The sequence below is a fragment of the Epinephelus moara genome, chromosome 2, assembly GCF_006386435.1.
Source record: "Epinephelus moara isolate mb chromosome 2, YSFRI_EMoa_1.0, whole genome shotgun sequence".
Lineage (NCBI taxonomy): Eukaryota > Metazoa > Chordata > Actinopteri > Perciformes > Serranidae > Epinephelus > Epinephelus moara.
The window spans coordinates 16,135,820-16,207,474 of NC_065507.1; the positions used below are offsets into that span (position 1 = coordinate 16,135,820).

The 71,655-nt window shown below is 41.1% G+C and overlaps 2 protein-coding genes across 4 annotated transcripts in view; one reads left to right on the plus strand and one right to left on the minus strand.

Annotated features, from left to right (window-relative positions):
• Window positions 1-24,217: 24,217 nt before the first annotated feature.
• LOC126408762 (uncharacterized) lies at window positions 24,218-38,745 on the minus strand. Its single transcript, XM_050074434.1, has 8 exons — window positions 38,713-38,745; window positions 36,153-36,181; window positions 34,789-34,853; window positions 32,185-32,484; window positions 29,772-30,053; window positions 26,946-27,068; window positions 26,746-26,806; window positions 24,218-26,589 (listed from the first exon to the last, which is right to left on the minus strand). The coding sequence occupies exons 1-8, from the start codon at window positions 38,713-38,715 to the stop codon at window positions 26,562-26,564; spliced, it is 891 nt and encodes a 296-aa protein (XP_049930391.1). The 5' UTR covers window positions 38,716-38,745; the 3' UTR covers window positions 24,218-26,561.
• A 6,766-nt stretch (window positions 38,746-45,511) lies between these two features.
• LOC126405259 (cytoplasmic dynein 2 heavy chain 1) overlaps window positions 45,512-71,655 on the plus strand; it is a 145,615-nt gene continuing 119,471 nt past the window's right edge. For all 3 annotated transcript variants that reach the window (XM_050068912.1, XM_050068929.1, XM_050068921.1), the window contains exons 1-36: window positions 45,512-45,641; window positions 46,517-46,734; window positions 47,903-48,076; window positions 48,406-48,544; window positions 48,865-48,983; window positions 49,261-49,405; window positions 49,760-49,905; window positions 50,102-50,188; window positions 52,103-52,237; window positions 53,542-53,655; window positions 53,756-53,867; window positions 54,087-54,211; window positions 54,450-54,625; window positions 54,936-55,131; window positions 55,254-55,349; window positions 55,689-55,850; window positions 56,033-56,131; window positions 56,398-56,537; window positions 56,733-56,961; window positions 57,883-58,010; window positions 59,150-59,265; window positions 59,535-59,662; window positions 60,021-60,170; window positions 60,374-60,579; window positions 62,844-62,999; window positions 63,126-63,240; window positions 63,610-63,780; window positions 64,335-64,493; window positions 65,469-65,537; window positions 65,745-65,899; window positions 66,665-66,797; window positions 66,877-66,994; window positions 67,673-67,785; window positions 67,959-68,072; window positions 68,182-68,332; window positions 70,973-71,178. In XM_050068912.1, the coding sequence (XP_049924869.1) occupies window positions 46,552-46,734; window positions 47,903-48,076; window positions 48,406-48,544; window positions 48,865-48,983; window positions 49,261-49,405; window positions 49,760-49,905; window positions 50,102-50,188; window positions 52,103-52,237; window positions 53,542-53,655; window positions 53,756-53,867; window positions 54,087-54,211; window positions 54,450-54,625; window positions 54,936-55,131; window positions 55,254-55,349; window positions 55,689-55,850; window positions 56,033-56,131; window positions 56,398-56,537; window positions 56,733-56,961; window positions 57,883-58,010; window positions 59,150-59,265; window positions 59,535-59,662; window positions 60,021-60,170; window positions 60,374-60,579; window positions 62,844-62,999; window positions 63,126-63,240; window positions 63,610-63,780; window positions 64,335-64,493; window positions 65,469-65,537; window positions 65,745-65,899; window positions 66,665-66,797; window positions 66,877-66,994; window positions 67,673-67,785; window positions 67,959-68,072; window positions 68,182-68,332; window positions 70,973-71,178 (4,965 nt within the window). In that variant the 5' untranslated portion in view covers window positions 45,512-45,641; window positions 46,517-46,551. The remainder of the gene's footprint in view (window positions 45,642-46,516; window positions 46,735-47,902; window positions 48,077-48,405; window positions 48,545-48,864; window positions 48,984-49,260; window positions 49,406-49,759; window positions 49,906-50,101; window positions 50,189-52,102; window positions 52,238-53,541; window positions 53,656-53,755; window positions 53,868-54,086; window positions 54,212-54,449; window positions 54,626-54,935; window positions 55,132-55,253; window positions 55,350-55,688; window positions 55,851-56,032; window positions 56,132-56,397; window positions 56,538-56,732; window positions 56,962-57,882; window positions 58,011-59,149; window positions 59,266-59,534; window positions 59,663-60,020; window positions 60,171-60,373; window positions 60,580-62,843; window positions 63,000-63,125; window positions 63,241-63,609; window positions 63,781-64,334; window positions 64,494-65,468; window positions 65,538-65,744; window positions 65,900-66,664; window positions 66,798-66,876; window positions 66,995-67,672; window positions 67,786-67,958; window positions 68,073-68,181; window positions 68,333-70,972; window positions 71,179-71,655) is intronic.

The following is a 71,655-nucleotide window of genomic DNA, read 5'->3' on the forward strand; positions in this document are numbered from 1 at the left end:
ACACTGTGCTCAAACACTACGTGTCAATTTGTAAATTATATCTTTTCCGCCTTAAACAAAACGTCATGCAACACTCACATAACTCATGTCTGTCAAATGTTCGACGCTGACGCTTGCTTCCTCCAGATGTTTACAACACACATCTGTCCTATTTTGTAGACATGACACTGGTTTGTCTTCCTGTTAACCTCAAGATTTATGTCAAGAGCAGTGCAGGAGTGTATGAAGACAGATAAAGAGGAGCTTACTAGTTATAGAAACATGCAAATTGAAATAGAAAGCTGTGCACGTTTAAATTTTTGATTGCAGAATAACTACTGCTGCTATTACTCTATCAACAGAATACACATAATGGATCATGTGTAAACCCTTTTGAGTGTCTTGTGCCGTATCTAAACAGAATCATGACTGTGTTTTCGCTGCACAGTATATAAAACATTTTGGTAGCGAGTTTAAAGTGAAAGCTTGGATTTGAAACCCACGTTGCCATGCCAAATATTTAGCGTGTTGCATCTGTTTGTAACTTTTGGATGAGCTTCCAGGGTTAAGTCATGATGATGTGATCGCCGAGTGAGAGCAGTTAAGGGGAGAAGTGTGAACATGTCCAGTCACACACCAGTGCTTAGATTAAAAGACATAGGGTTATAAAATAGCAACTCGCTTTGTTTAGCACACGAAACAACTGTTGCTAGGATGAACACACACACATGCGCATACAGACAGAGACAGAGCGGTGAGACACAGAGTTGTGTGACATTGTAAAGTATGTCATAAACACTGTTAAGATATTAATAACTGTGGTAGTAGTTTGTGTATGTGGCTGTGTGAAGGGGGAAATGTGTGTAGTGGATGGAGAAATGAGTTATGAATAACATGGAAGGAGTAAAAGGGTTATATTTTAACAACAACAACAACAAAAACCATGCATGCAGACGGACAGTATTGGTCACTTCATGTGAAGGCAGTGCATTTCTCCATTATTTGGTGAAATAATTATTATTTGCAAAATGCCAAGTGAGCAGATTGACTGACATGAAATCAAACTGACTACAGTTTCTCTCCTCTGTGAAGGATAAAGCTACCTGTTACTACACCGTTAGTTAGTTACTGCCTTAAGCAAGGGAGTTCACGTATTTCAGGGTCTTGTTCACAAGTGAGGGTAGAATGGAGCTTTAGCTGGATTGGCAGATTGGTGTAGTGCCTGCAGTAATGCGGGCGCTGCACCGGATCATAGTGGTGAAGAGAGAGCTGAGCTGGAAGGCAAAGCTTTCGATGTACTGGTCCATCTGTGTCCCAACCCTCACCTATGGTCATGAGCTCTGGGTAGTGACCGAAAGAATGAGGTCGCGGCTACAAGCTGCCGAAATGAGTTTCCTCAGGAGGGTAACTGAGCTCAGCCTTAGAGATAGGGTGAGGAGCTCGGACATCCCTTGGAAGCTCAGCAGTAGAGCCGTTGCTCCTTCGCATCGAAAGGTGTCAGTTGAGGTGGTTCGGGCATCTGATCAGGATGCCTCCTGGGCGCCTCCTGTTATAGGTGTTCCAGGCACGTCCCACTGGTAGGAGGCCTTAGGGGCAGACCCAGAACATGGTGGAGGGATTACGTATCTCATCTGGCCTGGGAACGCCTTGGGGTCCCTCAGGAGGAGCTGGAAAGCATTGCTATGGAAAGGGATGTTTGGGGTGCTTTGCTTGGCCTGCTGCCCCCACGACCTGGCCCCAGATAAGAAGATGAAAATGGTTGGATGGTTATTACTTTAGTTTCAGGGGTACATCCTGCTTGATGATGCATGGTCCTCTCTCATTTACTGGTTTTCTCTCTTTGCCTCCTTGTCCTTCTACTTTTTTAACTACACTGTCTCCTTTTTGTCTCTAAATGGAGAGACCATATTTGATAGTGATGTCCAGAGACACATGTGAAACAAAAATGTAAGAGAAAATTCAGGGACTGCATTGGTGCATTTTTTTTTAACCTGTCCATTTTCTTTAAATTAATGAATATGGTAACAGGTGAGGAACAATTTAGGAGTAACCAGATAATTCATAAACTGGTAATGCATAGTTTCTGAATAACTCTGATTCAAGGACTATAGCAGATAATGATGAGTTACCAGACAATGACAAGGAGATACTTTATTGATGAATCATAAGGTCATAAATATCTGTTATCAAAATAATGACCACTTTCTTCATGAGACATTCCTTTTTTAACTCTTGACACTCCCACTTAGCCACTGAAACTAGTAACCAATGATTAGTGGCTCTTTTTGTGCACCAAGTAAAATGATACATCAAACTGAGTAGTTACTAAATAGTCCCTCATGACCATAATCATGTATATGCTGAGTTTTTACTGGGGAATTCACAATTAGTTCCTTAAAGGGAAACTTATGTATTGTTCAACCTGAACCCTGTTTTCCCATGTTTTTGTGTTTGAGTGACTAATGGAAACAAATATTTTGAAATGTGGTCCAGTAATGAGCGAGAGTGCTGTAGCTACGAAAAGTTCTGCAGTGTAATTCTTAGGAGCAATTGTGCATCATCAATGTATGTTCAGCAAAAGTGCTTGTTTACTGCCACTGACAGGCTCAGATTGTTATTATTATTAAGTTTCTGACAACATCATGGAAAGGATACCTACAAAATATGAAACACATCCCTTTACCTTTTTCTTTATCCGGTCTGTTTGTTATGGAGTGTAACCAAGTCTCTCTTAAGGAGTGTCGTTCTGAAATCTTGCAAGAGGTGAGTTGTCAGAAAAAAATGGTGGAAACGTATCAAGCGAGTCAGTGGCAAAAACAAAAACAAAAACTTTAAGTGGACATACATTGATGGTGCACAGTTGCCCCTAAGGATTACATTTCGCCACTACTGACTGCAGCATTCTTACTCAGTGTTTTAAAAAAAATTGTTGCTGCTATTAATTAATTAAACACAAAATGCTGAGTTTCCCTTTAATAACAAACCAGAGGAAGAAGAATATTTAAAAATATCTCAGTCATCATATTAAGACCATATCAATATTCACATTCATCAAGAAAGTCAGACTGAAGCCCTTTAGCCTGGCGTCATGAGGATGACTTAAACTGGTGAGAGTTGGAGGTTGGCGGGCTGGATTAACAGAGTCTGTTGTAATTCCCCACTGTGATTGGCTGAAGCCAGAGACTCACCTGGCCAAGGTGTCTAGGAGGTGAAAGATGAGAAGCTTTTAATGGCTTACATTTCACTCAAGTACAGGAAAATGTCAGTAATTACTAACAACATTAGAGATAAGCAGAATGCTATAAAAACATCTTTATACTGTGCACTTACACTTGAAGTGCACAATTGTGCTTTCATTAATACACACCCGCACATTTACCCCCCTGGAGCCTGAGAGAGGAGGTGGAGGGGGAGGAAGAGAAGACAGGCGCCTCCCACACTATACCTGCAGGTATATAGTCCCCCCTCCTCTCCTCATTTCATCCCTCCCTCTTTCTGCCTTGTGGCGGTGAGCTGTTGTCCTTCTCCCCGTCTTACTAGAAAGGGAGAGACAGAGGATAAGTAATATAATACGTGAAAGTTGATACAGGAATAGGTCATGGTAGTTTATCACGTGTCTGTCATCCTGAACAGACCTGCTGACAAAAAAGTAGTGCAATAAAAGCCTCATTTTGATGTTGCTGAATGAAACCCTTCAAGTATGTACGTAATGTGCCTCTTTCACTGTGTATAATAATGTATAATCATGAAGTAGGTCAAAAAAGGTGCATAGCCTCATTTTCAAATATCCATTAATTTTTAAATCCAAATTGACTTCTGCATCAGTGTATGTCCTCATCAGTGCATGTGCAGAATGAAGAAAGTTTTAAAGTATAATTCCAATATATTACAATGTTGGGAAGCATTTTCTTAGCTTTGACCATAGTTTCACTACGTTAACATTGTTCTTACTAAGGTGATTGAAGAAATCTGGGAACATGGTGACAGTAACTAAATCTGACGTCACAAAGAAACAAGAGGGCAGACAACAAACAGTTTAACCAGATTATCTAAACAACTTTATGTGACGGTAAATTAAAAGTGAAGGCACCTGTGACATCCATAATAATCTCTTACTGTTTTGTAAAGTGTTGTACATGTGGTAGGCTAGAGAACTAGAAAATACTTTAACCAGAATAATGAGCATGAAGCTCCAGCTAGCAGCCAATTAGCTTAGCTTTGCTTAAAGACAGGAATCAAGGGGCAACAACTAGCCTGATTCTGTCCAAAAACTGTGCGTAACTCTTAACAAAAACACAAACAAGTGTATTTCCCAAAAATTTAAACTAGGCCTAAAGCTCTATGTTTATCCAGGAAATTGATTTAAGACGCTGTAATGGGACTGTATGGGTAATACATTTGCTGTCGGCTGTCATTTCCTTTACTTATGGTGCTCAGTGAGCATCTGTCGCCCTAGTTTTTGCTGTGTGTGTAGCAGTTTCTTTAGCAGAAACAGTTTGTGTTATTGTTTGCTGGCGCACAGTAAATTACCTTTTGTTCTCTCAACACCGGGTTGTGTTGTTAATGTGCTAACTGGCTAACTATTGAAAACGTCCTGTTGGTCTTCCAGTTTCCCACCACCTGCTGCTATGGAGAGTTATTTCCTCTCACACAGGTGCAGAACGTTTGTGCTAGTTGGCCGTTGGCAGTCGTCTCTGCGGTGTGTTTAGGTGCAACTTTTTGGCCGAGACATAGGGGACTTCAGGGCAACAGTCAGCCTGTATTGTGGCTAGTTTTTGCTGTCCGTTTTATGAGTCTTGGCGGTTACAGGTAAAACCTGTTTGATCATCTGCTATAGCCTAAAAACAAAACAAAGGTTAGAAACAAAGAGAGAGACCAAAAGAAACAGAGAGACTTCACTCGTGAGCTACACAGCCAAGGGGAGCAGTGGTTCCAAAAATAAGCCAGATGAAGTTCAGAATAAAAGCAGAGAGAAGGAAAAAGAAAGTGAAGGAGAAAAAGAGAGAAGCTGATGGAGGTAGAGAAAGGTGAGAGGAGTGGAGAGTCATCTGTGGTTCCCATGGTCCAGAGAATGAGCTGCTTGTGCTCACATGGTTGACTGTGTGTATGTGTGTGCATTTGTGTGTGTGTGTCATTAGAGTCCCCCAGAGCGCTGAGACCAAAGGGGTCTCACTGTGACACCTATTATCCCCTCGAAACATGACACAGCACCAGGGAGAGAGACAGAAAGAGAGAAGGGGGGGGGTGAAGCCCACGTTTCACTTGTTTCTCCCTCCGTTATAGCGACTGTTTGCCTGTGTGTCTGTGTGCGCATGCATGTGTGTGTGCGTGTGTGTGTGAGTGAATGTGTCTGTATTTTCCAGCATCTGCTGTGTGTGTTAATATGCACACACTGCAATGTAGTGTGAGTATATGTCTGTGCGTATGAACTCCCTGTGTGCATATTTCTGTGGTAGAAGGTGAAATGTAGCAGATCGCTGTGCTGTGCCAGGTGTTTGCCTTGGCGTCACTTCTAAGGCCCTGACACACATTTTACAGAGTCCACGGGGAAATAGCGTAAGAGTTTGGGGGGTTGTCTGTTTTGTATGAGGGGTGAGAACAGTTTAAAGGAAAGGAACGGGTTCTTACCTTTTTTTTTTCCTTTTTCTTGTGCTTCACTCCCACATGATTGTGCTAAAGTCATGAAACTATGTGCTAAGGCCCTGATTTTTGTTCTCCTTTTGCACTTGTAATTTCAATAATCCATATGCTAGATTGACACACCATTTTAAGCAGTGTTTTCTACTGTATGGTATTTGTACACTGTTCTTACTTTCAAGGCACATTTTATACAGCAAGTGGATTTTACTTTATTGTCATTCATTATCTGTTCACACAAGTTAAGGTTTCCCACACATTCTCACTCCAATGCTTCGTCATTGGCTCTACAAGTCAAACTGTGAAGCTCTAGCTACCCCCAGTCCAGCATCAGTTTTGGATGTTGAGGGTCAATTGACGCTCATTATTCCTAGTTCGAACCAAAGATTCGTGACTAGATGAAACTGTTATAGAACGTTGCGGAGAAAAGTTGCAGTGGTGTGAACTGGCAGTCTGAGCTCGACTCTCGCCGGCTGATGGTGTCACCTGCAACTCCACTGGTCATATCGCTGGCGGCTGGTTTTAGAACGTAAAGCTTGTCATCTGTTTCTACTGCCAGTCGGCTTGTAGTGAAGTCTGCTGGTCAGGTCAAAATGACCGCAGAAGGCATGTTCGCTCACTGCAACAGGTGCTCCGCCGAGCCCTCTGTTTCCATCCTCATGGTGTGCCAGTGTCTGATGGTAGGTCGCTGTCCCTGCTCGCTGTATGTGCTGTCATGTTTTTTGCCGTTTCATCACCACTACAAATCCAACTGTAGCCAGTATCTCACTATCACTGTCCTCATTCCTATTTTAAGAAGCTACAAATTATATTCAGCCACAAAATAAGTCTGAAAAGTTGCAAATACAGTGAAGGTGCAGAGAGTTGTTGCATAGAGATGATACACCATCTTTTATAGTTGCATTGGTGTGAGCCAGCAGGTTTTTAGAAGGTTGCACAACGATGCATTGCAGGTAGTTTCCTGTTTCAACTTGGTCTGAACTGGGCTGTACATGCACTGTATCCTTTCACAATAAACGTTGGTAAAAATTGGCGTTTTTATGTTTACGTCCTTAGACTTAGTCAACAAAAGCAAATGGTTAGGTTTAGAAAGAAAAACGTAATCGTTTGGCTTAAAGTAAGTAAGTTTGTTACTAATGTAATGTCATGTAACATGACATACGTCAGGAGTGTTGTATGCTACATATACTAGCACGCTACTTTATCATTAAAATAGCTCAATTTACTTTTGGTTTCACACCTGACATGACCAGTAGTGTCCTGGATGAGAGTCTGGAGTGCGTTTGACCCATCCACTCTGACTCCCGCCCATCCTATGCTCAATTTGTCACTCTTTCTACTTAATTATTTGCTCAGAGCATCAAAAGATGATGCTGCCTGGTCGACTCATATGGCTGCTGAATGGTGCCTTTTGTGCATCGGCATCTGACGCCAAGGGACACTGACCAAGCATAAATATTTGACGAGTTGGGGGTGAAACCAGGTGAGGAAAAGTACATTCATAATCACTTATATCTGCTTACAGCTACATTATAGCTGTAGTCATTAAATGTTTGTATGCTGGTTCTAAATGCTGAACAGGGGGTTTAACTAAAGTTTTCCAAGTGCACCGTGTTAACATGTCAAAGTTGTTTACATGTTTGGAATATAATTGAAACTTTAAGAGACTTGGGGTGTTTTTTGGTGTTCATTCACACAGCACGTTTTAAGGCTTTTTTCACCCAAATTAGAAAAATAAACTTGTTTTTATTATTGCTTACCCCAGTGGTATCTAGCCATTGTATCTAGCTTTGGTTGTGTAACTTTTTGATATAATTTCTAAAATTTCTGCCTCGACTCCAATGCCAGTGGAATGACATTTTGTTTTAAATTCTGCTCGCAGTGAAAAATTGCATTAAAATTGTTTAATAGCAACATGTCTTTCAAGAGACTGTGTTATTGTTACCCTGGATAATCAGCAGACCTTACTTTGGCCAGCTTTCATTGGATCTACAGTTGGAAAATAGTTGCTATGAATGTTTTTGTCAGTCACTATTCTTCTACTATAACATGGAAACCATTTTACTTATGTGTTTTATTACGACATACATGATTTATTGTACCACTGCTTTTGCCCGTGCCTCTGCTTTGTCTCTGATTGACTCAGTGCCCTTTGTGACACATGCACAGAATCCAAACACCAGTAACCAGAGCACATTGCATGCACGACAAGAGTAATTCAAAACACTGACACATAACCCAGTTTGCCTAATCAACTTATGCTTACTGTCACTGTGAGCATAAAGCAAGACAAATAACTTGGTTATATGACATTGAACAGTGTAGTTATAATAAGCAGAGTATTGCCTTAGATTAAAATCTAATTTTTACTGTACACAGCTTGTAAAAACATTACCTGTTATACACTTCGGATAATAGTGCCAGCTTAATACCTGAATGTGTTTGGGAGAGGCGTTTGTTTTGGGTTTGCAACAGGCTCTGAGGTCAGTGGGGGAGGATGTTGAGGATGGGGTGTTAATTAGCATGTGACCATTTTAGGGTGGGTTGGAAAATACCCTGTGTAGTTGTGGCAGTGATGCTGCTGGAGTTGTCAAGGGGCGGAGGGTGCTCAGGGTGTCAGGGTGCTAGAAGACCGATTGGGGTTTATGTTTGGTTGGGGTGGGTGTACGGTTGATACAAGTGGAGGCTGCTTTCTCGGAGGGGGTCGACTTGAGACATTTTAAACCCTGGCTCCTCCTGTTCTATAGGCCTTATCAGGTTTCCTAAAGGCTGCCAGCAACAAAGCAATACAGAGCCAAAAAGTCGGAGGGGTGTAGAGTGGTTGCAAGGGTAAGAGTTAAAGGGGGGTAAAGTGGGTCTTGAGGTAGAGGAAGGGGGAAAGAAATGAAAAGGCATGAGGAGTAAAAGGGGGTGAGAGCGGAGATGGCAGAGGAAAGAAAGTGAGGAGGGAGGAACTTTAAATAGAAGGAGGGAAAAGTGAAGTAGAAAGGGTAAAAGAGGGGTAGATGAAGAGGAAATGAAGGCAAGAAAGAAGAGGAAAGATGGAGATATATAAAAAAAAATAATTGGGGCCCATGTCTGAAAGTCAAAGTAACCCCCGTCTTTCTGTCTCTTTGTCTCTCTCTTTCTTTCTCTGGGAGCCGTCAAAATAATGGATTGTCACGCTAAATGGCCGGATACAAGAGGGCAAAGGGGTTGCCTGGGCGGGGGAGCTAGGAAAGAGGGGGTAATTGTTGGAGGCGGAGGGGAGGAGGATGGTTTGGATAGACAGGGGGGCGGACAGATTGAGGAGTCGGGTATGCTTCCAAGTCAATTTATTCCTTATTATTAAGGAGCGCCGCCAAAAACAACATGAAAGACAGATTGTCATTCTGATTCTGAGATCAGGTTTTCGCCAGTTTTGCTTTCCAGCTCTGAGCTCCTTTTGGTTTTGTGTAGTGACTTTTAGAACAACAGCGGTAACCCACTAAAACCTCACATTAACTTTTCAGGATTCAGGAAAAACATGTTTGTTTTGATTGACGACAATGTATTTTTGATATTTGACAATGCATTTTCGGTGGTTTGGCTCGGCCTCCAGGTCATGTTTCGTTCTCATTATCCCAGTGTTACAGTTTTTTTTTTTAAATGGCATAAATGTAGACACAGGGTTTTTGGAAGACATCAAGACAGCCTTTGGTTTGTATCAAAACTCTGGACAGGCGCTTTGTTCTTATGAATATAATTTGGCGGCCCTCTATAATATTTTTGAACATGTGAAAATGTGTCTTGGCTGTTGCAGTATTTGAGCAGATTTTTCCTGGCCCGGCAGTAAGCTGGTCATTTTGTGGATTTATAAAGCTTCTGGGTAAGCTTGGCTTTCAGTGTAAAATAGCGACTAGCTGCAGAGCACATGCTCTCCCCTCATCAGTAGCAAAGGAATGTCTGTGTGTAAAAGACAAACTACTGTATGCCCTCCTCCACATAAACTACTCCACTGTCAATTCTATGCACATTTGTATTGATTTTATACACTGTTTGTATCTGTTGGGTTTAACACTGCCAGGTAGGTCACTTTCTGGCTCTTTGAGTACTTGTGTTTGCCAAACAGAACTCCCCTGCCTGATATAAGAGCATGAGGTTAAAATAAATCCCACCGTTTAAATGCTCCATTGTCTTACATTGGATACTTTTGAACAAAGCACTCCTCCAGAAATGCTAGCCAGAACACCAAGACAACATATCACAACAAAAACACTCCAGCAAGAAGCGAGTGTCTTCTACTGCGGTGTTTTTTCTGGTCAATTATACATGTGTTTGTGGATAAAATTTCAGGTTATTGCAGACACATTAGCTGCTTTGCTAGAAGCTATATGTGCATCGCGTAACAAAAGGCTCACACTTGTTTACTTCTTTTTTCTCCCTCCATCGTCTTTGCAAGTCTTCAAATCAATGAGGCCCTTTGATGTATATTTGATGTATCTCGATATCCAAATGTCAAGACATCTCTATTGTTATGCCTTCTGACAATACGGGATCAATAGCTGACAACAAATTGATGGCCTCAGGGAGAGAAAGGTGCCTCCAGTGTTTGAGTGTGGGGAGCAGGAGAAAGAGAAATTCACAAACAAAAGACAATCATATTGTACAGTAAAGGGATACTACAGTAGATAGCAGCAAGTGTAAATTAATTATCTGTGTGTGTGTAATTCTTTTGTAATTGCTTACCAATACTAAGAGTCATCCAGCGGTCTGTCGGTAAGAGGGGGAAAAAACGGTTTTTAGCCTCATAATCACTCAACGTTTGATTTGGTGGAAAGGTATGTGGTTCATATTTTTCATTTCCCCAACCTCCCCGCACACATGAAAGGAATGAAAACAAAAGGGGAACGTTTGGGAGAGGAGGTAAAATACAGTAACATAATACAGATAAATGCAGTTAAGTGTACATATTTGAGAAAAAATGTGCAGGCAATGTGAGTCTGAGCAGGCTTGAAGAACCTGTCAGACACATTTACTGCAGCACAAATTGAGCTATAAAGAACAAAACCTTCTGCCGTAACCTCCACACACCATCATTGACCTTAGAAATGTTGACTTCTGCTCATAACTGAGATAATAATGTCTACTGTGTATATAAGGTGCGGGCAGTAATATCAGTCTTGTTGGATTTACATAGCGGAGCCGCGACACACCCAGTGTGAGCAGGCCTGTTTTGTCAAAAACCTCTGACACAGCAACAAAACACAGTATTATTTAGAATCTGCCAGCAGTTTTGTCTCACTACCAGTGCTGGCTTCCTGTTATATTGCTTTCCACTTGTGAAACCAGCTTGCATATTACGTATTCACAATCCGAATCCATAAATTGAAAGGCCAACGGCTAATTTTCTTCGTCTCAATGTCTCACGCAGCTTAGATTCTAATAACGGTCTACAATTCTGTGTGATATATTGCATCCAAATCTAAAGAAGTCATGCTGAATATTAAGTTTCTACTTTTTTTGTGTTCGTGCTCGCAGATGTGGATGGAAAATGTCTCACAGGAGCAACAAAGAATTCTGATTTAGTGGAGACACAAATTGTAGATATTCCCCGCTCTCTCGTTATAAATTCTGTGCTTCGATCACAATCTTCCTCCCCATCCTCAGGGCTTCTTATTTCCCCTGGTCTGTTTGCATACAACATGCTTTTGATTTACACCCAGTCTCTTGTGAGTGTTAGTTGTGGGTGTGTGTTGCTCAGTGTTTGCTTTTCCCTCCGGCCTCGGAGCGATTGTCTGCATGTTTGGGTGCATTTGTCTCTGTGAATGTACATCTTTCTCAGCTATTTTCTGGGTTGTGAAACAGGAAGGTGAGCCTGAACCGCGTCCCATGGTGACGTGCTTTATAAATGTCTGTTCTGCTTCCAGAGATTTGTCTCACTAGAGCTGCTGGGAGAGTCGGCCAAGCATGCGTTGCATCCCCCCCCTCTGATGCTCTACTCTGAGAAAGATGAGATGCTGCAATACCTTTAAAATGGATTGATGGTGCCTGTGGGCCTCTCAGCGTTTTGAAATGCAACCAAACATGGTCTCTGAGCAAAGTTTCAAACAAACATAGGTTGCTCCTTTTTTTCCAGGCATTTTTTCAAACAAGCATCAACTTTATTTTTTTTTTTTTTTACTGTGTAACAGCTCCAAAGAAGACCAAAATCCTCATCAAGTAAAGGTTAGAGTCCATGTTTGGTTGAAACTCTAGGCAGAACAACACTCAGAGGTAGCATCAATCTAACGAGACCTTGTTCCTTTCTGTCCCATTCCCCTGGACCTCATATCTGATCTAACACCCGGGGACTTGTTGCTGTGCAGGATTTACTGCTGTTGCTTTACACAGATTAGGAACCAGCCCAACAGCATCATTTTAAGAAGGGCCTGCCAGCACTAAAAAGATTTCCATGATTGCACTTCAAACAGCCTCATAGTCTTTACTGCTTGTGCATGCCAGTGACAACATGGTCCTCTCAGAGGTCAGGAGGGCTGCGAGAGGATTTGTTCATTTGTCTTTTCATGTCTTTTTTTTCCTGACATAAGTTTGATCATTTCTATGACACCTGCAATGATTGCAGCTGACTCAAAGGCTAGCTGCTTTCAGGAAAGGTTGTGGCAAAGGAGTTGCCCTCATCCAGCCCTTCTCTGTCTCCCTCTCTCCATCCATCCATTTTCATCTGCTTGTCCTTGGCCGCCTGCAAGGGCAGCAGACTGAGCAAGATACTCCAGATGTCCTTCTCCCCATCAACGTTTTCCAGCTCCTCCTGGGAGATTCCAAGGCGTTCCCACGTCGGACGAGATATGTAATCCCTCCAGCATGTTCTGGGTCTGCCCAGGACCTCCTACCAGTTGGACGAGCCTGGAGCACCTCTAGTGGAAGGCGCCAAGTATACCAAACAGAGACTCAATAGTTCTTCTGGAGGACTTCAACACTCATGTTGCAATGATGGAGAAACCTGGAGGGGGGTGATTGGAAGGAACGGCTTGTCTGGTCTAAACCTGAGTGGCGTTATGTTATTGGACTTCTGTGATATTAATGGATTGGCCGTAACGAACACCATGTTTGGGGTTGGAAGGCACCCAGTACATCAACTGGGGACTCTATAGTTCTTCCAGGGGACTTTAACACTCATGTGGGCAATGATGGAGAAACCTGCTGAGGGGTGATTGGGAGTAACGGCCTGCCTGGTCTGAACCCGAGTGGCATTATATCATTTGACTTCTGCAATAGTCATGGATTGGTCTTAACAAACACCATGTTTAAGCATAGGTTGGTTCCCTTTCTTTAGAATCACATTATATCCGCAAGGTTGAAAGTCTAAAGCCACACTAGCAGCTAGTGAGACTGTAATGCTTACTAAACCAAAAGACAACACTGTTGCTCCAAAGTAGCCTGGTTCCAGACCATAGACCCTGCCCACTCAACTGAGTAGGCTTGCATCTCTGGTCTGGCATACTGCAATGAATTTGCGATTTATCTCGTCCAAACGATGGAAGGACCAATGAACGCCAGGGGTGGGGGCGGGTCTAGCAATTAGCCAATCAGCGCCACACTAATGTCAAGCTGTGCGCCGGTGGGTAACTGGTGAGGATAGCAACAATGGCGACCGCTACAGATCCTACAGACCACATTAACGATGCTATCGAGGTATTTCGCCACTACTCGCGTTAATGGAGGACCAAATTAAGGAAGCTGCTGAACTGGATTTAACGGCAGCTGGGTGTGCACAACGACGGAGACATTTTAAACGGGCAATGCTCGCTTGTTTTCGGCACCCCCGAAGCATGGATACTAATGACGTCAGATTCTGGGTGAGTCGTTGATCTCTACTGATTGGTTAGGGAAAAATCAAATTCCCTCCCCCTTGTAAATCGCCTTCAATGGAGGCGATGTCAGACTCAAGGTTCTGGGAGCTTCAGTCTGACACTCAGGCTAGCTCCAAAGCCCTGAATCATTTAGGTTTTTTTAAACTTTGTGTCATTCAGATAATAAAATATGCCCATGTTTTATATCCTGCCACAAAAAATATAATATAATTGGCCACATTTACTTGGCATTGTTGGGGATCCTGGATTTGCAATTAGAGCAGCCCAGATTATTATCACATAGATTTAAATGTAACATATTTGTGAGCAAAAAATTAATTCTGTGAACTGTACTACAGCAAAACCAAAATAGGTTTCAAGATTCGAAATGCTGGTAACACCGAATTTCTACTCTATGTTATGGAAATTAAAAACAGTAACATCAGATGGCAGGAGTGAAAATTAGGTATCCTCATATTGTGTTATGGATTATTACACAATAAGGAAATAGGATGTAGGCTCTACAGGATGAGTTTTTTTCCAAGTGATGTTCAGATATTTGGGCATTCCATTATCTATAATTGCTTGAAATATAGTGCATACAGCTGCCCTAAATTTGGGGGAAAAATAAATCTCCTCAGCAGAACATGCCCCCACTTCCCCCAAGGTTTGGGCTAAGGCCTGGGTGTTTACAACATCTGGCTCCTCCCCTGGCAAACTATGGCCTGAGGTTGATGCTACAGGAAAGATTATATTGTTAACTAAATAAAAAGGGTTTTTCATTCGTACAGTGGCCATTTTAGGACATCAAGCTCAGCTTTATGTTAAAAGACTTTGTCTAAACTGCACACTGTGGGCCTCAGCTGTTCTTTGAGCTGAGCTGGCATCGTGCTGACTCCAGCATGTTCACATAGCAACAGTAACAGTAGCATGTTTACATGCATGTTATCAAGTATTTGGATATTGGAAGGAGCTGGATGGAGTTATATTACATATAGCAAGCAAAGATATAGAGCAGAACAGTTGTGTATGCAGCAAAGATAAGCACTAGATCCATTTATAGACCAAGATGTTTATATTACGTTGTGGTTTTATACAGTTGGAGAGTGTATAAAACGTGACTATAAAGCAGATGTCTGTCTGAATAAGTGTACGGCTCCATTACATCAGATAATAATACTCTTGCTTTTTTGCATTTGAAGGCCAACCAGTGTTGCTCAGCCTAGAGGTTGAAATAACTAAGGAGTAAAAACAATTATAGATGTACTTGTTACGCATAAACTGGCTTTCCTTTTTGTGCTTTTGTGTGAGGAAGTGGAATTTCCAGCAACTTTTACTGGGCAAAAGTAAGCAGAAAGAAATCCCTCTTTGGTATTTGAAATTCTGAAAACACCATCATTTTAAAAGGTAATTTTCCAGCTTTAATGCTTTAACTAAATTATGTAATCTGTGCTAAATGTCTCCGCTCAGTTCCCTTCTCTTGTGAGTGCAGCTGCATGTCAACAGAAAACTGGTCACACACTTTTTTTTTTTTTTTTTTCTGATGGAAAAAGCCGAATCATTTTTGCCTGCTGGGTGGTTTTCTTTAACTGTTGATTGGTGCCCTGCATGGTGAGTCATTTCCCATCTACATGTGTGCAGCTTTATGGGCAAATTAAATACTTTAAGGCCTTCTTGAAACTCTGCACTGAATGAATCCTTGCCTTACAAGGGTTGCTGAGGTCATAATTCCATAAACCAAACACAGTGCAGGGCATCTCTTTCCACAACATCTACTCCTGCCCCTCGTAAGCCTGTTCTCCAACTTGTTAAAATACCACACCCCATTAAAAAGCCACCGTCAGTGAGATGGAAATTGATCAACACATTTGCTAGGTATGTAACTATGCCACTCAAAGTAACTACAATAGTTGTTACTTCAAATCTAACAAGCTCAAACTCATAAATGACATGCACACTAAGATAATGGTGATGTTTGCAGAATGTTCTTTATATAATGAACTTAGTTTGCATCTGGGGCCTTCATGAAGGTAAACATATATTCACAAAAGCATTTGTCTCTGTCTCTGTGTCTCTCTCCAGAACCCATATACATTGGAGTAAGTATTATTTTGGGGCCCACACCAGTTGGGAAAGACACTGGGCTTTAAGGGACCTGGTACAACAAGCACTGTGGCTCAGAAGGAGAGCGGGTCATCCACTAATTGGAAGATTGGTGGTTGAAGCCCTGGCTCCTCCAGTCCACATTTCGAAGTGTCCTTGGGCAAGATACTGAACCCCAAATTGCTCCTGATGGCTCACTCAACGAAAAAAGCCGTCCTTTAACGTCGGCATGATAAACCACCAGTTGCCGTTACAGTTTAACGGCGCCTGCAGCATCAGGGGGAAACGCAGTGAGACAAGGATGAAAGTAAAGGCGGTGAAAGTCCGAGTAGGGCGGGCGGGAGATGTGGTGGATGGGTCCAACAAACACCGCAATCACCCGAGAGAGCAGTGTTTGTGTCCCGTAAGATTCAAAGCCAAACCCTGTTCTTTTTACCTAAACCTAACCACATGTTTTTGTTGCCTAAATCCAACCATGTGTGTTTGTTGTTTAAGAAAAAAAACGTCACTTTGCGGTGTTGCGGTGTATTTTGAAAGAGACTTTATGTAAATGTTAAATTTCCTGTGAAAATGGAAGTGTATCTTGAAAGAAGAGAACTTGACACAGTGTCCCAGAACGTCAATAACCAACGCACCCAGGGTACCTTTCACGTTGTACATGGACGTGGAAAGTCCATGACCGAAACGTCAATATGTGACAAGGTCGGAGTGAGAATGTGTTGATATAGTAGCCTCAGCCACTGGTGTCTGAATGGGTGAATGTGACATGTAGTGTAAAAAGTGCTTTGAGTGGCCGGAAGACTAGAAAAGCGCTATACAAGTGCAGTCCATTTACCATTTGCTGCCCATCGGACATTGCTCAATGTCGGACCATCAGTAAGGGTCTGACGTTTTTGCCGCACATCTCCCACCATTTGCAGTAGTAGGCCTTTGTTGGCTTTTAATCAGCTGATTCAGGATGATGAATTGGCATCGAGACACTGGAGCCCATCGGTGAGTGAAATCACTCTGACTGGCAGTTCAGCTCAGTTCAGCTCAGTGAATGAAAGGAGAAACAAGTGAGAAAAGTCAATGAACAACTAATGCCATTAGGACATGAAATCAAAACAAATCTGTTATAGAGATGGTTCATAATTGTTTGTGTTATGGTTCACTGGTGCATGGTAAATATCATTTGTTCTTTCATGTGCTAACTGGCTAACTAGCGTCATAAATCCATCCTGTCAGTCTTCCAGTTTCCCTTTTTTGATGAGAATAGAGCCTAGCGCCTGCTGCTGGTATGGACAGTTATTTCCTCTCCTGCTGACACAGAATGTACGAGCAAGTTGGCCGATGGCTGTAGTCTTTGCAGTGTGTTCAAGTGCAACTTTTTGGCCAAGACACAGGCAATGAGAAGCGACGCAACAGTCTGCCTTCGTCGCCACTAGTTCTTTGATGACGATTTGGTGTGTTTGGATCTTAAGACTGTGTTCTGTGTGTGTCTGCGACCAAATTTGCATGTGAACGGTGTGTGATAATGTTATCTACATTGGGGCAGCTCTCAGAATCTGATGTGAGACCCATGCAAGAGTGCACACACACACTGTCCCTGCACACATTTGCATACATATGCATGAACACTTTCATGCAGCAAATGCAAGCAGTGCCAAAGAAAGGTATTGGTGCGAATGCATCAGTGCAGTCATGCAAACACAGGCTTGTGCACTACAAACAAGTGCCGATTCCCTGTCAGGCTGTTGGGCTAGTGCTCTCCCTTGGTTACACACACACACACACACACACATACACACCATCCTCCCTGGTCTATTTCTGAGGCGACGAGAAAATGATCAAAGCTATGTGACCAGACTCCAGGAATGACCTTCTAACTGTCTCAGGTGTCTCTTATTACACACACGCAAATACACACATGCATATACGTGCACCTTCGTTTCTCTCTTACACATTTAAGCTCACACACAGGTCATTGCTTTGATAAATACAACAGCAAACGTACCCAAACATTTTGTCTTTACTGTAAGTAAAGTGCCTTCATTTGTCTGTATTTTAGCCACATCGGCGTCTGTACACCCTGTCCCTCCTCAAATCCCTCACCACGTCTGGGGTGTGGAGATAAATTTAAGTGGAGGTTGCCGTAGGGACCTGTTGGTGTCAAGTATCTCCAGCTTGCACAGCATGTCAGCCATTTTTCTTCACGTCTTTACTCAGTTTCAGTGGTGTCCCCTTGATCTGCAGCCCTTTGGCCCGAGCGCACACACAGAAACATTCAAACTTTTTTTGTTGTTGTTGTTGTTAGTTTCCCATCTGTACACCTCTAACTTACGGCAGCAGTTAATATCCAAAAGATGCAGAAAATGATAGGACGTCACACAGCTGTTGGAACAGCCATTGCCAGAGGTGACAGATTCCATGCATCCAGACACACACACACACCCCGACACACACACACACCCCGACACACACACACAGCAAACAGTCTGATCATCTTTCAGTGCCATAACTTAGATATACTTAGTATTTGCTGGCTTAATTACACATCTGCTAATGAACAGTTTTTGATCTTCATTAACTGAGGAGGTTGATTATTCATCTGGAAAAATTTGATAACTCTGATATACCCAAGGAATCAAACCCCAAATTAGCTGTGTATTAGTTATGGCCTATTATTGTACACCATATTAATTAATCTCTTCCAGTTTCATTATCTGGTCTCCAATAAGCCACCCTGTCTCTTTATTCAACACTGAATTCCTTATTCATGTGCGTGAAGAGAAAAGCAAACAAGCCAAGACTCTGCGATTTATGGCTGTGCAGTTGCCTGCAGTGTAAAAGAAAATGTCACAGTAACCAAATAAGGTCACAGCACAGGAATTTTCACAGTAGTCGGCTGTGAAATGTAAATATCCATCCTCGGTTATCACAGCACCGTGGAGCAGCGAGTGGCCAGACATGAAATGTCGTAGCAAGTAACAAACATCAGTGTGATGTCACTTACAGTCTCTCACAACACACATTAGAAGCACTTTTGATGGTCTTTGATGTTCAGCCTCTGCAGAAACATGAGGCTGCCAACCGTCTGCAGCCAACTGGGCATCTTACCCACCAGTCCGTCATTCTGGTCTCGCTTGTTCTCATTGGCTCTCCTCATACGACCCTCCCGTGGGACAGTCAGCTTCAGTATGATCACCTGTCTGAGTGTTTCAGGCAGCAGAACAATGTCTACTGTACAGTTTCATACATGGATACATAGACGGATACATAGACTTTTAAAGTGTTCGCTGACTGTGTGTGTGGATGTGTGTGACGGTGTCTGTGTGCAAAAGTAAAGGTCACATCTTAAGCAGTTCTATAAATATTCAAAGGAGATGTGACTCTAGTCAATGTCTGCTCAGATTTCGCTCATCAACACACACACACGGACACACAACTTTAGGTATTGGGTCATAGCCTAGTTGAAAAGGCCTTGGCCAAGAACTCCTTTGGTGTATCACTATTACAGAGAGGTGTTAATAGTTCTATTGGGCTGCCAGCCAGCAAACATCTCTCTCTCCCAACTTGTTTCAAGCTCTTTCAAGTCTCCGCTGATGGTTTTTGGCTCAACCAAAAACAGGACCACACATACACACCGGCCATGTTTTCATCCTCTGACCAAGACAAATATTGCCATTGATGCACACTCACGAAGTCCACGCCGGTTTCCAGCAGTTTCATAAACCTGCTATTATGACTTTAAAGTACAGAAACCAATTCCTCTCACGTAACAAGCGATTCTATTTTACTAATTTAGCATAACAAATAGCTACTTGTGCATTGTTGCATTAGTCACCCCTTCCCTGTGTCTTTCTTTATCTTCCTCTTTTCTCTCTGGTGTGTTAGTGTTCTTTTTCCCTATCTCAGGCTTCAGGTCATGGGTCAGAAAGCACAGAGGTGATAAATGCTTCCAGGTCACCTCTCCTGTCTCTGGAGGTCAGGGAGACGTTTTTTTGCAGTGACAGCAACAACATGATCACTCAGCTGAAGCACCAGAGCTGAACCTCCTGACCTGTCTCTGCTCCATCTGCCTCATTCTGTTGCTTCTGACTACCCCATCTACAAAAGGTATCTGCTTAAGTGTACACAAAAGGGGGCACGCATCACCAAAATTCAAAGCACAGGAAACTAACGGATCTCGGAGAGCAGGGATAAACTTAAGATAACAACTAAATCAACTATTGTTTGTGATGCCTCCAAATAAAATGTGATTTTTCTTCATGAGAGTTCCACTTTACTCTGCACTGTTTGCATTACTACACACATGCACACACACACACACACTTATTTGATTTTGCGACAGTGAAATGCCTGATGTTATTTTGAGACCGTTAACAGCCCAATCTCCCTCATGCTGATCAGCTCCGCTCTCACGCTGTGAATCGATGCCTTGTGCTCTGGCTTCCCGCACTAAAACTAATCTAGTTGACTTTCATAACTTGCATAATCTGATTATAAATCCCCCTGGTATGGACGCCACACAGAACAGTGTGGCAGAGGTCACGCGCCGCTTGCTGAGAAATGCCACAGGACTGTGTTCTGACTGAAAAGGTTCCACCGTTAAGCAGGAGATTACACACTCTGCTGCGTCACTGGAAAACAGAACAGTGTGAGTAGATTGTTCCTAATTATTAGATTGACTTTATTTGCCTTGACTCCTAATGTGCTAATAAATACTTTAATTCTTGCATGTTTAATTCTATTTGGAAAGAAAGTGTGACCCAAAGAGGGCAGTATCTCAAATACAAGCGTTTCTATCCTCTAAAAATATTTATTTTTAATCTCACAATAGATTTATATATATTTATATATATATAAAGTTAGTTTACAGGTTATAATGGATATTCATCAACAAATACAAATGAAATCCAAGGCACTCTTCATATTAAATTTATAAAAAAACTTGGATTGTGCTTTGTAGGCTTTAACTTTATTGTACAAACCAATGAAAAGGGTGTTTAAAATTGTTTTTCTATGTAGTCCATTGATTTTAGTCCTTCTTTGATACAGTTGCCTCATTCCAAAGAATATACATTTGCCAATATACACCAAAATATACAGTTCTCTGCTCTGATTTTTTGTATACACAGTGGTACGTTTTAGCGTTAAGATTTCCTAATAGTAGCTCTATCTCATGTTGAACTTAAGCGCCTCATATCCTTTTCCAGTACCTCAAATTGACTAATGTTTATGTTTAAACCAAGTCTGACATGTGGTGTGTTTCTCCTGCAGCCACCACAGAGGAAAGTCCTCCCTGGTTTGTTTGGGTTAGACAGCAGAGGAATGAGGGAGGGAGGACAGAGGGATGGGGAGGAGTGGGAGGTGAGGGGACGATGACAGGGGAATGTGGGGGGTGCGAGTGAGTTTGGACAATGCTCTCTGAATTTTAAAGAGGGGGGATAAAATAAAAGGGCGAGGGAGAAGGGGAGTGGAGGTTCGGAGGAGAGAAAGCGTGGGGAAGAAAAGAGGAGAGAAAGGTGGCAGAAGGAGAGGAAGGGAGCCGGTGTTGGGGAGGGGGGGCTGATGGGGCAAAGGGGAGGATAATTAGAGGGAGGAGAGGAGCAGAGGGGAAGTGATGGAAGAAGGAAAGTGAGAAGGGGAGGAAGTGAGTTTGTGCAATGAGGGAAAAAAAGAATGAAGGAGGGAGAGGAAAAGATGGGGAGGATAGATGTGGGGAGAAGGGAAAAGAGGAGGAGGAGGAGGAGGGCAGGAACCTTGGGGGTTACATTCCTGGAGTGCAACCAGCCTGGTGCTGCTCTGCTGCCCAATGTAAACACTGGGCAGAGAGGTGGACTGACAGCCTGTCACAGTGACTCATGAGACTGAGAGAAAGCAAGCGAGGAAGAGAAATGGAGGTGTTACGAAAGAATAAAAAGTGCAAAGAAGGAGAAAGAGAATGGGAGCAAGACAGAGTGGTGGGGGGATTCGTTTGAGACAGAGAAGTATGTACAATGTATATATCTATCATGTCAATAATATCCTGTGTTAGGACATCCTCTTGTCTCCTCTCTCATAGACTCAGTCCTCTTCCCTTTTTCTTCAGTAAAGCAGGGCTACTCATCCTCCTCCTGGCAGGTGACCACATATTGAGGTCAGAGAGACATGTATCCCCATTAAAAAGGACTGTGCTCACATTTACATCACGTGCCAAGTAGACAAACATTGTTTCGTTCCCCAAGCAGGCGGACATGAAGTTGGTTTTGCAGGCTAGCTCACAATTATGATGAGGCTTATGGATGTGGTACTTCAAAATAATATTCAGATGTTATAGTATACACAACACCAATCAGTCATGACAGCAGGGGATTTGTCGTGACTCCGTGGTGCTAGTGTGACATCTAGTGGCAATAAAACTGCACTGCAACTTAAAATAAGTTAGGGTACAGCTCTATTTCCTGCTGTTTTGGGTGACTAAAAACCCAAATCACATCTTAAAACAGTGTAAATTGTGAATACAGTCTACTGCAGCAGTTCAAATATTATATTCTGACCATATCAAATCAAATCAAATTAAACTTTATTTAAATAGCACTTTTCATACATTAAAAATGCAACACAAAGTGCTTAACAAAATAAAAACAATGAAAAACCTGCCCCTCCCACCCCCCACGTATAACACACACACACACACACACACAGCATTCACTAACTGCCAGTAGGCAGTATAGTATAGTATAGTAACACGGCAGGGCACTGAGGCACCAGGTGAGGAAAAACGACCTATGAGGAGCCATCCACCCGACCACCCAGACCCAGATAGACTGGGGTGGACTCCACACATGGTGCAGAGCCCCCCAGTCCTCCGGGCCTGAGGGATCTCCAGGACGACGTCCCTGCGGGCAGACCGGACACACCTCCCAGTGTGGAGGCCCCCCATGAGGAAACACTGGAGCTAAAAACTATAAGACTAAAAGACAATAGGGTAGGATAAAAATAGGCATAAGACAGAATAATGATAAAATGCATAAGAAATTTAAAGATGTAGAAAATTTAAAGATTTAAAAATTTTAAAAAATAAAGAGTTAAAAATTAAAAATAATAAAATGCTAAAAGTAGATCATTAAGAACATTAGACATTAAAAAATAAATAAATAAAAATAAATAAATAAATAAAAATATAAAATATAATAAAAGAAGAGTAGAAGAAATCAGTTAAAGGCCAAATTAAAGAGGTGAGTCTTGAGCCTCCTTTTAAAAACATCAACAGTCTCTGCAGCCCTGATGCTCTCCGGCAGGCTGTTCCACAAGTGTGGGCCATGATGGCTGAATGCAGCCTCCCTGTGGGTTTTTGTTCTAACTTTTGGGATGATTTAAAGGCCGGTGCCGGAGGACCTCAGGATCCACGAGGGTTGATATGATAAAAGCAGGTCAGATAAATAAGATGGCCCAAGACCGTTAAGACATTTAAAAACGAATAAAAGAACCTTAAAATCGATCCTGAAACACACGGGGAGCCAATGCAGCAATTTTAAAATCGGTGTAATGTGCGTCCGCCCTCTGGTCTTTGTCAGCACACGTGCGGCTGAGTTTTGAAGATGGTCTTTTTGGGAAGACTAGAGAGCAGGGCATTACAGTAGTCTAAACAGCAAGAGATAAAAGCATGCATCAGCACCTCCGTGTTAGCCTGAGAGAGAAACGGGCAAAACTCAAAAAATCAATGTAAGTTTTGTCATTCTTAAAATGACAAAAACTTATCTTTGTTACATTATTGATGTGTGGAATGAAATTAAGCTCAGAGTCAAAAATGACGCCCAGGTTTTTTAGACATTGTGAAGGTTTAAAATCTTGTAGTTTTGGTAAAAGTTTCTCTCTCTTGCCTTCAGGACCAATAACTAAGACCTCTATTTTGTCCTGGTTGACCTGTAGGAAATTCACTGCCATCCATGACTTGATATCTAAAATGCAGTTAAAAAGGGCATCAATTGGCCCTGTGTCATCAGGAGACACGGCGATGTACAGCTGTGCATCATCTGCGTAACTGTGGAAGCTGATGCCGTGCCTCCTGATGACGTCCCCAAGTGGAAGCATATATAGATTAAAAAGAATTGGGCCTAAAATTTACCCTAGGGGCACCCCACACCTAATTTCATGTGTTCTGGAGGAACATGTATCCATACTTACAAAGAAACATCAATCTGTGAGATAAGAGCTGAACCAATTAAAAACAGTACCAGAGAGGCTGACCAGGTTTCTGAGTCTGTCTAATAAAATGTGGTGATCTACTGTATCAAAGGCAGCGCTTAGATCCAGTAGTACCAAGACAGTGAGTTTGTGAATCTGCATTATACCTGATGTCATTTGAAATCTTTAAAAGGGCTGTCTTGGTACTGTGGTTCATCCTAAAACCAGATTGATATTTCTCTAAAATATTGTTTATACTTAAAAAATAATTTACTTAGTTTTTCTAAAATCTTACTTAAAAACAGTAAGTTGGATACAGGTCAGGAATTATTAAGAATGTTGGGATGTAACTTACTCTTCTTCAGAAGGGGCCTCACCACTGCCGTTTTAAAGGAAGTGGGGAAGACACCCATCTGAAGAGAGTAATTTATAATATTTAAAAGCTGTTCCTCGAAGAATCCATAAAATGTTTTTAAAAGTGATGTGGGAATTGGATCTATAATTCTTCCCATAACACAAAAAATAAATGACACAAGTTTAATTGGTTGAACATTTTAGTACCAAAGAATGAAAACGAGTGACAGAGCAGGATTGAGAGGTCATGTAAATGCCACACAAACAAGACAAATTCAAAATAGCTATTCATAAGGAGTGTTCCTAACAGATTTAGGAAATGAAAGCAGCCCTTTGAGAAGGTTTGGTAATTCCGAGGAAGTAGGATTAACAGCCAAAATTACCCCAAACAGTGTAAACACGGCAAATAATATAAAATAATAAATAGCAATATTTTACATGAGAACAGTCACCTGAGGAAAAAAAATGTCAGAGTTGTTTAAGGGCTACAATATTAATCATGAGGGTAATAACAATTTAACTAATAAAGAACCCCCCCTTCCCTTTGTATTTAATATTGCACCTTACAGGGGAATCCTGGAATACCGGAATCAATTGCAGAAAACTTGCATAATAAACTGTAGAGCACAAATTCATGTGTTCTGACTATCTTTTCTGCATTGACACATATTTTTCACAGCTTTTTTTTTTTTTTTTTTTTTTACTGATTTCTGATAGACAACACTCCTTTTTGATCACCCTCAAAACAAAAATAATCAGATTCTAATGTGACATGACTAATATTGACTGTTCTATTGCATATATTAAATTAAAAAAAAATAAAAAATCCGAACACTAAAGGGCTATATTTGAAGAACTACTTCACCACCATAATGACCATTCAAATATCAGTCACTTACTTTGTGTAACGTTACATTTACGTTACATGGTGAACGAAGAATCCAAAAACGGACAATACTCTTGATGATTTGAAGTAAACAGGAGCTGGCTTTAAAACTATATCAAAACATCTGTTTACAAATTCTCACACAACTCATGCAGTATAATCTGAGTCTCATTAATCCAGTCGTATGCAACACATGCATTTTCATTATAAACATTCCGATTTACACCTCATTTCCACTTAAGTATGTGACCGGGCTCCGTAGATAAGATAAGATAAGATACACCTTTATTGATTCCATGTGTAGTAGCTGTGTAAATATACGGATGACGCCTCTAGTGTCCAACGCAAGTAAGTGCATTACTTTACGGATGGATAGAAACCTGATAGAAACTACCTGTATCTGTAGGGGAGAGGCTAATTTTGTCAGTTTTTTGCCATCTAATTTGGAATATGTCCTTGGAACATTACTGGGACAGAAACAGGACCTACCACGTACATAGCACGTTTCATGAAATATTTAATTAAAAAAAAATCAAAACAACGTATGAACGGCTGAACGAGTGATAATGAGTAATGTGTTAAAACTAGATAAACAAGTTCTTTTTAATCATACAAACTCACTTGACAATCAACACAGGAAACTGAATTGAAGAAAATAGCCTGTTAGCTAGTTAACTGCCTTTTAGCTAAGCTAGCACACTGTCATACAGTCCCTCCAAAATCCACCTCAGAAGTTTTTTTTTTAACATACTCGAAGCAAGTTGTGGGCCGCAATATTACAGAGGGGAGGGGTTTCGCAGGCACATCGGATATCACGGAGATACCCACAGGAATGAATGGGCATCCGGTTGACTCCGTACATGCGTTTAAACAGTTCCGCATGGAAGTAACGTGCCTTGGCAAGCACGTGCGTTTGAACTCTGCTCATGCCTTCCATTGAAATCGGCTGCCCCAGACTCCATTTTCTCCTTTTTGGATTCACTGAGTTTTACAATGAATGATCACAGAGTGAGTAATTGATATACAAGCGATCATTTTGGGGGTGAGGTATTCCCTTAAGAAAAAGGCTCCGGGTGACTTTAAAGTGCAACAACAATAATTTACTGTATTTAAAAAAGATGAGTCACAGTCAAAAATTAACACTTGTAGCATGTAACATATCCTGCTCCATCCAGTAGAGGTCACATAAAGATTAAACAGATATTTCATACATTTCTACATTTCTTGTGCTTTTGATTTCACTGATGCTGGGAAGTACATTCACCCCCACCTCCGCTCCCCCGACACTGTTTTCCAGTATACAACCACAATCTCACCATAAACCACTGGAAAAGTCCTCTTTTTTGAGAAGTAAGCCATTCTCAGTTGGATGACGCACTGTACATCACCTTTAAAAGGATACTTTATAAGGAATACTTCCTCAAACACTTAAAAGTCACAAATGTCAGTGAAATGTTGACGGCATGCGGCCCCCAGTGAGTCACTGACCATTATGGACACTGGCCGTTCATGCCTTTATGCAGCCAGTCAGTCACTAATGTAACATACACTTGAGTGACATACAATTTTAGTTCTAGATCCTAGAACTTTGACACCCCTCTTCGCCAATTCAGCACTCAAGATGCGTCTTTCCCCTCTTCTTAAGTTTCATTGAGCACTGTTAATTCCCTGGAGAACATGAAAAATAGAAAGGAAAGGAAAGGAAAGGGAGGGATAACATTAATCTCATGGAGCTCCTTATCAGCTTACATTTTACATTACTTATGAATGCAATCAGTGTATTGTGACCTTTCACAATGTTGGCAATTGCAAACAACCACTTACTCCTGACGTTCATTTCCTCGCTGCACATCTGCTGCTGCTACTACTGCTGCTGCTGCTGCTCCTGAAAACCAAAATAGAAACTGCTGTGAGTTTTTGCCCGTCTCTGAGTCATTCACACTTCCATCTTTCTATTTTCACAAACAGATATGCAAATGTGTGTAGAACAGCTACTCTGGGACAAACCCAATATATGTCCTTACTTCTCTGTCCTTTCTTGCATTTGAACCAGAGCACCAGTGCAATGATAATGGCCACCACCACTGCACAGACGGCTGCTGTTATCACATGAGGACTAAACGTTTCCGGTGTTTTTTTGGGTGTACCTTCAGATGAGAAAAATGTTTATCACAGTCAAAAACGTGAACTGGGACAGGTGAGCTTAAAAGCATAAGCAATGTGTTATATCATATGTTGTCAACAAATCCCATTAAGAGACCAAAACTGACAGTGTCGTACTTAGTTAGTCCTCTCAACATTTTCACTAACATCAGTACAGCAACAGGTCAACAGGTGTCAGCAAATCCACTTTTATATCTGCTTAGACATATCCGTGACTCTCTTAAACAGCATGGTTCAATGGCTTTTAATGCTGGTGAGATGAAATGGGTTTGGGGCGACCCTCTTTCTGTTTCTATGTGGAAATCTTTGGTCTCTGAGGTTGTGACTCTGAAAGGACTCAGCTTTTTCTACAGAAGTGGATGGAACCGTTGGAATCACTTGGACTGAAATATAATGGATAAAAATTGGATCAATGTCTGTATTGGGGACTAAACCATACTGTCCTCCACAATAACTGAATTTTGTCGCACTCCCACAGGTAACTAGTGCCTACATACGTTTTACAGTTAGGACAATTTGGTGAACTTCCAGCTTTATACTTACTATAAATATGTGGTGATACATTACTGTCATGTAGGAAATTTTATTGTAACTCCTTATATGTATTGCAGATTGTGATTCTGGAAGGCAACCACAGGAACTCAACCTACACATCATTATATATATAACACATATAGTTTCGTTTTTAAAAGGGTAAATGATTTCCGAAAACAGCTGAACACTGTTGTTTTAAGCAAATATTCCTCAAGTAGGAGCACATTTTGTATTTGTTTGGGACTATTTTTAACTGTCTATTAATACACATTTGATGCGCTAGTGAGTGTTCTGTGTATACAGGACTGACTCAATGTAAGCTACACTGCCCACGTTCATGGTAGCGATTATTTGGCTCATTAAATAGTTATTGAATAATAATGGAGCTCTATGGCACAGAAGAATATAGCTACATCAGTTCATTGTTGGTTTTATTCTTTGCATAAATTTTGTTGACAAAAGAAATATAAATCAGAAGTGACAGAGTCCTTTAAAGTATCAGTCCACCCAAATTACCAAAAAAATAAAAATAAAAAATACAACAACCTAAAAAACATTTTCTCTCTTGATGGCCACGCAGATAGTGTTGGTTTATATATTCCCTGGTTTTAAGATTTCTTTCATTCCTGATTCAATCCAAATACAATTAAGGTGAGTTTAACTTTTTGTGAGTTTAATACTATAACACAAATGACTGAATTTAAATTCTGGTATCATCTGCTTTAAGTCAGAAAACATGAGGAACTTGGGAAACTGGCCATATACATATACATATATAAATATATGTATATATGTATATATATATATATATATATATATGATCCCCATGTACGTAAAGCAAAGGCACATAGCTGTTTATCTGTTTAAGTGGCGGGGGGGGCGGCAGTAGCTCAGTCCATAGGGACTTGGGTTGGGAACCGGAGGGTCGCCTTTCGAGTCCCCGTCCAGACCAAAATATGGAGCATNGACCTGTGTGTAATTGACAAGCAAGAGTGAAAACATTGAATTTCCCCTCAGGGGGATTAATAAAGTGAATAAACTTAACTTAAAGTTAAGTGTATGTTATTCTTAGAATATTTTAACTGCTTTACCTTGCCGTCAGACAGCCCTTTCAAATGAGGAAGTGAAGCCGTGATCTCAAAGCCACCAGACTCTATTTACAAAAGTCATTTTAGGACACAGGAGTTGCTGGTCTACCACTGTCTCGATTGGTTGGTGTGTAAGGTAAAGTGGTGAAAACACTCCAAATGTAGCGTATACTTAAATTGATATTGATTTTTTTGCGGTAGGTTTTTTAGGTGGCTAAAATGTGCTGGGGCCCCCGTCCACAGCGGTACATTGGTAACTTCCATGCTGGGAGATTTGGTTTATAAAGGACATTACTGGAGCGACTGAGTACATAAAATAAGCACAGCAGTAACGTCAGAAAGGTCCGACCACTGTTTTTATATATCTTCAAACGGTACAGTTACAGCTGAAAATGACAACTGGAATACTCTAACCAAGTTTGCCAATTTCACATATCTCTGCAATTCAAAATGACTGGAAGTTGTCTATCTGGAAGTGATAGTGTGACGTCACAGTGATTTGGTCTACAGATTCCTTAGAAATGAGAAACCTAAACATGTGATCCAGCAGCATTTTAGCTCAAGTTGGTTGGTCAACTCACCACTCTGGCCGAGACTGAAAAATGTCAGATTGGAAATTTTGTACAGACTTTAAAACCTATTGTGACTTTTCATCTAGTACCATCATCAGGTCAAAAAATTCCCAGCAGCTTCAGTTGTGTCTGTGGCTAATTAGCAATTTTAGCATGCTAACCCATGGTGAACAACAGCATTTTCATTGTTAGCATTTAAGCTCATAGCACACCTGTGCCTGATTCCATCCTCATAGACCCGTTGGCTTGGCTACAGTATCTTGGTCATGTCATGCTAAGGAATAACCTCACAGAATTCAAACATTACCAGGATGTAAAAGGATGCAATAAAAAATCCCTCACACATTCCTTGAATAGTAGTCATCAAAGGGCATCTGTGCAAGGGGTTTCCATTATTATTCACACTTCCCAAAACTTACCAAGGGGTCAATACATGAAACTGATTTTGGTGGAGAAACCATTGGGACTGTTTGTTTGTTTTTGAATCACTTACAGACTGGTAACATCTCGGAGGTGACGCCGCCCACAGAGCAGCTGAGGGATGTCAGCTTGACGTTGGAGCAGTTGAAGAACGCGGTGCTGGAGCTGTTAACCAGCATAGTGTGTGGATCTGGCATTGCAGTGTTGTTCACTTCCCTCCATGTCTGACTTTCTGGTATGGTCCATGTCACCTTGGTGCCTGGGTAACCGCCATGTGAGGCACACGTCGCCCAGCAACTGAAGCGATGGTTTTCACTGCCACAGTTCACCGTTAGTGTGGGTTTGCTGTAGTTTGCTAGGAGAGAGCGGCAGAGAAAAAAAAGCACTGTCAGGTTGCAGGTTGTATGTCCAACATGTCAAGGTTTCTGTAAATGACCATGTTTCACTATTCAGCTTTTTAATGATGCAAGGGGTTTTTCACAAACCCCTCAGTTGTGATTCACTATTACTGAGAGAATGATGGCTTAAAGGCTTAAAAAAAGGGATTTTTTTTTAGAATTATACTGGAATTATTTTAAGTCTGTTCACAATGGTGGTTATGTGATAGATAACCTATCGAGAGTTTCCCTGCTTTTTTAAATGTCATGCTAGGATGGACTCCAGACTGCTTCATCCCTGAATAAATGGGCTTGGAGAATACTTGTCATGAATTGTCCTGTGAGTGAGATTTCCTTTACCTCAACCAGCATATCCCCGCTTTAACACGTACAGCTAATTGACAATGAAATCAAGGTTTAATACTCGCATGGCAAAGGATTACCTTTAGATCCAGCTGGCTAGGCAACCCTGTCTCCCAGAAATTACGTTTGTAAGTTACTAAACTGCTTTCTTTTTTAGGTTGTTGTGGTTGTTGTGTGTTGTGTGGCCTGGATTATGTTGAAGAGGTGTTTCTTTACGGAAACGAAACACTACATTCATGTGCCGTGTCGGCTTTGAAAGGAGGTTGCTGGGGAGGATGACAGGCGCACAAAGGGCAGGACTCTGACACCAGAACATTGGGTTCACGTCCAGACCCCTCTCCTAGGTTTAGGCAACAAAAGCACCTTGGTTGAGGAGAGATCACGGTTCCAGTTACATTTCAATTAAAACAACAACAACAACAACAACAACAACAACAAAAAACACGTAATGACAAAGACTTTTGTTTTAGGTTAAGGCGATTTTGGTTAAGGTCAGGGAAAGATTGTAATTTCGGTTAAATGTTAATTTAAAAAAAAAAAGGTAATGAAAACAAAAAAAAGCTATAGTCACTACCACAGAGTATTTGGACGAGAGGGTGGAGCTATAGAGGAGTGAGGGGGGTATCTGACTCACTGATTGTAGCAACGCCTCGCAGACAGAAAGTCACTCAAAGCAGCCCCACCCAGCGGCTGTGGCTCATAGGTAAAGCAGGTCATCTACTACTTGGAACATCAGCAATTCGATCCCCGGCTCCTCCAGTCTGCATGTTGAAGTATCCTTGAGCAAGATACTGAACCCCAAATTGCTCCCGATGGCTGTTCCATCGGTGTGTTAGTGGCAGGTGGCACCTTGTATGGTAGCCTCTGCCACCAGTGTGTGAATGCGTGTGTCAATGGGTGACTGTGACTCGAAGTGTAAAGAGCGCTTTGAGTGGTCAGATGACTAGAGAGGCACTGTACACGTCCATCCATTTACCTTAAATATGTGTAATTTTATGCCTTAATAAAATGTAAACGGGTGAGTAATACAAACATTCACCCCCCGTTCAGTTTTTTATTTTTCTGCGTCTTTTATTTTTGCTGTAAAGCTGGGCATTTTAACATGTGTCTGTGGGTATTTACTTGCTTCTGGAGCCAGCCTCAAGTAGCCATTTGAGGATTTGCAGCTTTTGGCATTTCCGCATTGGCTTCATTTTTCAGCACCGGTGGCTGCCAAGTGATCACCACCAGTGGGTATTGTATTGCAAGATTGCCTATTTTGGCGGAAACAATGTAAATACATTATCTGTGAACATTTTGCTGGTGCGTATTACGTATGTAAGTATCAACATTTTCATTTCCTTTTTATTTTAGTAGAAAATGCAGTTTGCTCAGCATTATGTTTCCCTTTATCGCATATGCTGTTTTAAATTAGAAATTAATTTCTAGGAGACAGGACTAGGCTAGAGCTGGAGAACTGATTTCTAGGTTTTAAAAGAGGTTTTTTTTTCTAGCAGAACAGAAATATTTCAGTTTGACAGATTTTCACATACTTGTTGAAAATTAAAAAAAAAAACAAATCCGTCTCATCTGCACCACTCTCAGGGTTAAAAACTATTTTTCACTTCTGATGTTAGAAATGAGCTAGAGAAATGCCTAACTCAGAATATATGTGCAGTATACTGCATCATTCCTACTGTAAATAGTTAGAAACAGAAACTTCTTACAACCTAAAACTCAAACTATCAAATACATTTAAACACATACCTGTGACACTCAGATGGATGAGTGTATGGTTTTCATTAATCCCACCACCATGGTAGAGGATATGACACTGATAGTTGCCACTGTGAGAGACATTTAAATCTTGCATGAGCATGGTCATGTCGTGATCCACTCTGGTGTTCTCCCATGTGTTTGTTAGTGGTCTTGATGCATGGTAGCCATTCACAAATATATTTCCCCGCTGAAAGTACAAAAATATTAATGGCCTTTCTCGGTCAACAGGGCACCGAATGGTCACATTCCCACCAACCTCCCCTCTGAGCTCAACAGGAGCAGCAGTTTCTGAAAAAGAAAAGTAAGAGGGGGCAAAGGGTCAGAGCATGCAGGGAAACCTTTTATGACACAGAATGAAATTGTCTTAAGTGAGAAATGAATGCAAGACCTTGTACACAAGATACAATTTTAGGCTATTTAACATCAGAAATGTGTCATCTTTAACTGCAGGCAAATTGTGTTTCACATAATGTCTGAGTTGGTAGCATTTTTGTTAAATATATTATAGACACTATGCACCATGATTGCTTAAAGTAGCCTAAATGTAAGTGAGGATTGAAAGACTAATGATGTGTGAAGTGTAACATGAAACAAGCCGAAATGTTGGTTATGTTGCTTAACAGAAACCATGACCAAAATGGTTTGCTATCTTTATTATTTGATTTGAAATAAAGCTAAGCATTGTACTTTAAGTTAACAGCTGTGGGCGTGTGTAAAGGTCAGGGTTTTTGGTCAAGGCTTTTTTTTTTTGATAGCTCCTCTTTATGACGTGTTAGACTAATTTTCAGTTCCTCTTCAGCCTGTTTGCCTGTTTGTGTAAAGTACGCAGCTATCAGAGTCCTTTTCGTATGTATAAATGATCATAAGGTCACTATATCGAAAGTGACGTTACAGCGTGCTGAAAGTTTTACTTTTCGTTGTCACTGTGTGTATGTGTGTTCTTGGCCACCCCATCAAAGCTGTAGTTGGTAACTTTTTTTAACGTTTTTGTTATATTTGCTGAAACTGCCTTTACATTTACATAGCATTAAATGAGAGAAATAATCTGAAAAAAAAAAATCACATTCCTACTGAGGTAGCCAAAATGAGCTGGCCCAGCATCGGCCCAAACTTGGCACACCAGAAGAAGTAAGTTGGGCTGCATCTGGCTGCCCTAGCCTTAATTATGCCCCAGCGTTAATTATGCCCCAGAATTGGGCCGAATAAACTGTCCTGATTTCTGCTGCCAACACTGCTATCACTAGGTATGCTATTGCCTTGTAACACTCCTACTGGCCTTACCACACATGAATGAAATCAACCAATCAGAGCAGAGGAGTCTCTAACACAGCTGTCAATCATGTCAGTCACTGCTTGTAAACTGCAGTCAAACTGTCAAACTAGGCAGCGCTGATCGAATGTTAATCAAGATTCTGTAACTGCATTGCCCATTTCTCACCTCAAATGTTTTCAGAAACATATTTTAGTGTGGGCGGCACAGTGCTGTGGTGGTTAGCACTGTCGCCTCACAGCAAGTGGGTTCCTGGTTCGATCCCAGGAGGGAGCCCTTCTGTGCTGAGTTTGCATGTTCTCCCCGTGTCAGCGTGGTTTTTCGCTGGGTACTCTGGCTTCCTCCCACAGTCCAAAGACATGTAGGCCTTTATGCATGACTCTAAATTGTTCTTAGGTGTAAATGTGAGTGTGAATAGTTGTCTGTCTCTATGTGTCAGCCCTGTGATAGTCTGGCGACCTGTCCAGGAGGTCCAAGACCTGCCTCTCACCCAATGTCAGCTGGGATAGGCTCCAGTCCCCCTGCGACCCTCGAGACGATAAGGGGTTACGAAAATGGATGGATGGATATTTTAGTGTATTGTTTGGCTGTAAAATGAGTGAGTGGGCAGTACTTTGGACAACATTTATCCAACATGGCGGCCGGGTCACAAACATTTTACAGCTAAACAGTACACTAAAATATGTTTCTGAAAACATTTGAGGTGAGAAACAGGCCATGAAGTAAAAGAATCTTGATTTCTATTTCATATTTTCTTTCAGAACATAGTGACAGTTTTAGTACCTATGACCTATGAAGTTATTTTCATAGAAGTTACCAGCTGTAGCTTTAAGCTCCATTTTGATTGCCCCCCCAGGGCAGTCGTTTGGTAGCTTAGAGTTGTCATAAGTCAAATATTCTGTTGAAAACAGATGTAGGATTGATGAGAGCAGTGGGACTGTAATAGTAAAATTATGGGCCTTATAGGAATGGTTACTGAATAGTTAGGCTTTCTCGCCGTGATGTGAAGATCATCGACAAGAAAGCAAATAAGTATATTTCCGAAAATGCCAAAACAAAGTGATAAAAGAGAACAAAAGAGTTGGATAATAATTATTTGTGTGTTCATCTCAGTGAAGAAATCTCTCGCATTATATGTAGTTAATTTATCTGGAGCTACTTGTAATACATTTGGTGCTGCTTTGCTGGTGTGACTGTGATCAAGTACTGCTGTGATACTGCTAGTCCTTTTGCATGTGTGATCTACTTAGATAAATAACTGGTATCTATGAAACCAAGATAAATGTGTGTCGTAAATGCACTGTTATGACGGCGCTGCTCACCTGTGTCAGCCAAGTGCGTTGTCATAGTCAAAACAATCAGCAGCTGGAGGGGAAACTTTCCGTTTCTTGGAAGAGGAGGAAACATAATTATTTACATGGTTACGCAGGTAACTTGGGGGCATTACGGTGACACATATTGATGCATTAATTCAATTCAGATAGCCTTCCCCATAAGAAATCACTTCCTTACTTAATACTTAATACTTAAATTCCTCTGGCCCTGTGCCCAGAGATACTGTAATTGAGTGCCAGAGTACGCTGCCTCTGAAACCACACGTGCTCATATTGACTGAACCTATCCTCCTCTGTCAACAACCCTCATTCTTTCTAACGCTGAAACGACTATTCCACCTCTACTCTAAAGCCCCACATTTGGTTTAGCAATATGGTTATGAATGTATGAATATGTGAGCATGCTAGCCCACTTTCTGGGAGTTTATTACAGGAAATACATTAACTCTCAGTTCTCAGTATCCTTATCCTGATAGATAATCTGGGTCCATGTTGCTGTCATACAGTTTTAGCGCTGGAGCTTCAGGTGATGACCCTCGATACCAGAAGCAATAGCTCCACTGAGTCATGTAGCGTCACAAGCATATTGTATTATTGTTAGGTTCATCGCTTTACATTGGAATTATGTTGGCAACCATTGGATTATTTCAGTAGTAGTACAATCCAAGAGTTAATCACAGTTGCAGCTAAATGGAGTCTGTTCCCTTCTCCAGCGAAATTTGTGTGTATATGATGTTTTTTTTAAATGTGGGAAAGAATAGGTGATAAACAACTTTTCCATTACCAGTAGACAAGTATACCTTTTTTTACTGGTGTGTTATGTTCTATGACACAAACATGCTGGAAAAAAGGTGAGTAATCAGTAGAAGGCAGCACAGAGGCCAGTGAAAACTGATGGTGATTTTTCCCACTAAAGACAAAAGCCAGATGTTAGTGGGTGTTTGTGGGGGTTTTGTCCAGTGGAAAAGGGGTTATTTGTGTTATGAGGAAACCTTTGTCTCACTTAGTCCTCAGCTCAGACGGATGGGAGCTGGAAGGACATATTTGGTGGTTTCCTGGCTATCCATTGTGCTTGCCTTACAGTAAGATGTTTGACACTCACATGAACCAGATTAGTGCCAATTTCCATGACTACACCACTGACTGTTATGTGGAAGTCTTCTTAGGCGCCACACCCAAATAAAAATTAGAAAAATGCTGACAACGGTTGAAATTCAGGTTATGACATCATTCTCTAACACTATAAACATGGTAGAACAATGCTGACCGTTTTGAAATAGATGTCAAGTGAGTCACAGCATTGTAATGTCTACTGCTGATTTCAAATGACAGAAAATGGCAGGGGTACTTACAGAAAACACTGCGTGTTGCAACAGGATGCCTGTTGAAAAGACGAACAGGTTAATCACTGGGATAGGACTGATTATCTTTTAAATCAGTGCACTGTAACATTAACCAGGCAGTAAATCCTGTTTGCTCTAAATTTTTCATAAATGTTCATATTAAAGTACAAGAGTAGGCCTAGTGCTGCAGTTGCTTAAAACACACCCAACCAGCTCCTCTCAAACAACCACAGGTTTGTTTCAGTTCATTGCATATTGTCTTGTTTTGTGCAATCTGTGAATCTATACACAAACAAAACTCAGTCTTATCTGAAATATATATCCGGCCCGTTACAGTCAGTCTTGTGAAGGAAAGTGGTTTCTGTCACGCTGAAAGAAAACATCCAAACAGTGTTTTCAGCAAACATGAAGCGAGAGGAAAGTCCCAATGAGGTGTGCATTAGTGTACCTGCTAGTTTCAGACAGCGCCTTCTAGTATTCTTTTATTTTGTGTGTGGTATCAAAGAAACCCAATGCTGAAAGTATCAGAAATTACCACATATATTGTTTCAGGTCGTGCATACTTTTGTGTTTAAGTGATCAAATGCTCAATTTCCTGAAAGACATGCATGTCGGTAGACCTAAACTTTCAGGAAATTCCCAGGTGGAAGAGATCATCTGAATTGTTTTAGATGCAGGCTGTGGTGTAACGCAGTATATACAAGGAAAGGGGCAGTAAAAGTCTGCCAATCAAAGTCTGTCACATTCCTTATCTTTATAAGCACCTGGTTTCACATTACTCATAAATCCAGTACATACAATCTAGAAAGTACACAGGCTGCTGTCACTCTTTTGAGTTTTGCGGTTAAAACAAATTCACAGAAAATCAAGTGCTTTTCAACAACAACAACAAAAAAAGTAGAACCTTCTCAGAAACTCCAGGGGAAGCACCTTGCTTCAGAATGACCAGCAGTGTCTTCCCTTAATAGAAACCACAACTGAGGGAATTCCCAAGGGCCCCGTATAATTACCTAAAGTACTCCACACTGTGTTCAGTTTCAGGAAAACTTATACCAGATGGATCATGAAAGTCTTATTAATAACTGTGGAATTTTTTGATTCATTATGAGGCTAAAATAAGCAAAAGGCATCGTGGCTTCTACAGTTTGAAATGATTGTGATGATGGTTTCGTTTTGCGAGATTTCTGTGACTCTGTGTCTGTTGCTACACCGGCAGCTACAATAATTATCCAAACTGATATAATAACTCTGCATTGATTATACCTTTGTGACAGCTTATGTCAAGTTTCTTTGTTGAGACTGTCAGAAAGGTGTTAAACCAACTCTAGAGCAATTTGTGAGGCTATAGTTTGAATGTATTGTACAATACAATGTATACGAATCCAAGTAAAGATATATGACAAAGCAGAGAGCACTGACTGACTGTGGTATGTGTGCGTGTGTGTGTGTGTGTGTGTACTCGTGTGTGTGTATACTCTTCTACCACTTCTGCCTATAGTCATTATACCGATGATTGATTACACGTTCACACACTGGAGCTGTATTAGTCTGGGGAATCCCACATGACGCAACACGATTTTCGAAGCACTACTTCTGCTGTATTTTTTCAAGGCAATCAATCCAAGCATGCCTTTGGCCAGTCAGAAAAGCTAAGAAACCACATACCACCTTCACACGTTCAATTAATCTCACATGGAGTTTCATATCTTTTTGAAGTGGGAGCTGTACAATGCTTCATGAGTGTTAAAGTAGAGAGGAAAGCAAATATTTTCTGTCGGGTGAAACCGATCAAACTGTGGTGAGAGACCTGTGGCAAGAGAGGTTTTCTTGTTGAGCTGCTGTTGCCTCACAGCTGAAACTTTTATAGTCAAGAAAGAAAAAATCACACGCTCACTTTCTATTTCCTTTCTCATTTTAGATTCCAGCAGTATCATACACACTAGATACCTTTTTCATAATCCCATTCAGACAGTAAGTGTATCTTCAACTCTAGCTCTGCCTCGTTATCCTTTAACTAAGCCAGTCAGGAAGAAATCATTAAATGTGTTTACACTGCGAACACACTCATAGCATTCACTTTCTATCTCTTATAGAGCAAATATTGTCATACACACAAAGCTGGGTAAATATCAGTGGCACATATTTGCACTGTGAAATAGATCAGTCTTGCAGAGGCTAAAATGATGCTGTGATTTGCATGCAGCTGTTAGTTTACTTATGAGTATAACTAACTAGATTTTTCTTCCGCTGCATGCAACGATCTAGCAACTTAAACTGCCACAGGGCACTCAGAAACAAGCTCTTCCTGCCGAGATTTAGATGGGAAGCACCAAGCCGACACACACACGCATCCACACACTCATACACACCTCCAAACATACAGTGTTCACGGGCTTCTGCTCAATGGAATTTCAAGTATGTCTTTCATACAGAAAACTAAATACATGAGAAAGAGTCTTCCTTTCTGACCTCAACATGACACAAAATAACAGCCTTATTCACTGTAATAAAATGAACTGGTTTTAAAAGAGACAAGAGAAAAGAAAGAGGGAAAAAAAACAGCTCTTACCATTGTGATGTGTCGCCTCCACTGACAGTGTGACCGAGTAAGAGTAAGAGAACGAAACTTCCTCCTCATAAAAAACAACATGGGTGGAGCTGAATGAGTCATTTGACTGCTTTTTTAATCCTTTATTTTAATCACATACAGTCAGCAATCTATGACAAAACACTTGGTGTCAGCCTTACTACTCATAGTAAGGAAAGGTTAACAATGGCTCAATTCTATTCAAGTGTCAGTAATCCATCCAGCCAACATGAACCCCATATGTCATAATGCCTACTGTTAAACAGACCTGTTGTAACAAATGTAATATATGTAGCTAAGGTTTATTTTGCTGTGAATAACTTACTGTTGAGCAGCTTGAAGAGGGCTTCCACAGGAGCATGTAAGTGTGAGAGTTGGATTTGCACATGACTGCGCCTGCTTTCACTACGTTTAGTGGTGCTACAGATGATATCAGGAAGCTCGATGAACTTCCCTGTCTGCTTAGAAGTTCAGTATCAGCCGACCTACTATCATTCTTTGGATGGGATCGTAATGATTAATCATGGCAGATAACAGTTGGGATGCATCCAAACTATTCTGTTGCCATGTTTATTTGTTTGGTGTTTTTTTGACGATGTGTTTTGGAACATGTCACAATGGGCAGAGGTGCATCAGAGCCAGAGTCTGCTAAGTGAGAGGGGAAGAGGAAACAAAAGACCTAAGTTAACTTAAGTTTAATGACAAGGTCAACCAGTATTACACAGTCTGACTTAAGACATGACAGGGGAGAAGTGGAAACAAGGATTTTTCTTCCTGAGAAAAACCTTTTGTTTAGTCTTCACCGAGACTGAATATGTCATAAAATAATGTTCTATTGTGAAAGCAGAGAGTCGTTGGCAAGGCAATAGCAAAAGTGCAATGTAGAAAATTTATGAGTAATAAATCAATACATATTTCAAAAAGTTAAAAAAAGACTTTGGCCACTACGGGCAACTTTGAATGGTAGAATACGTGGGTGGATTATGAGTCAACAGGCCCCTGGGCGCAGCTATGCAAAAGGCCCCAACACCTCTCCTACACTGCTGTAAGACACAGACAGTGAGTGCGTTTACATGGACAGTTTAATTCCCTTTTCATTTGGAATGAAAGTTCATTCCTATTACAAGTGATCTTGTAAACACCTAATTCGGAATGAAAATGGCCAATGCGATTGAAAATTCATTCCGATGTAAGGGGCTGGAATATCCATCCATCCATTTTCTAACCGCATATCCTTTTGAGGGTCATGGGGGGGGGCTGGAGCCTATCCCAGCTGACATTGGGTGAGAGGCAGGGTACACCCTGGACAGGTCACCAGACTATCACAGGGCTGACACATAGAGACAGACAACCATTCACACTCACGTTCACACCTACAGACAATTTAGAGTCACCAATTAACCTGCATGTCTTTGGAGTGTAGGAGGAAGCTGGAGTACCTGGAGAAAACCCACTCTGACACTGGGAGAACATGCAAACTCCGCACAGAAGGGCTCCCACACCCGGGATTGAACCAGAAACCCTCTTGCTGTGAGGCGACAGTGCTAACCACAACAGCACCGTGCCGCGGGGTTAGTATTCTGTTTCTAATTTTGAATGAAAAAATTTCTCGCACTTGTATACACTCATTCCTCTTCAGGTTCATTCCGGTCTTTCTGCGCATGCTCGTTTCCTTGCCCTTCTGGCGTGATGACGTATATAGCGCACAGTGTTGCCAACTTAGCGACTTGTAAATGTAAAATTTTCTTTGTCTAATATTAATCACTGAAAGAAGGTTCATTTGTAGTTCTAAACATATTCAGGGTGTTTTTACTCAGTTTTTGTCTCTCCCATGATGTTATTCCTCTCTCCTACAGCATCCATTACAATTGCATGCATATGGCCAATTATGCAAATTAGGCGATGATGTCATTTAGCGACTTTTAGGACAGCCAATAGCTACTTTTCTCACTGAGGAGTTGGCAACAATGACAGCACGTGCGTGACAAGATGGCAGCTTCTAAAAACAAGAGATGGTCCTGAGCGGGCTTCTACCTCCCTTCTCCCCCTCAACAGACGAAGCATTAGCAGAACGAGGTTGTTGTCGTACTGCTGCTTCAAAAATATAAGCAAAACAAGCCCGAAAAAGACACTAAGAACGGCATCGTCAAGCATCTTGTTATACGGAACGAGGACTACAGTGTTTTCTTCTAGTAAACGTAAACACGTAACATCCGCCCCGCCCCCTATCCGATCAGAAACCTTCCCTGCCCCAAACCTTGCGCAGACCCGAATAAAGGTGATTAAAAGGCCATTAAACTGATCTCCCATGTAAACCCTCATTCGGAATGAATATTTCCCATGTAAACTACGTGGAAAAACTTTAATTCCGAATTATTTCATTCAGATTTATTTCATTCCGAATGAGAAGCCATCATATAACCGCACCCAATGTGGTGGTTTTGCCTCTATTTTGTGTTTGTGTGTCTTTTTTAGGTCATTTTGCATCAGTTTTTGGTCGGTTGTGCATTTTTATCATCATCTTGTGTCTCTCTGTTGATATTTTGCTACTTTTTGTAGTTGTTTTATGTCTCTTTGGTCATTTTAGTGTCTTCCTGGTTGATATCTGTTAATATGAGTGGCATTTTCAGGCAAAGGCTTGGGGCCAGTGTCTGCTTGTGTAGTAATACATCCATGAATACAGCAAGATGCATAATTTAAGATTGTAAAAAATGTGAAATTGCATTATATGGAGTTTGTTCATTAGTCACAGCCAATATCTCTTATCTGTCATCTTTCACGGTGTAGTGATTGGTCTGAACAGGGTGCTGCAAAGTGTGCTTAAATGCCTGTATGTCACACAATATCTCAAATGCCTCTCTTCAAAGTGGACATCGCTGACATTAGGTTCATAAAGATGATGGTTTATCCATGAAAATCAGTCATGTGTGTGAGTGCACAATCTGGCTCTTGGGTTTGACTGGCCTTTCTCTGACATTTGCTTCAGGTGGTGGGCTATTTTCTTGAAAACTTACAGTATACTCCCACAGTCAGTTTGCTCGTAACACCTCAGCAGCTAACCACAGCGTGTTTCACATTCAGGGTTTGTTCTTTTTTTCCTCTGTCACATTCGGTGGAACATCATTTCACTTCTGTTTTTCAATCAGTTTGTTATAACACCTTGTCTTATGATGGATATTAAAATTAGTACTGTAATTATTGATGCTCATTACCCACCCTGTCAATCATCGTTAAAAAAACTGATAATTTGCAAGGTTCCCAGGTAACTGAAGTAAATAAAAGAAGTGGACAGTCTCTAATGTATACATTTTAAGTTTGATATTTATTTCAATATCTACTTTGACAGATGGGGAATAAAGCTTGCATGATAAAGTGTTTTTTTTTTGCCCACAATGCATGCTTATGTCAGCCAGTGTTAGCCCAGTGAGATTCTCTTTGCTTTTCATAGCTCCTTTCAGGATCTTCTTTGCAGCTGATATTAACCTTGTGATCGTTTTTTCCGATGAGGTCAAGAAAATGTGGTAAGAGAAAAAAGTCCAGTTTGGGAATAGGTCTATCCCAGCCATGTGGAAAGCAGGGGAATGCCCTAAAGGGGTTAAAGGTCTCACACTGGGACTGTGAACCTGGTCCATATGCCTTTGGTCTGTAGCAAACAAACCTACACTGTAAGAGGATAAGAAGACTATAAATCAGCTGTTGCTGCTTTGGCAGGGAACATGCTGCTTACAGGAAACTGCCGGTCCTGAATTTAGTCACAACAGTAGAGTTTAAGGAAGATACAAAAAACAAGGAATAGAGGGTGTTTTCCATGTGTATCCCTGAGAAATTTGACAAAACTACAGAGAAAGTCGAGTCTCCTTCTCACTTGTCCTTGACTCACCCCCATTATGTTCCTGTAGTCTGTCACAACATACTATCTGGTGTCCCCTTGAATCATGGCACTGCAAATGTTACCAGTAAAGATATTTATGAACAATGAAAATTAATTGGCCCCCTTATAGAGTTAAATGACTGTGGGACAGAATGTGTTAAAGTCAAAGAGGAAATGTGCATTGTGCCTTATCAAAAACATACTGACATGAAACATGAACATTTGTGGAAAGGCGACTTTACCCAACAATGAAATAAATCAATCAACAGTGTGCACATTTTTCTCAGATGACAAAGAATTGTGGAGGATCTTCTGTTTAACCTAGTGGAAAGTTTAACACCCACACAGGCTTCCTTAACTTAAAACCTTGGTGAGGTAATGAACATGAATTTGTTGGCCACTGAGCAGTGTGTGGGAGGAATGCTTCTGAGATCATAACCAGCTCCTCAGTAGAGTTAATAAACAAATCAGTTCTCATCATTCTGGGGTTTTTTGAAACTTAAGAACAATCTCACCTTAACCACCACCAGCTCTTTTCAGCAACTTCCTGTTTGAAAAGTGCTCCTTTTAACTGAGCAAATGCACAACATCTCTGGAAAAAAAAGAAAAAGAGATGGTGCATGGTGCTGCAAAGTCTGCAGTTGGTGTGTCTATCTGCTATCTGCATGTTTTTCTAAAGCTCTGTGAATTTGCTTGTCAGTCTGGGAAAGTGGTAGAGGTTTAGAGGTTGTTTTATCGGTGTTACTGTTAATCCTTGTGGTCAGTAATAAAAAAAAAAGGCCATCATGGTTTCCCGGAGCTCTAATTACGTGCAGTAGGGTAAAAGAGCAGTTTAGGCGCTGTGAGACAGCAGAGTTTCCCTTCTGTCTATGTATGGTCAGTGACAGAAATGAAACTCTAGCAAGGGATTCCCTGTCGTTAAGTGGCTTTGTTTGTTTGTTTGTGTGTGAGTGTGTGTGTGTGTATGTGTGTGTTAGATAGGTCCTTCTTTATCAGAGGGCTCATGAGAGGGGATGCTAAATTCTTATTTTAAGACAAATATTTCAGTTATTTATTTTTTCTTATGGTGCTTAATTGTGTTACAAATACATTACCACATAGCAAACCTGGGGCCAGGTTATCCAGCACATAAATACTACACATAATGGTCATAGAAGAAGGGTTAATAGGGAGCAAGCAGCTCATTTTTGCCCTAGGGTCCAGAGGAGACATTAAGTTCTGTTATGATTTTTTAAGTAACACGTATTTTTCTAAAAACAGAAATGTAAATAATAAAGGGAATGACTCACTGTACACTTTTATGGCTTGCTGTGACAGGCCAATAAAACAGAGCCATCGTAGTTCTATTAGTAGCCATAATTTCTGCAAAAAAGTGTTAATCATGTCACAGACAACATTTATACACACTCATAAATAGTCTGCAAGTATCTTAAATAAATAGCATTGCCACCTGATTGTCTATTACTTTGAAAATTAAAAAAACGTGATACACAGTGTCTTCTTGGAAGTCACTAGGCCACAGAAAAGGAATCACATGTCTTGCTCTTTCTCAGTGGAGATCTATTGAGTAATGCTGACCACATATGAGCTGTGAGATTTGTTATGTAATGCAGAGAGGTTAATTGTTTTGTAAAAGTAAACATGCACAGTCAAATTTCACCACCCAAGACACTAATATTTTTGAATTCCTTAAGCTTCTCATAAAGACCTATGTGAGAAATATTAAATTAACCAATGCGTACGGCTGAAAGGAGCAAGTGCCTGTGCACCTTCTCTATGTGAATGACGTAAGTACATTGCGTATGAGTCGTTTTCTTCTTTGTCATGTGCTACGAAGGACCGTAGTTTCATGGTAAATGTTTCATTTTCAATATGTGTAACCGAGTGGAGAAGCGGGGATTGGAAAAGGTAGGGGTGGCCCCTCAAGTCCTCTGGCCAGCTGTACCTCCATGGCTCCTACCCACACCAGAAGTAGATTGTAGCATACTGGACACCATAAAAACACAGGGAAGTGCTGTGTGCTCAGACTTGGTAACGGACAGACTAAAAAGCGACTGGTAGCATTATCTCCAGATTTACACGGACGGGGCCCAAGATCCCAAATCAAGAAAATCAGGTTTTGCCTATTACATCCTGGATTTCAAAATGATAAAACTCAAGCGACTGGCTGAGGGGTGTCAAACAGAGTTGACTGCCATAATATGGGCTCTACAGTGGGTGGAGGAGGTCAGGCTGAGGAGGGCAGTTATATGCTCAGACTCAGACCCGACCAGACCTGGTGGTCGAGCTCCTCACTCTGTTGTATAGAATTGAGCAGGCTGGAGGCATGGTGAGTTTTCTGTGGGTACCTGCCCGTGTTGGGGTGGAGGGGAATGAGATGGCAGATATGACACTAAAAGGGCATTAAGAAGGGATGTTGAATTGACTGTGGGCATCGGGATATCTGAATGTCACTCTGGATGACGTAACAGCTCAGTAGCAGAAACAGTGGGAGAATGGAAAAAAAGGGCGGCATTACTTCTCAATACAAAATAGTGTAAAGGTAGACCAGTGCTACCTGGGCCGTGAGCGGAAACACTCTGTGATAATGACAATGACAAGACTAAGATTTGGACACTGTGGACTGGCATGGGAAGGGGAAGGGAATTAGCCAAGATCGGCAAACATGAGGATGGATTATGTGGAGCCTGCAGGAAACAGCAAACTGTGAAACATTTACTAAGGGAGTGAAGCCTGTATGAATGGAATGGAATGAGTGAAAGCAGTCCTTGACTTCGTCACCTCCACAGGATTAAAACTTTGGAAATAGGAATGGCCTAAAACTGCAATCTCACCCCGACCTGCGGGAGGCAGCAATGTACCGCAAGGCATCCAGCCTGCCGGAAATTCATAAGAAGAAGAAGAAGAAGCAGAAGTAGTTGCTTAGTAACCACGCAAGCATAATCTTAGAGGCACACACCGAGTAACAGATTGATACAAGTTCCCTCCATGAATTGAGTTATCAAAACTATCCGGGAGTGGGACTTTAGGTGGCAAAACGGTACGAAACCAATGTTTCTATCAGTTCGCTAGCATGCTGCAGTCAAGCTAGCTAGCTAAAATGCTTAACTTTATCTCACAGAGGCGGTGAGCTAACGCTACCTAGCTAGCCGATGGTATCTCTCCTACCATAGCCATTGCTTAGTTACAATGCTGTACCACAACTTTGTGAACATTAATGCAAACCCTACGATGTCAATAGAAGACGCTGCCTAACGTTAAACAAAGAGGACTACCTGAACGTATGGTGGTCTTATAACTTTAAGCTAACGTGTCAGCGCTAGCACCTTTAAGATGGTAACAACGTTAGTTAGCTAACAGTTTAGCAGCAATATCAGCTCAGGTAACGTTAGCGGTGCTAACGCATCACTTTAAATGCGTTAAAGCTTCCTTAAATGTTAACTTACCCACCATTCTTTAGGGCAAAGTAACTAGTTATAGTTGCATAGACAGGGAACCGGGAAACTTGTATGGTCATGTGGTTTGACGAAGGCTTATTATGTATATTTTCATGTTTCTTGGTCGGCAGAAAAAGGTATAACATTACGTATTCGTTCAAAGCACAAACAACGATGTGTTTAACCGAAGTCAAAGCCATGTATCGCCCCAGTTTGTGCCGCTCATAGGTTAAAAGGCTCAAACTGGGACGGGCCCTGTCGTAGCAGTAGCCTGGTTCACATGGGTGATGGAGAAAAATTAGTTTAAAAAAAAAAAAAAAAAAGCAGTGAGTTTCTCAAGTATAAAGAATCTGCAGCAATAAGACACTTGAGACTTAATAATGATTTGTACAAGTATCTGTTTTACACAATAACAACCTGTTAGCCATATTCTTCCCACAGTGTGGTCATTTACAGTGTTATTTTCTTTATACTCCAGCTTTCTCAGCTTCAGTACATCACTGCAACTGAAAGATGCCCCAGGGGTTGGATGATGCTCGCAAAAAGTTTATCTTGACCACAACTGGAAGCTTCTATGGGATAAAGCCTTCGTCGTCCCTGGTGGACAGCCCAGAGCTCAATAACTTCCTGGATGATGGGAATGAGTTTGTCCTGTCCGTCAGCAGACATGACAATGACCTTCACTTGTCAAATAAGGTAACACACATGTTTAAAGCATCATTACAGTGGTAAAGTTTCCCAGGACAGAGCAACATATCCATGTGAAATCTTTTGCCTCATGACTCATAAGGAAAATATCCCAACCTTAAGCTAATTTTTGTTATTAAGTGGTTAAATAGAAAAAAACATCTGGTTTCTACTGATTCTCAACAGCATTTCCTTTACAGATTTGTATGTGTCAGATAGCCTGGTAGTATGTATATGTGCAGGTCATGTTGTGTCATACTTTGAACAGCAACAGTTGGTTCTGAATCAGCCTCTAAAGAAGGCAACCCTTGCAAGAGGTGTGGTCTCAGATATCTATGAATTAATGTCTATAGCTGACCCTAATGCATATTTTTCTGTCCAGCTGGCTTGGTAGCATGACCTAAAGACATCTCTGACTGCTTCCCAGTGGAACATGATTTGAGGCTGGCTTTGAGATCTTCTCAGTGTGTAGGATTTAGGATTATACAATATCTGGGATTTTCCAGCTGTAAAAACACTGAGTTTTTCGATGTCATTTTCCCAGTGTGCCCCAAATGCTTGCTGGGCCAGAAGTTTGACACTAATGTTGGAATAACTGTCGAGCGCCTATAGACACTGGGTTGCTTATCTACTAAGAGACTAATTCTTCTAAAGTGGAGTGAGCGTTAAGCAGCCTGCTTCACAAGGGACTGTGGCTGAAGGAATACCTGGACTAACTAGACATGGAACAGCTTGTTAAAAGACTTCGATAAGGGGCTGGAAGACCACTGAGATACTGTCTGTGCACTTTTAAAACAGCAGCCCCCAGTTTAACAGGCTTGTATACAATGGATGTACAGGATCCAATGTATGTTACATATGCTACATGAATGTATGTACATTCATGTAGCATATGTAACATGCTACATGAATGTAGCATATGGACTAACTAGACATGGAACATGCTACATGAATGTCACCCTCGCATCCTCCTCCATCCCTTTTTCTGAATACTGTTTGCTTTGTACTATTTTGTTTTGTTCCGTCTTGTTTATTTCCTATTCTTGTGCCTTTCTCATCTGATTTGCCCTTGTTGAACGTGTGTTAAATCTAGAAGAAGGAAATAACAATAAAACTGTTTATAACAAAACAGCAACAATTGACTCGACAATTAAACTGTGTCATTTTGCTTTGTCAGATTGAAGCGTTGGGGGACAGCGGAGAGAAGGTTTTGGTGTTCTTCAAGCTGCATCCAACAGTGATCACAGAAGACAACCTTCACCAGAATCTCCTTGTGTCATCCATGCTGGAGTCTCCCATCAACACCCTCTACAAGGCTGTAAGACAAGTCTATGCACCTGTACTGCTGAAGGTGAGCCTGTCTCTGTGTATTAAAGAATTCCATAGATGGTTTTTGAAAGATGTAGGCTTTGTGTAGTAGCATCAAGCAGAGTGGAAGATTCTCCTGGACCACACAGTCAGCAACATCCAAAGCAAGTGTAACATTTCTGAAACTACTATTTGGAACATGTTTCAAGTTGGATTTAGTTAAAACATTTCCTATAGTTGTAGTTAAAAAAAACACTTTTTAATTTGAAGTATTTTAAAGGGTTTGTTGAAAAGAGATTAGGCAAGAGCAGAGAACAAGACCATTAGGTCTGAAAGTTGCAGCCTAAATGTGTCTCTTTCACTTCTCTCCAGGATGAGCACTGGTGTTCAGCACTTGACCCTAAGCTGGCAGGCCTGCTTAGTGAGCTGGAGCTTGGCCTGGGCTCAGTGGTACGCCAGTCTGGAGCACAACCCTCTGCCAAGAGGGGCCGCACAGAGGAAGATGTTCTCGGTATGCATAAATATATATTTGCAGAAAGAAATTCAGGTCAGGGCCAGAGTGACAACAGAGTGATAGACAGCTATTCAAATACTTGGATTTTAGAGGGACATAACATTATGCATGCAATTTGGTAGTAGTATTTACAAAAGGAAAGTTATTCCTCACTGCTGCAAGCTGTAGTGACATGCTCTTTCAGCTAAACTGTACTGGATCGCTACAACTAAAATTGCAGTGTTATAAAAAAAAACCCTCTTAACTGAATCTGATAAGAACAAGGTTACGTAATGATTTTGAAACAGTGTACTCATATTTTTGTCCTCCCCATGCAGGCATCCTGACTCCTAGTGATGAATTCCAATACTGGGACGATCTCTCTCAATCTGCAGAGAAGAACAGTGCGAGAGAAAGGGCTACATATTTCACAGAGCAATTTAAACCCATACAGAAGGTATGCATGCGAACCTTTATGTGTTAGGACTGGCTACATTACAGCTACCACATATTGTTTGTATACAGGGTGGTTCCCAGTTGAATTAGTTATTGAGATGTAAACTAAAATCTGTAACTGTACTTAGCATTGATTTTTCAGACAAGTTGATAAGTTGGTTTTGAACAGCGTTTAATAGTTCTTCAAGAAGCTGAAATTTAAATCACAGTGAACTTACTGGGATTAAACTACATTTAACTGACACACCAAACTGTGTATCTCTTTGTGTTTCCATCAGGAGTATTGTGGTCTTGATGGCTTGTCTATGCCTGATGTTGTGGACCTGGTGGAGCAGAGCAGGGACACTCTGGATGATGTTTGGAGGCAGACTGATTTTGAGCCATATCCCGAAACACGCATGGTCCGACTCATGGATGTTATCGGTGAGACTCTCTCACACGTACGCGACCCAAATCAGGAAATGAAAACAAATATTTGCTGATGTTGTCTTTAACATACAGTGTGTGTCAAGACATCTGTGTTAGCTCCTGTGATTGTTGATGAAATGTACATCTCTTGAGAAATGAAACTGACGTTGTTTTCCTTGGAACTCTGGAAGAAATACAGTATGTACTACCATACATACAGAACATGAGCAGTCAACAGTATGTTGAAATGCTTGAGATTGCAGTGATGTATTGGTAATGTTCCCTCAGTGCATGTGCGTCACTGTGTGTGGATGCCTATGTATGTGGCAATTTTGTAATCTTTTCTGTTTGTGTTTGTTTGTGCACAAGGTGGATCCCTTGGAAGATATGTTCAGAGGAAGCTGAGTGATCTTAAAATCTTTGAGGAGCCGTTTGTATCGATGAGAGAGAACCTGAGAACGGGCGTCGCCATTTGTGAACAGTGGGTGGTAGCCTGTGAACATCTGACTGGACAGGTATGGAAGATTAGTATGGGGGAAAAGTATGCACAAAATGGTTCCTCAAAAATCAAAACCTTTACTGTTTACTGTCACATTTAAACCCCTCACTTCAATTCAACTGGAAGCAATGTATTTAAACATAAAATGTGACTGAAAATCCATTTCTAGAAGGTGAGCATTAAAACCATTTAATTGCCTTATTTTATCTCAGGTATGGAAGAGACATGCTCCCCACCCCTGGAAGGGAAACAAGCACTGCCCACAAACCCTTCATTGCCTTGCAAAAAGGCTAGATGAGGTAAGATATGATTCAAATCCAGGGACAAGGAAACACACTCTGCAGAGTAGACATTGTTCAATAGTGCATATTTCTCCTTTTCACACAGCATTGTGATACACTGGTTGCATCACATTCAGACCTTAAAATATGTCTGCAAGCATTCTCACAGTTGTCCCCTCCCCCTTTGTGGTTGTTGGTGGAATAGTAGACGTCACATTTACATGGAATTTCCTCTTGATGTTTATTTTGAAACCAGAACAAGGAAGGAAGATGAGCCATATATGGGTTGTAAAAGATACTCACCTTTTTTGACCTTTACCTTCCAGGGCTCAACAATAAGGATTGCCCGATTGCCCGGGGCAAGTAAAACTCAAGGTCGGGCATGTAAACTAACACCTCACTTGCCCGATCGGGCAAGTTGCTAAAAATAGTAAAAGTTAATAACTAATTGATAAAATAAATGTATTTTAAAACGTGCTCCTTCGGCTCTGATGCAGCGGTCTCTCTGCCTGGAGTCACAGGCACAGCTGTGTAACAATGTCCTGCCCACAGCCCCCATTGATATTATTTTGCGCGACGGACGCTTCATATAATAACATAACAATATACTATTTATGGTGTTATGCCATCGTGTCATTTCTGTCTCTACATGGTCACGCGTTAACAATTCTCCTCTGCTCTCTGTATCGCGCACGGCGGAGTTCCGCCACACACACAGGTGAGCACGCTAGAGCGGCTCGGGCCGCATTTTCCTGACCAAACCTGACCCCGAGCCCGGTGCAGTTTGTCAGCTGACAAAGTTATTGTTATGGACAGTGTGTAAATAACCAACAGACTGCTGTTACGCACAGACAAACACGCTGCTCGCACAGCAGCTCAGCACGGCACTCATGCTGAGCTTGTGTTGCGTTCAGGCGTTGTCACGTAAATAACAACTTCCAACACTTAAATAGGTCATAGCACAAAACAGCAGCATGTCAAGTGACTTTTTACTTTATTATATTCAATAAAATTGTATGTTCCTAAATCTTGAGACACCTCATATGTAAGCTAGACAGACATTTCACCTGCTCATTACTGTGCACACATGTACTGTATGTACTTAGTCCTAAAGAGCCCTTCTGGTGCCAGTAGATACATAGAAACATCCCAGCAGGCTGTGCTTTGCAAGCATACAAAAAAGTTTCACGCATGTGAAAATTATTTTTCATGCGTGTGCTTCACCTCCGCTGCTACAACTCCATCCTAGGGGAAACACTGCTGTGTGCGTTTTGTGCAACAGGTGGATGTGGTAGTCTACTGGTAGAGTAGAGAGAGAGCTAAGTAGCGTTGAAGTACAGTAGAGCAGGGCAGAGAGATGGAAGCAAAATATATTAAACCCGGTGTTAATACAGCAGAACTGGAGAGAGGGGTGAAAAATAAATAGAGGTGGGCATGGCTCAAGTAAGGCGCAAAATTATAGACGGAGAACGATTGACAAATTTTCACTTTAAGCTCTGACACTGTCATTTTTGTGTAGGAATGAAGCTACAATACATGACATATGTTGTTTTAATTAATAACTGCAGTCTTTGTTATTTGATAGCCGCTTAAATTAAACAATTTTTATAGGGCAAGTAAAGTCTTTCCTCTTTAAAATAAATTGTATCATTTCCCCTGTGGACAGAATGATAAATGTGGGAGCCATCTAATATCTGCCGTGTTGGCATTTCTATTAAAGGTTCGACATGTCAGTTTATCACGTGTATGGACATCTTTATTTCTTAGTCTCCCATACCCGTATACACGCTATCTTAGAATGAGCACCATAATTGGAAAAGTCAGTCACAAATTGTAAGTCATGTTGACTCCTGTGACCCTGGTAACCAAACATAAATTGACAACAATTGACATAGATAATGTGAAAACGCTCTCCTTTTTTATGTCCACCAGGTAGTGACTCTGCGTATGGTTCATGAAAAACTGCTGCGTCTGCTGCCAGGCGGGAAGCAGCAGGCTCTGACTTCAGATCGTGTGTTTGAACCTTTCTCTGGACTCAACCCTCTGCATTACAACCCCTACACTGAGGTTAGTACTAAGAAACAGGGAGTGTACATGTGTTATGAGCATGTAAGACTTCTGATTTACTTTGTTTGAGCTTTCCTCAGGCCTGTACGTTGTTAATGTCAGTGCCTTTTACAATAAAAAGAGCAACAGATTTACATAGCCACTAGCTAGCATTAAAGGGCCAGTGTGTAATATTTGGCATGGTGTATTGTCAAATCTGCCATGTATGTACGGCAGACCGAGCGGACAATCCAGCCAGCCAGAGAACGCGTTTTGCGTGTATAAATAAACCAACGAAGACAGCGGAACGAAGGAAGAAGGAGGAGGAAACAGCAGAGAGTGTTAGTAGTTCGTCGATAGAGAGTAGTGAAAGGTTTTTTTAGTTATAAAGTTTGTGAATGGACCACACTTACTACGCAACAGGAGAGAATGAACCCGAACCGTCATCAGCGAGGAAAAGAAGACGCAACTTCACTCCTTGTGATGCACTCTCTGCGGCGCTTTTCCTCCTGATGATATATCTCCCCAACAATGGTAGCACCGAATCCCATTCTGTGCAGCAAAATGGGACCGGAGGATTCAGCCTCTCTTCTCGCCTGCTCAGTGTACTCCGGCTCTCATCTGTGTACTCCGGCTCAAACAGGTATGGCTCTGGATCTGTGTCCGATACAAGAAACTCTTCAAAATCGCGTTCAGAGTCGTCCATTGCAGCTACTATAGTCCGTAGATATTGCTAGGCTAAATAAACAGCTGAGCTCTGTTTACAGGCCACGCAGTCAGTCAGTGTGCGGGCTGGAGATTGGTGGAGCAGAGAGGGGAGGAGGTGCCCGCTAGGTATTGTAAATGAGTATGTGTGTATAGAGTGTGTGTGTTACGCTAGAAGAGTCAGAGTTTGGGACAGAGTCTTTTACCCCATGGAGTGTTACCGGAGTTTTTGGAGTGCTTAAATAAACGGGCCTTTTTCCCGAACGCTACTCTGGTCTCCTGCTTGTGAGTGATTCATTACAATATCGTAACATGGTTTAGATTTCTAAATAAACATTCACCTCGTCGCTAGATAGACCTACTCCTGAAAAACTCGTGTCTGCGCAAGGCTTTTTGTCCCTACGAGGCCACCGTCATTTACCCGACGGGAGGGGTGAGCGAGTGAGCCCTGCAATCTAGAATTTGACCACTGATGTCACTGTTTTCAGCAGTTTTCAACCCATTTTACACAGTGGCCCTTTAAATTATAATACTGTAAATTGCTTCTCATGTAACTGAAGCAAGCATGAAACATCCCTCTCTAACTTAGCATATGACATTTTGTTGTATGTTTTTTGTAGCCTGTTTGGAGAGCAGCGGTGGCTCAGTTTGAGCGCCTAATGGCTCCGTCAGAGCAGGAGGTTGCCGGCAGACTAAAGAGCTACATTGCTGATGTACAGGACAACCCACAACAGGTAGTGAAACACACTGCTTCAGCTCAGGTTGTAAAATATTGTCTGTGTTATTGTGAGAACTTACAGTACGTGCCTGTGTGTGTTTGTGTTTGCTGTCTAGCTGTTGCAGGTGTTTCAAAAGCACAAGGAGTTGATCAGACGTCCCACCATCAGCAAAGAGCTGCAGTCAGAGAGAGAGACCTTACTGGCTAGACTACTCGACTACAACAAGGGTACACAGCTTGTTGTTTCAGAAGTGATTTAGTTGAAATGGCGCAGTAAGATGTCTTAGTGGTGAGAGTAAGAGAAATATATTCTTTAGCAGAAGCACTACCTGTTCTCTTATGGTAAGTGACTTAGAAAAAAATGATGTATATGATGAAGGGACATTCAGTGGTGACACACTGTTGTTCCCCATCGTTGACTTCTCTTTACTTCATTGATTTTCTTAGGCCTGAAGACTGATTTTGAGAACCGATGCCATGGAGGCCCTGGAGACAAATCCGGGCCACTCATTGGCAGGAACCTCCCTGAGGTGGTGAACAAAATCGTCTGGGTCCGACAGCTCACACACAAGGTAACAGAGCATGTGTCTGTGTATGATGACATGCGCACATATCCTGTATGAGACTGCTGGCAACTGAGTAGCATGGACTTCCTCTTTTATTATTAATTTTCATGGGCCTACATCCGATAATTCGACTGATCACACAACCGTAGCTTTTTGCTGATGTGACAAATATAAAAAAAATCCAATGATATAATAGTGTGTACTGATTCCTTTTTTTTAAAAAAAAAAAAATTTCTTACATTAGGTTGAAGACTCTATGCGCATAGCTGAGGCACTGCTCTCAGACCTGTCCGGTTTTAAGGGGTTCCTGCATTTCTGTGATGACCTGCTGGAGGTTCTGAGGGCGTATGAACAGGAACAGGTCGGGGACTGGTCAAGAGATATACTGTCTGGACTGGCTGACTCAAAGTCAGGCATCAGGTTGGAAACACTGCACACTGTGACCTCAGCTAACATAACCTACAAGACAAGTTCAGAGCAACACCAAATTTTATCTCGTTTGCCACTGAAAGCATTGTGTTCAAATTATATGTCACAGTATCTTAGACAGCAGCATACATACATTTCTCAGTAAAATCTTATTAATTTGTTAACATAATCTATACTGTTTTCTGCCATTTTTATTTTCCATATTCATCATCATGTTATTTAGCACATTGATGAAGGGCACCTCAGTTGGAATAGGTGCCAGTTTGATTGGATCTAATTAAAACTCTCTCCCTCTGTATAGTCTCCAGGCCAGTAACCGTGTGATGGACCTGGACCATGTGGACGGCAGGCTGAAGATCCAGTATTCAGACAGGCTGGTCAGTCTGGTCAGGGAGGTCAGGCAGCTTTCTGCCCTGGGCTTTCCCATCCCAGCCAAGATACAGCAGGCTGCTAATACTGCAGACAAATTCTACAGACAAGCTATTGTCCTTAAACAGGTGAGAGTGTACACCAAGACACACAAACATGTTTTCCTCATGTTTTTATTCATATCTGTCTCATTATTTCTGTTTTAGCTAGTCTCATGCGCGTATTGTAACAAAGTACTACTGCATTGTAGGTGGCCCATTTCTACAACACCATTGACCAGCAGATGATTCCCTCTCAGAGACCGATGATGCTTAGTCTTGCCCTGGCCTTTGAACAGGTCATCAAGGTACTGCACACAGCTGGAAATTATAATTTTTACTTCCCAGGCATTTCATGCTAAATATCAAAAAGGATAAATGTACATTAATCAACATTTAAACAAATGTAAATGTTTAAATGTTAGCAGAAAGGCTACTTTTTATCAGCAGTCCCTTTGCCTGATGTTGTTCGACATACAAAACTGTGGTAAAAAGACATTTACCATAGAACACAAAATATAGTTCTTGAAATTTCTTTAACACAACAAAACATTTTATACACGAAACTTACTTGTCATCGATAAATTGTTCCTGGCGCTGATTTCTTATTTTGGACTTGAGATGATATTTCTGCTTTTCTTTTTTAGAATCCGCGTTCTCAGTCAAAGGACTCGGGTGGTAAACTGCAGATCACCTGGGACAACCCCAAAGAGTTGGAAGTTTACATTGCTAAGCTGCAGTCTGCTGCAGAGAAACTCTCCACCGAGAACAGGAAGTTACGAAAATGGCACACTGACTTCACCGACAAGGTTGCAGCATGCTGTTAGACTGTATTTTGACTTCAGTTGTTCACTAAATTATTAAATAGAGAGGCAATTGGCACTAATTTGAATTATTTATTGTGAGCATATTCCTTTGGAATCATAATCTGAGATTAGTAACTAAAGTCTTGCTGTGTATTTGCTCGCACACCTCTGGGGACATTTCTCAGGTGGTGACATTGATGAATGTGGACCTACTGAGACATCAGCAGCGGTGGAAGGATGGCCTTCAGGACCTCCGCACTGGCTTTGCCACTTTGGAGGCTCAGGTATTGTTAACTGTCAGAAGTGTAAGTGTCTTTGCTGCCGGCCTTCATGTAATTTTTATCTACATGGGTTTTTTACTGAACACATTATTTTTATATGAATGACAAACGTGGAGAAAACACCAGGGAGTTCTGTGATTATCACTGTAAAAAAAGCATGTTACAAAACTCTTTTAGCACTCATTACAAAGCTTGTCTTTGGATATACACAACCTGTACAACAAATTTTAATTCTTGGAAAACCTATGCATGTATGTGTGTGTGTTTAGGGCTTCAGGTCTGATGACATGCGGGCATGGCGTCAGCACTGGAACCATCAGCTGTACAAGGCTCTTGAACACCAGTACCAGACTGGACTGGAAGCTCTGAACAAGAACCTGCCTGAGATAAACATAGACCTCACTTTTAAGTCAGTACACACACTTTGACTGTCTTACTCTTTATGTCTATTCTCTAATTCCATTTCACTCTCAACTCTGCCTTGTTGTCGCCTTTTTTCTCTTTCTCTCAAACATACATAGTATTTCCCCTCTCTCTTACAACAACATAATTGATCAGCAGTTTTTCCCCCGTTTTTATTTTTTTCTCTCCTTCTTGTGAATAGACAGGGCCGCTTGCAGTTCCGTCCTCCATTTGAGGAAGTGCGAGCACGCTATTTCAGGGAGATGAAACGGTTCATCTCAATTCCAAACCAGTTCAAAGGTGTCAGCGCCCAGGGGGAGGAGCTCATCTTTAGCGTGATGATTGATAGAAACGCCTCTGGGTTCCTCACCATTTTCAGCAAGGCCGAGGACCTCTTCAGTCGTCTGCTGGCTATACAACACAAGTTCAAGGTGCCTGAACAACAGCTTTTTTGACATTGATGCTGATTATGACAGATGATTTTCAGTCAACTGTCCCATTAAAAGCATTTGTATAAAGATAAGAGAAGTGTAACAATTTTCGTCATGTGTAGGGTAATTATCCCCATACAAAATGAAACTATTCTAATGAATACTAATGAATCATACAAGTAATATCCATACAGTGAACATTAAAGGTCACCTACTCTCATTTTCAGTTTCAAACTTGTATGCAGGGTTTCTAGTAAAGCATGTTTACCTGCTTTAATGATTCGAAAAAAGCTGTACAGTTTTGTGCAACATATGCAAAACATATTGATAGGGGATGTGCAAAAGTTCATTGCACGGAGAACAGAGATAATAGTCCAAAAGATCTGCATTAATGTAATGAGTAGAGACAGATGGGAAAACAATGCAAAGACAGTGTGAAGATGCATTAAATTCTGTGGCAAGCATGCTGCTCTTTGACAGTTCAGGGATTTGACACTGGCCTCAGAGGTCCTTTGGTCATTGAATCATTGCAAGGAACCATTACTGTACTGTTTTCTTTGAAAGAATACAGTTTAAATTAGTCATTCTTCCCTTTTTATGTACTGAAGCTGTATTGTCTTCATTGTCAGCATTTTCCCCCTTAACACTACCTTAGTAGAACAGTGAGCACAGTATATTATCTTTTCCCTTCTGTCCGCAGCCATGCATATCTAAATCGTCGGGGAATCCCTCAGTCACCTCTAGACTTCTCTTCTATCACCCCTACTTTGTTTTGTTTTTATTTAGTCACCTATTTCTGGGTATTACATGTAGATTTTGTGATCTTTGATACAGGAACATTTATAATTGGGAAATATGCAAAGCACCTAACCGCTGTAATTTTTGTGTGTGTGCGTGCTTGTGTGTGTGTGTGTTTTGTAGGAGTGGGTGGTGCTGGGCCAGGTTGATTTAGAGAAGTTAGTGGAGAAGCATCTGAACTCCGTGCAAGACTGGGAGAGAAACTTCAAGGCCCTGAAAGCCAAAGGGAAGGAGTCAGAACGTCTGCCCAGGTATGCATCACACATTATAAACACAAGTCAAATGAAAAAAAATAAATTCAATTTTATTTATAAAGCCCAATATCACAAATCACAATTTGCCTCACAGGGCTTTACAGCATACGACATTTCTCTGTCCTTTGGACCCTCACAGCAGATAAGGAAAAACTCCCCCCAAAAAAACCCTTTAACAGGGGAAAAAAAACGGTAGAAACCTCATGAAGAGCAACTGAGGAGGGATCCCTCTTCCAGGACGGACAGACGTGCAATAGATGTTGTACAGAACAGATCATTATAATACATTTACAGTAATCCATATGACAAAAAGATACATAAAGAGAGGGAGAGACAGAGAGAGAAATTGAGACAGAGAGAGATGCAGGGCAAGCAGTAATGACAATAGCTACAATAACAGTAATTTTGGTAGCATATGTTATGTGTATATAATGATATTTGATAGTATATGTATGTGACAATAATAATAATCGTATGTGTATAATAACAGTAGAAGTATGACTAATAATAACAGCAGTAGGAGGAGGCATCAGGCAGGACCACCGCAGCAGCACAACCACACACGTCACACCATCCAGGCACCGCTGCGATATGAGTTAACCTGCGAGACAGAGTTAGGGATATGCAGAAATAGGACGTAAATGTTAGCAAATGAAGAATAACCAACTTTTCAGAAACTAAGAAGAGAGAGAAGGAGAGAAGGTGCCCAGTGTATTATAGGAGGTGAAGTGCTTAATGTGGAGACGGTGTCTGCCTCCCAGACCGAAACAGGGAGGTGATTGCACAGAAGAGCTCTCAAATGTAAAATGTTCATATTTATAGTACTTTTATAAAATACACATTAATTACAAAACAGTGGGGAAAAATACATGTAAAGGCTCAGAATTTAACCAGGATGGTCACCATTAACTATTTTGGTATCTTAAGGCAGATAACTTGTTAAGACTGACTTGTTATTGGCACAAGCGGGGTCTGCTAATTACTTTGGCCATTTGCACTGTAGCTGGCATTTTATTCCCCCTGCCAGGATTAAATTCACTTCTTTGGTTCAGTTCATGTTAATTGACTCTGCAAATACAGGATGTTTCACCATATCAGTAGAGTCTCAGGCACTGATCCTTTCCTTCTTTTGTCAGTCAGGAGAAAGTAGACTGCATTACAATCAACTGTGAGCCAGTAAAAGCTGTCATCGATGACCTAATCCAGAGGCTATTCGACATGCTGCTTTTATCACTCAGGAAATCCATACAAGGTACAAACTGACTGGTCTTTTTACTTTAATTTTTTCCAACTTTGCTTTCATTCTGTCTCAATCTTATGAATTGCATTTTCTATAAAGTTATCAGTGTATTTTACACGAGTCACAAGCCCAAACTTTTCTTATTTCATTTTCTTTCACTTTTCTTCTTTATTTCAATTTTGTTTTTCATTCTCTTGGCCCGATGACATCCCCTTTGCTCTTACTTTCTCTTTCCTTTTCCGTTTCCTTTGTGTGTGTACCACCCTCCCTCTTGCTTTCAGGGCACACCCAGGCCATAGACAGTTTTGTTTCAGAGTCAATAGAGGCCTTGTCCAACCGACCAGAGAGCATGGAGGAGATTGGTGCAGCCAGTGGCAAATATAACCAGATATTAGCCCGCAAACCAGAAGTAAGACAAAGTAACACACTCCATAACTCTGCACGGGAACTTTCTTGAACAAAAAATACTAATACTGGTAATTTTTTCCGATTTTTTGTAAACATTTTTGTAAAGCCTTGACCCTCTTTCAAAATATAGTGACAGTTTCCAATTGTAGCTTTAATGAGCCTTTTCTATGTAAGCCCCTACTGTCAATGACATGGCACGCATGGATTTATAAGTGTTTGGGAATTTATGCTGTATGTGTTGTTGTTATATTTCTGATGTTTCACACATAGCAGTATCTTGTACAGGTAGTTCCATGTGGAACAGGACACATGTTTGACATGACATTGTAACTAATTAACTAGAGTTTGTATGTGCATAGATCCTACCTCAGTTCCAGTGTGCTGAGGAGAAGAACCGCTTGCTGCGAGCCGTGGCTGGGGGTGGTCTGGACTCCCTGTCCTCACTGAGGGCCAAATGGGACAAACTAGAGCTTGTCATGGAGAGCCACCAGCTCATGATCAAAGATCAGGTGACATAAACTCACAAACATGTTGGCTTATGGTTTAAAAACTTCACATCCAAGATTTTCTGTAAAGGCTTTCTGCTAGTGCTCATCTTTTGAAAGTCTTTAGATGAAAAATAACAATGCCCATTTACCCTAATCACCCTTCCTTTCTGTCCCTGGCTGTGCTCTTGTGCTATTTGCTCTCCCTCGCCCTGTTCCCCTCTTAGGTGGAGGTGATGCGAAGTAACGCGGCGAGTCGTATTGACGTCTATAGAGCGGATCTGGAACGTTTTAAAGCCCGCTGGGACCAGCTGAAGCCTAAAGATGAGATGCTTGAGAGCGGTGATCATGCTGCTCTTCTTGCGTGCCTCCAGACCATCAGGGACAAGCAGCAGGAGTTCCAGGAGCTTGAGCTTGTGCGCAGTAAACTGCTGTAAGTCCTTTTTAATATGCTGAACTGTTTTTTCTTTGCTCAGAGAGTTAGGGCAGCTGATTCAGATGTATATTGCCTTCATCTTTTTAGAACATGCTGTAGTTGGATAAAATGTGGTGATGCTGTGGCCAGAAAATAGTTTAAAAAAAATCTTCTTCTTTTTTTTTCAATATTGATGGGATTGTTAGTAACTTAACTAAATCTAATGTGATACAATTATAGCCTTTTAGATTTTAGCCACAAGTTTGACTTATTATTCAGATCCACTATTAATGTTTGTGACTCAACAAAACACAGCGTTCTAGTAAGGGCTGGGTTTTGTTTGATAAATTACAATACCAGTACCAGTATCAGTACCTTTTAAACGATACTGATACCAACAGAGTATTTCATTCAGTACCTATAATGTGAATGGAGTGCCGTGTAGTATGGCCATACCTTTGGTCTTGGTTAAAGGTATAATATATAGTTTTTCCACATAAAAATGTCTAAAAACGATTAAACCAATATTATATATTTTGTTTAGTTGTGTACTTTGATTATCAGAAATTTTTCAAACCCAGATAAATATGAAATATTAATAAAAGTTACGGACCGTGTCATTAGGTCGCATGTCAATGGCGACGTAACTCCAGTTACCATAGCCATTAAATGAAGGAGAAGAAGAAGAAGCAGACCGGATGAGACGTCAGAGAATGAACGTTACTGTTGCTAGGCTAAGCTAACTCATCATGGATCATGATTATGCATTGACGGTTGCTGCACCTTCTGACACTGAAGCTGTCCCGGCAAACAGGCCGGTAAAACGGAAACGTACGGGTCAACCAAGCGATCCCAGAAGAATTTGGGATAAGAACAGAGCTAAATCAAGGATAAATATTGGTGTGGCCTTTCCGAGATGGAGAGAGCTTCGTGAAAATCTAGGACTACAATTCGACGCCGACCTCGCGTGTGTTCTACTAGACAGGTAAACGAACATCTGGCTGATGTTATCGAAATATTAATCATTTCCACCAGTGTATTGCAAGCACTGCTGCCCGCCAGGGCACCAGCACTCCGGCCAGCGGCCTCCGCTGCGGAGCGGAGGCTGGCTAACCATAGCATCTAACGATAGGTTTTATAATGCTGAGCTGAAGCTCGCTCTGCCAAAAAACTGCCACGGTCGGTTTCGGTTTCACGGAGTGAGGCACGTCAGATCTGTATCTGTTATATGACTACAACTCCCATGATCCCACGCTACTTCGTGACGTCATCCAACTCCGTCTTCTGTTATTGGTCTGTTATTGTCTTCTGTTTTGGTTTGAGACCCCTAGCGGCAGAAAATTACATATTGCACGTTTAAATACACCACTCTCAATAGTGATTAGGTTAACTGTTTGCATCATAAGGCTATAGTTACCTAATGTTTATGAAGGGGTTTAATGACAGAGTCAAGCCGCTTTGATGTTGATGTGAGTCTTTTAAGATAGGTTAAGAACTTGGTGTTGGATGTTAGCCACAGCTGCTCTATAAGCTAACCGGGCAGACATCAAACTGTCTGTTTACCGAAAGTAGAGTCGCTCTGGAGATGGCATCAACACAAAATTTGCTGAATGGGTGGGGAGTATGGATGGTCCTGGATCAGACACACAATGCAAGAAAGTATAAATGCAGGTGTTGTTTGACAAAAGATGTTTTGATACTGCTTGATACTGGGTTATTTGGGTCAATACCTTAAATGTATTGAGTACCAGTACCCAAGTCTTAATTTTATTTTTGAATTTCCTTGCAGCCCCTGCTTTCTGTTATATGTTTTTTTTTATATTTGAAGCTACTCAGTATTATTACCGATGCATTTCTATGTACACATCAAACCTGAAATAATGAGAAATAGTATATTATTCATAGCCTTTACCCAATTACACTTCAGCCCAGGGCACCGTGCAGAGCAGCTGCCCCAGAGTAGAACTAATATACAAGTCTACTTGTGAAGTCACCTCACTTACACCTACAAGGACGTGTTGTAGTGCCTTTACGTCAAGTGTTGATACACTCAGAGAAGTAAAAAGTGTGCATCCTGCTCTCAGTTCAAAAATAACATATATCATAATTATAATAATCATAATATCATAGTTCAGAGATGAGTGCCTCTCCTGCATTTCACCTGAGAGAACTGTTGGATTAAGTGGCAATCACTCTTCTCTCCTCTGCACTCCTCTGCTCTCCTCTCCTCTCCTCTCCTCTCCTCTCCTCTCCTCTCCTCTCCTCTCCTCTCCTCTCCTCAGTGAGGACTGTGCCTATTTTGACCTGGGGGCTCCAGATTTCTCTCTGGCTGAAGAGACAAAAGCAGACATGGAGGAGCACAGCCAGATGTGGGGTCTGTATGAGGAGTGGCAGCAAGGCTTCACAGAAAAGGCCCAGGAGGACTGGATCACATTCAGGTAGGGGGTAAAGATTAGGCCTGCTGTAGACGGATCTCAATCTCCTAGAATTGGGACTTTTCTTATTTTTTGTCACTACTCTGTTTTCAGTTATATGTTGATATGTATGTTTCTTTTGTTTTACAGGAGTAAGACATATGTGTTTGAGGAGTTTCTGTTTACGTGGCAGGACAGACTCAGGAAGCTGGAGCAGCCTACTGCCATGTCTGTTAAACTGCAAGGAGAAGTGGACAAATACAAGGTAGACAGTATAGTTGGTGGACTAACATAACATCGCCTTCTCTTCAGTTTGAGTATATTTATTATAGAGGAACAAGTCTATAAAGACCCTCAAACAGGGCTTAAAGGCTACAGTGTTTATTACGCTCAACAATGCAAAAGTTTTGGACAATTTACTGACAATTCAGCAATTCTTAGAGCCTGCCAGGGTTAAAATGTGAGGTTAGTCAGTGGAGCATTATCGGAGTATTCATGGTATCGCCAAATTTAAAATGATTCTTCTTTTGGGTAGCGTACATTTGTTCAGAAAAGTTCATGGCAGTCAGCCTTATGCAATATATTTTGTTCAAATTTAACTTTTATGTTCGCACTTTTCCATCTGTATGTCTAGAACATGGTCCCAGTGCTGAAGTATGTGCGTGGGGAACACCTGTCCCAGGACCACTGGTTGGACATGTTCCGTTTGCTTGGCCTTCCAAGAGGGACGACTTTAGAGAGACTCACCTTTAATGACCTCCTCGGTGTGGCAAACACCATCATAGAGAAGGCCTTGGAGCTCAAGGTATGTGTGCACACACTCAAGCACAGACATATACATAATGGGCGGAAGCACATACTTCTGCAGGGACACACACCTCTTTTAAATATTTCATTTTATATTTTTACCTTATTAGGTATGGGACAAGGTTTGTTAAATAAATATGAATTGTAAAGGTTGCCAATGTTACCGCAATACATGTCTAGGGCCACAAGGGGGCAGCAGTAAGTAAGAAATTGCATATGTTTTAGTACCGCTAAAGCTCGTGACCATACTGTAGGTTACAGACATTTTCACACACAGTCTATAGGTTTGGCATGCAGGCCATTACTGAATAATTTGACTGATAACTGCAGTGTTTTATTTCGTAACAGACTGATTCAGTAATTTTATTCAGAAACAATATGTATTAAGAGATAGTTTTGGTAAATAAAATTGTTCAATAAAGTTTCTCTTTTTTCTGGATTTTCAGTGCCTCACATTATATATCTGTCATGCCACTTAGAAAATCTGCATCTTCATAGTTTGTCTTGAAAATTTGACTGAACAGGGCACATATGTTTGTGTGTGTGTTACAGGATCTGAACAGCCGTGCTCAGGCAGAGGTGACAATCAGAGAAGCGCTGAGGGAGCTGGATTTGTGGGGAGCTGCAGCTACCTTCAACCTCACAGAGTATACAGACAGCAGCAAGCGCACTCTCACCCTCATCAAGGACTGGAAGGATATAGTCAACCAGGTAGACACTCGGGCATGCAGAAACAAACAAAGATGGACTCACATACTGCATCTAAACACAAAACACACTCTTGTTACACGGATCCAGGGTATGTCATTGGCACTACAGCTTAATCAGCAAAGTAAATTAAAGTTTATCATAACTGGCTACAGTTTTATCAGCCACACTTTGACCATAACCCTCTTGTACAAAGCAGATGGTATCCACCAAATGAGAAGGCTGTGTTACATTGTTTTATTAACTCTATATCTCCACTAATTCTTCTCAGCCTGACTGATATGCCTGCAACCAAGAAATTCTTTAGCATCTGCTTTCTGTTTTGAGTAACCGCCAAATATCTTTTAGCTTTTAACACCAAACACTGCTTTCTAATATCCCTGTCATCTGTTACAGGTCCCATGATTGCCTCTCTGCACATAACCCTCTGTAATAATAAAACATCTCATCCCTATTCAGCATAATTTGTTCCACTGTAGTTAACTAATCATTTCTCTGTGAACATGTTATTGTTTCAAATAAATTAGACTTCTCCTCTATCATTGAATTTGGGCTGGCCCCTAGATAGATTTAACAAATGATATGACAGTGTGATCAAGGATGTGGCTGCTTCAATGTTCTCTGTTTTTGCTTACTTGATAAAGGTAAGATACAGATAAAGGTGTTAGCAGAAATGTTGGACTTTGACTCAGCATAATGCTGTTTTATTAAGATAGTACACAAAAATACAAAAGTAAATTCTGCATACAAGGCAGTGCTTTTGAAAGTCGCCTTCAGCTGTTGTTTGAATTTCCTTTTGTTTCATTATTTTTTAATAATCATTATTTCAGGCAGGTCAATTAAAGTGACCATTTTGTAGATTGACTCGGAAGACACAAAAGAGTCTTAAGGAAAATGCAGGCATATCTACAGGCACCATTAAATGAAATCTTAAGGATTAGCAAACATTGGCTTTATCACCGCTCTGTGCCCATCCAGGTGGGAGATAACCGCTGTCTGCTGCAGTCTCTGAAAGACTCTCCCTACTACCGCGGCTTTCAAGACAAGGTCAGGTCAAAGAATCTATGAATACACTTTTATAATCTTTAAGTGCTTCATTTTTATTTTTGGTATAATGTAAATCTCCCCAGACTCTCTGTTTATTAAATATACAACACGTGTTAACCTAATTTAATGAATTGCTGTAGTGTTGTTGCATGTTTTTTATTACTGTTGTTTACTGTATGTTACTGTATTTACTTTGCATATGTCCAGGTCAGTCTGTGGGAGGTTCGTCTGTCAGACTTAGATGAGTACCTGCTCAGTCTGAATGCCATCCAGAGGCGCTGGGTTTATCTGGAGCCCATTTTTGGACGAGGGGCATTGCCCCGTGAGGAGGCCCGCTTCAAACGGGTTGATGAAGACTTCAGGTAGTCTGTGTGTTTGTGTGTGAGAGAGTGACTGTATCCCATCCAAGTTTCAAGTTCATGTTTATTTTGTTCTCAGACATATTAAAAAGTACAGTGTACATTCGAATACAAGTGCTCGCCATTCCACATCTAATACTTTTGGAGTGCTTGCTGTTCTACAATAATCTAAATGTTTTAAAGTGCTTGCAGTACCTCACATAGAAACATTTAAAATGCCAGATGCGTGTCCTGTGTGTCCTACAACACTGAGAGTTATTCAAAGTGCTTGCTGTTCAGTAATCTAACCACCTGGGGGTAAAAACTGTCTCTGAGGCTCCTGGTCCGTATCCAGAGAGCTTTTGCTCTACATTGCAAATTGGTTGTCAGCGAGAGTAATGCAGGTCAAATGTGTATCTATTGAATTTGACCAAGAGGTTGCAATCACACTGCCCACTCCCATAAACTCCCAGTCTGAAATGAAGCACTATCCATCATATGTGAATATAAACACCCTTAAATTTAAGCTTGAATTGGCATTTAAACCTTACTTATTGTGTCATTCGATATCCACTCCCATACTGGTGGTGATTTTCTTTCTTACTGCACAGATATGTTTTGATGTACTGTTCATTTCTGTTTAATGTTCAGGTTTATTGCAGCCAGTACTCAGTATAACACTAGGGTGGTGTCTTTTGCTGGGAGAAATGCACAAATAGAATTTGAATCACAGGCGGGATTTCTTTTTGTGCCGTCAGTAACAAAATACTTTCCCCGCATGTGTAACAGATCTATAATGTCAGACATTCAGAGAGACAACAGAGTTGTTTCTCTGAGCTCAAGGGCTGGCATCAGAAACTCCCTGGTCACCATACTGGATCAGCTGCAGCGCTGCCAAAAGTCACTCAATGAGTTCCTGGAGGTACACACACACTTTATGAGACTACATTAGTAAAACATAGGTTGTAAGCATCACCACTTATCTTTTTTATGTGTTGCAGGAGAAGCGCTCTGCCTTCCCAAGGTTCTACTTCATAGGAGATGATGATCTGTTAGAGATTCTTGGTCAGGCAACCAACCCAACTGTCATCCAGTCACACCTCAAGAAACTCTTTGCAGGTCAGAAACCTGTTTTGTTCTATCATTTTCTTTTTCTTTCTTGTCATCTCGTGCTAAAACTACTGCATCTCGCTCCTGGCTGGTGTGCCTCAATGTGCCGTCCGACCTCTGCAGTTCATCCAGAATGCAGCAGCTCAGCTGGTCTTCATCTTGTCCAAGTTCTCCCACACTACCCCACTACTCTGTACTCTACACCGATTATGCCAGTTATGCTGGAGATGGCTCAGGTCCATCCTGCATCTTAGGCATGGTCAAACCATACACCCCAGCCCATTCAGTGTGCTCTACTACCGCCAACTGACTTGCTACTCCCTCAATATGAAGGAGGCCCAGCTACTGCTCTACAAAGCCAAGACTGTTATCTGTCCTGACTTCACAATGGTGGAGCAAACTCCCTATTGACATCAGGACAGTAGAAACTCTACACACTCTTGATGTAAATCAGCATATTTGATGAAGTTGATGTACCTGCATGATTATTGCACTTTTTGGGGTTGTACCCACATGGTTGAATGCACTTATTGTCATGGAACATAATGTTATGTTGTGCTCTTCTTTGTTTTTCTGTCCTATCCTTTGTTCTGTTCTCTTATCTTCTCCTGTCTTCCTTGCATCCTTTGTATCATAGCATATTATTTTGGACAGTGAATATAATCTGTGTGTTAATTATCTGTGCAGGCATCCACAGTGTTGTTTTTGATGAGCAGTGCCAGCACATTGTCGCCATGTGCTCCTTGGAGGGAGAAATAGTGCCGCTCAGAAACGTCATACGCATCACCAGCCTTGTGGAGGTAAAGCTATTGAACAGTATTAATTGGACCCTGAAAGCTTTGCATGAATGTGTTGATTTCAGTTTGTTTACAGTAGAGCATATTGCATTCGTTTTTTGAAATAAAGTTTTATACACTAATTTTATTTGCATACCTGTTTGTGGCTGTGTGTAAACTGTTTTCCTTCTCTCAAGGAGTGGCTCAGTAATCTCTCTGTGGAAATGAAGGAGACTCTGAAACACCTGCTGTATGAATGTCTGTCAGCAGGAAAGAAAGGGGCGCTGGACCCCTCACGCTACCCATCACAGGTACATGCATACTTTTATACAACCCACAGTACTTTTTTATAAAGTTGAAATCCAAGACCATGTACGTAAAAGCATCTGAAATGTCTGAATGCTCTAATTTTTGGTTTAGATTCTGTGTCTGGCTGAGCAAATCCAGTTTACTGAAGATGTGGAAAGAGCTTTGAAGGAGCAAAATTTGCAGCAGCTGGAGCTGGAGCTCAATGCCAAACTAGAACACTATACTACAGTGGACACCAGCTCTGACGATCAAACTAACACAGGTAGTGGTGTCTGTGTTTGTGTCTGCATTGGTAAATTTATCCATGCTCTACCCTCTGTTTGCACCAGAGCAGAGAGAATCTGTATGTGCCTCTTAAATGTCCTTTAAAATGTCCTGAACATGGAGTAGGCAATCATATGCAACATTAGCTATAGCAACATTAGAAGCTGATAATGTGTCAGTGCTGTGTGACTGTCAGCTTGTTTTGGAGTTTTTCTGACCACTAGTGGCCAAAATGAATGAATGCATTTTTAAACATTGGCCTGGATGCATTTCATGCATGTTGAATACATAAAAGCTAAATGATGATAGGGATGGTATGAAGAAAAATATGTGTTTGTATAGGTTGTGCTCAGGTTAAATAAATGTCTTAGTGCATACAAAACCCTCTGACCGTATCCTTAAATTTCTTCAACCATATACTGTATCTCCCTATGCTGACAATGACTAAATTATGATCATAATTTGGGCTTTCAAAATTGAAAATTGAGAGGATAAAACGACCTCTGATGTGAGACTGATACAAACCCAGACATGAGGAGCCCTGTGTGATGTTTTTTAGTGTGAAGAGGTCAGTAAATGTTCAGACATACTCTATTTGTAGCATGTTAAATGGTGCTCAGGATGTTGTCCTTCTCTCTCACCCCTATTTTCTTCTGCTTTCTGGTTGCTGATCACAGTCATGATAATATTAGCCTCCCCAAATTGCCATGCCCTTTAAACACTTGCTACGTCCCTCTTGTTTTTTGTTCCATTATCAGACTCCCTCTTGTGTTGTTAATGATTGAGCTCTGATCAAAATCTTGGGTTGCTACTTAGGACTGGGAGATTAATGTCGAATGACTGCTCTTGTGTGAATCTCTTGATAGCCAGTCAGACACGAGAGGCTGCAGAGGGCCAGTACCCTTTAACGCTGCAGATGCAGTAGCTGGAAAGCTAATTTAATGACTCGGGATTGAATATATGGCTACATAAAACATGACAGCGGAGTTTTTTTTTCAACACAACTTGAATTTGTAAGAAGGATTTTTAAATTTAAATCGTTTTTACTCATGCGTGAGATGAAAAGCTCTTCAATAACCCCGGGAGTGGCATAATTTCACGGTACATTGCTGCCAAATTCCAAATTTCTGTGTCATTTGGAATGTAACTATGAACACAGTGCTTGTTTTACTTGCATAAAGTGTTACTGGAGACAAATTTTCCATTATCACTTATTTAGATTTTGGGAAATTATTACATTTGCAGATAATATGGTTCTTATGGTGAGTGTCGTGACTTCAAATCTCTACCACCCACACTTGAAATAGAAGCCATTTCCATGATAACATCTCATTAAATTACCAGCTCTCTTAAAACAACCAGGTAGGCTGAAGAGGCTTCGGAGTGGCAGTGCTGATTAAAGTAGCTAAAGTAATAGCAAGAAGGATAATCTAATTACCAAGTCTACATTAATGGGCCATAAACCCAGGTGGGGAGTGGGAGTGATCTCCCGTTTGGCACAGAGACAAGACAAGATGGTGTTCATTTGGCAAGGTATTTTTTATGCTTCTGGGGCTAGGCTGACATCACTGATGCATTCCTACTCACACGGAATTCAAAGCACCTACCCAGTGCGTCATTATTAAACCAACTATGATTTACAAGATGAAGTCCCGGCTTCAGAGATACATGTAGAAAAGTAATCTACAGTGAAGATATTGGAGTAAAAGGTATTCTAAGCCTAAACATTCTTGCATGTAAGGCTGTAGCTCTGCTGTTTTAAGGGGGGTTGTTGCTGTAGTTTAGACTAGTCATTCGAAGTTATGCATATTTGTATGCAATAATAAATAAATATATTTAGTTAGGATTCTTCAATTATTTTTTTAAGTTGTCGTGACCAAGATATACGCTTGTAACAGGGCATGTGTCAGTCAAACTCTGAACTTAAGGTGTTATTCTTGCTGTATTTGTTACTTATTTCTTTTCCTTTTTGCTCAACTGTGACACTGTTCTCAAACTACAGGGGGTACTAAATAATTAGGGCAGCCGGACAAGTTAGTTGCAGTGACAGAGTTTCTAAATAGCCTCAAGTTCATTTATGACAGTATTGGTCGGTGGTATTGACTTTTCAGAATATCAGTGTGGCTGTATTCGTGTTTGACAAAGTTTCCCTTTCTAAATTGCTGTTGGCTCACACAGTGAGTGGTCCTATTTATTCTCTCACCAATCGATGCATTTGGAATTTTTTACTTTTAACAGCTTTCCTTACAACTGTCAAACACTGCTGGTTTATGGTAACATTAAAGCTGTTGCCATTCTGTCTGCTCACAATAACACTTACAAAGCAGCAAAAAGAGTGCCTGTTGGGGTTATTTAATGACGTGGGGTGAACATTAAAGAGCACTGAATAAAGTAGTAATTAATTTGCTAGTTTATAAAGTTCATCTAAATAAGAGTCTTTTAATGTAATTGATCAAAGAAGGGGAAGTAGAGAAAATTACATCACTGAGATCTATACAGCACACTGTAGAATACTGGATGATGCAGACGTTTGTGTTAACTCCTGTGCAAAAACAATCCTCATTTATAATCAAGTTTGTCATTTGCAGAACTTTACCAATTCTGCCATCCTAATATTCTCACATGTCTTCCTGTACAGAATCCAGCGTCCTGCAGCTGAAGCTGAAGGCTTTGATCCTGGATATTATTCACAACATCAGTGTGGTGAAGCAGCTTAGCCAGGCAGGAGTTACCAGCCTTGATGCCTGGGCCTGGAAGAAGCAGCTTCGCTTCTACATGGGAACAGACAAATGCTGCATCATACATATGGTGGATGCACAGTTCAGCTACACATACGAATACCAGGTGTGTTTGCATGTAAATATAATTTGGATATACATTTCTGTAGTTAGGCGTGATTAGCTACTTCTTGATCAGTCAAAATATAAAATCAAAGTCCAAAGTGGGAATGAATTTGTTTACTTAGTTTTCAATCTTCAATAACTCAAAAGGGAGGAAAGCAACAAACATTTCCATCTTCTTTGTGAGGCAGCTAATTTGCATAATTAGTAAGTTTGGTTGTTTTTTTTTTTTGTTAATGACAAAAATTGTGCATTAATCACCAGATTTGGATCAGTTATTTATTTATTTTTTGTACTAATTAGTTGTCTCACATTCATGACTCAGACTTCACACACACAAACACATGCTATATAATCAAATACTGTGCGTGCAGTTTAGATTTTCTCACTGCAGTTCATCAGCAAATGCATATTAGAAGTCTCTTTTGACAAGCTCATAAATACTGTAGACATAGTGCATACTGTATGTACCATAGTCACT

Excerpts from the sequence above, each read along its gene's own strand:
- LOC126408762 (XM_050074434.1), bottom strand. Across the intron at positions 32,485-34,788 it reads AACGCACTTGGCTGACACAG|AAACTGCTGCTCCTGTTGAG; the intron begins GTGAGCAGCGCC and ends TTTCTTTTTCAG. Across the intron at positions 26,807-26,945 it reads ATGCAAGAAAGGACAGAGAA|GAGCAGCAGCAGCAGCAGTA; the intron begins GTAAGGACATAT and ends TTTGGTTTTCAG.